At 52.5% G+C, this 69,738-nt stretch overlaps 2 protein-coding genes across 2 annotated transcripts; both read right to left on the reverse strand.

Annotated features, from left to right (window-relative positions):
- Nucleotides 1-4,065: 4,065 nt before the first annotated feature.
- Fbxl18 (F-box and leucine rich repeat protein 18) lies at nt 4,066-32,285 on the reverse strand. Its single transcript, XM_070033478.1, has 5 exons — nt 31,838-32,285; nt 24,637-24,852; nt 19,977-21,511; nt 14,816-15,034; nt 4,066-7,471 (listed from the first exon to the last, which is right to left on the reverse strand). The coding sequence occupies exons 1-5, from the start codon at nt 31,853-31,855 to the stop codon at nt 7,315-7,317; spliced, it is 2,145 nt and encodes a 714-aa protein (XP_069889579.1). The 5' UTR covers nt 31,856-32,285; the 3' UTR covers nt 4,066-7,314.
- Nucleotides 32,286-35,643: 3,358 nt separating this feature from the next.
- On the reverse strand, nt 35,644-39,136 carry Actb (actin beta). The gene is made up of 6 exons (XM_070033479.1): nt 39,047-39,136; nt 38,039-38,167; nt 37,684-37,923; nt 36,807-37,245; nt 36,530-36,711; nt 35,644-36,428 (listed from the first exon to the last, which is right to left on the reverse strand). Exons 2-6 carry the CDS (start codon nt 38,159-38,161, stop codon nt 36,285-36,287), a joined length of 1,128 nt encoding a protein of 375 aa, XP_069889580.1. The 5' UTR covers nt 38,162-38,167; nt 39,047-39,136; the 3' UTR covers nt 35,644-36,284.
- Between the last annotated feature and the right edge of the window lie 30,602 nt (nt 39,137-69,738).

A 69,738-nucleotide genomic window follows, 5' to 3' on the forward strand; every position in this document is an offset into this window, starting at 1 on the left:
TGGGGCTTGAACTCAGGGATTAGACATTGTCTCTGAGCTTTTGTGCTAAAGGCTGGGTGCTCTACCACTTAGTCTCCACTTCTGGCTTTTTGGTGATTAACTGGAAATAAGAATCTCATGGACTTTTCTGCCTAGGCTGGCTGTGAACCACAATACCCAGATTTCAGTCTCTTAAGTAGCTAGGATGACAGGCGGGAGCCACCAGGGTGGGCCTCCAGCCTCCCAGCAGCAGCTGCTTCCTGGGGCCAATGTGGGGGCACATGGCTTGGTGAAGCTGCTGTCCTCAGAGGTGACCGGACTCTGTTGCTTGGTCCTCCAGGACAGTGCTCACTTAACACCCCATCAGATTTCCATCCTGCAATCCAGGGAGCCCACATGTGGAAGGCGGCCTGGGAGAGCAGGGAGAGACACCGGCAGTGATTCTGGGGAATGCTTTCCTTGCAGCAAAATGAATCAGAATTTATGTAAGGTAACCCGGGCTACCTGCCTCCTTTAGAGGTGGTACTCTCAAGTGCAGTAAATTCCTGGGTAGCAGTGCAGAGTTCTATTGGGTACTTGTATAAAGTACTCTCAGGTACTAATGAGAATGCTGCAGAGTACTGTTGGGTACTTGTGTGAGGTACTGTTGGGCACTAGTCCAGTACAAGTGCAAAGTACTCCCAGGTACTTGGTACTGTTGGAGAGTACTCTCAGGTAACACTCTCACCTCAATCTTCTTGCCAGCCACTGGCATTTCTGATGTAAGAAGCAACTTGTCCAGCCCCATCTTTCAATTTGGCAGAAACATAGTCCAGCAGCTCCCACCCCATCCTTAGAAGGGTCAATCCTTACCTAAAATCCACGCTACTGTTGCTCTTTTTTTTCCCCAACTATACTAAATTCCCTTCATTGTTGAACTGTTTTGAACTAGTTTTGTAGGTTTTTTTTCCTTAATATTTGCTACCAAATATATCCTGTTAACAAGGAGTGGGAGCTGGGCACCGGTGACTCACACCTTTAATCCTAGCTACTCAGGAGGCTGAGATCTGAGGATCACAGTTCAAAGCTAACCCAAGCAGGAAAAGTCTGTGAGACTATTAGCTCCAATAAACCACCAGAAAACTGGAAGTGATGCTGTGGCTCAAGTGGTAGAGCACTCACCTTGAGCTGAAGAGCTCAGGGACAACACCCAGGTTCAGAATTCAAGCCCCACTACCAACAACAACAAAAAACACAAAAAACTCAGAAGAGTAGGAGGGAGTTCCTACACAATGTAGCAAATGAAGCTTCTTCAGAAGCTGCCCAGAGTGGCCTCCATCAACCGGGAGTGAGCAGTTGGCTTCCTAGGAGTTCAGGCCACATCCTGGTGGAATGCTATCCAGACACTGTGCCTGGCTGGCCCTGGCCCAGCCAGGCTGCCACCATGGAGCCTTCTCCATCCAAGTCTGTCATGGTGGAGTTGCCAACTCACTAAGCACCAGGCGCAGGGCTGGAAAACCGCCTACAAGTTAAAAGGGATTTCTTTCCAACAGACATTGCTCGGGTGGATTTGGTCCTTATCTTCCCTTTCCAGAATGAGTGCTGTTCATTTCACTTCTGAAAATTAACACACACAACCCTAAACCCAATAACAGAAAAACAGGTGGGGCTCTTCAGGATTGGCGGAAGGTTTTTCTGAGAGCTGAAGAGTAAGTAGCTGGTTGTCTGGGCAGTAGAGCAGGGACCCTTCTTCTAAAAGGATTTCACCTACAAGTATTTGGGGGTCAGGAGCAGAGCAAAGATGACTTCAATTAAAAAAACAAACAAGGGCTGGGAAGGTGGCTCAGTGGTAGAGCGCTTGCCTTGCATGCCTGAGGCCCTGGGTTCGATTCCTCAGCACCACATAAGCAAAAAGAAAAAAGCCAGAAGTGGTGTTGTGGCTCAAGTGGTAGAGCGCTAGCCTTGAGCTGAAGAGCTGAGGGACAGAGCCCAGGCCTAGAGTTCAGGCCCCACGACTGGACCCAAAAATAAAAAACAAACAAACAAACAAATCCCGGGCACCAGTGGCTAATGTCTGTAATCCTAGCTATTCAGGAGGCTGAGATCTGAGGATCCTGGTTCAAAGCCAGCCCGGGCAGGAAAGTCCGTGAGACTCTTTTATCTCCATTAAACTACTAGAAAACCGGAAGTGGCGCTGTGGCCTTGAGCTGAACAGCACAAGGACAGCGCCCAAGCCCAGAGTTCAAGCCCCACGACTGACCAAAAAATCAAAACAAAACAAACAAAAAAGAACAACAACAATAAGACATCTTCATGGAGCACAAAAGCCAGTGCTGATGGTTGGGGCATTTCAAAAGCCAATACAGCTGGGTGCTGGTGGCTCATGCCTGTAATTGTAGCTACTCAGGAGGCTGAGATTCTAAGAATCAGGGTTGAAACCAGCCCAGGCAGGACAGTCTGTGAGACCCTTATCGCCAATTAACCACAAAAAGCTAGAAGTGGAGCTGTGGCTCACATGGTAGAGTACTAGCCTTGAGCATAAAAGCTTAGGGACAGACAGTACCCAGGCCCTGAGTTCAAGCCCCAGGACCGACACACAACACATACAAAGATGGCTGCAGCATGCCTCACACTCATACAGTTTTGAAATGAGGCCTCAACACACCTCCTGGATGGTGGGCTGTCACTCCCTTGTCATGAATGTGGCAGACCCTGGGACTTGCCCTTCTTCTGGGTGACACGCAAGGCTACAGTGTGTCCTCTGGGCTTTCTTAGGATGCATGCTGCAAGGAAACATGAGCGCTGCATGGAAGAGTGATGTGGGGTGTTCCAGCCACATAGTCACAGTCGTAAATATCCACCACCAGGTGCATGAGTAAGGATGCTTCTAGAAGACTCCAGATTGTAACTGTCGGGTCACTGCCAGCTCGGGATCCAGAGCCAAGGCAAAGGCAGCCAGAGTATCATGGAATGCTGTCTTGCATTGTGACCTTGGGACATCTGGTCACAAAGCAGCACTGGGTGTATTTCATGGCTGTTTCTCCACCTGCCTTCTCTTCCCCATCCCTAAAGACAGTCAGTGGTGTGCCTCTGAAATAAGGACACATCATAACACAGGCATCCACCCAGTTACTCAACCAAAATGGTGAGGATGTAAAAATAGCCAAGCGCCAGTGGCTCACACCTGTAACCCTAGCTACTCAAGAGGCTGAAATTTGAGGAGTGTGGTTTTTGTTTGTTTTTGTCAGTCGTGGGGCCTGAACTCGGCCTGGGCGCTGTCCCTCAGCTCTTCAGCTCAAGGCTAGTGCTCTACCACTTGAGCCACAGCACCACTTCCAGCTTTTTCTGCTTATGTGATGCTGAGGAATTGAACCCAAGCAAGGCAAGCACTCTACCACTGAGCCCTTCCCAGCCCCAAGGATTGTGGTTTGAAGCCAGACCAGGCAGGAAAGTCCACAAGACTCTTTATCCATGTATCTATAACTAACCAGAAGTGGTGCTGTGGCTCAAGTAGTAGAGTGCTAGCCTTAGAGCAAAAATAGCTCAGGGATAGCACCCAGGCCAAGTTCAAATCCCAAGACCAGCACCACACACACACACACACACACACACACACACACACACACACACACACACACACACACACACACACACACACACACACACACACACACACACACACACACACACACACACACACACACACACACACACACACGGTAAAATATAGCTCCATGTGTTCAATGTAGGTGTGGCAGGGGCAGCTGGCTCAGCCCTATCTGCCTTCAGCCTGTGACCACACTGTCTCCAAGCCACATGGAGTGTTTGGGCAGTGCACAGCCAGCACCACAGGCCCAGCCTCCCCATGCCCTTACCTTCAGCCCGGCCTTGACACCCAGGCTCTTCCCACCCACCCACCTTGCCATAGCTCACTCAGCTGTCACTGATGTCCCCACTGCCGTGGGGGCATCTGGTCAGTCTGGATCTCAGGCCTCCATCCCCACATTTTGGGCCCTCAGCCCCCAAGCAAAGCACCTGCCACCCATCTTGGGCCCAGGGAGAGGACCCCAGGTGAAAGGTCATGGCAGGAAGGACCACTCAGCTGCCTGGCTTTCTAAATCACACCCACTTTATTTGACATTTCCCACATGCCACAAATATACATGAGAATACCCACCCAGGATGTAGCTGTCAGAGGACACCCAATTTGGGGATGAGGGGGGGTCACTGGGAGGGGACCACTGCCCACACGATCCCACAGCAGGGCAGGGACAGGGAGGCCAGGCCTCAAAAGGCAGGGGTGGTCAGTTAGCACCTGGTCACCAGATATGGCATCACCCCGGGGCCGGCTGGTCTAGGCAGAGTCATTGTGAGTCACAGTAAAGAGGCTAGAGAGGGATGCCATGGCTGGCTGCAGGCTGAGTGCCACTCACATATATATATAATGTGTGTGTGTGTGTGTGTGTGTGTATATATATATATATACACACACACACACACACACACACACACATACACACACATATATACATTCTCTCTCTCACACACACATACACACACACACACACACACACACACACACGTGCCACATACACACCTTGCTCCTCCAACCTATGGCCTTGAATGGACCTGACCAGGAATCTGACACTGTGATGTCAAGCGTCAGGCCACTCCTGTCAGCCACATGCCATTGGTGGGCTGGACCCACAGCTGCTCTTCATTCCTGTGGAAACTTGTCCGTTCATCACACCCACTAGATTCTAGAAGTTTCTATCGGAACCCTGCACCCCAGAGGCAGGTGAGAGCAGTGTAGAAGACCCCAGCATCATGGTCAGGGCCACTGAAGACACCGGCAGCTGTGGCTAAACCCCCCCCCACCCAGTGGGGCACAATCCTCATTAAACCTGGGCCTAGTATGGGCCCGTACCCCTGCAGGGACTCTGAGGACAGCTTATGAGCAGGGCAGAGCCTGTCCCCACTGCTGAAGGTGAGATGCACTCCTCATTCTGGACAACAAGGCTTCTCACCATGGAAATGAGGAACGGCACCCCATGGCAGGAGTGGGGCCTGAGGACCATGAATCCCTCATGGGGCAGGTCAGAAGCCCAGAGGTGGCCAGACCAGAGGGCGGGGTGGAGGCCCCAGGACTCCTCTCTACAAAGGAACACATTCCTGCCTCCCTAGTTTCTCACACACACACACACACATGACAGATGCAAACATGGGTACATGCATGTGTCCACACACCCAGGCACTGGTGTGTCTGTGCACACATACACATGTAGACACCGACATGGATGCCAACACACGCACTTGAACACATGCATGCACATGCAAATATAACCCATTCAGACAGGCACATGCATACACATGTACACATGTGCATGTATGCACACTGGTGCATGGGGCTCCATGCATGTGCACACGCTCAGATACACAGGCACAGGCATGTGACATGACTGGGCTTTCTGGGCAGGCAGCATATGGCTCGCCCTTTAACAGTCCAGTCCTGCCAACTGGGGACCATGAAGGTGGGTTCCTTTTCCAGCACAAAACGCAGCAGATTATAAATTGCAACTCACACCGGTGCCAAAATAGCACTTAGCGAAAATAAGCACGTTATTAACATCTGGTGCATCCCATATTGGGTGTGGAAGGAGCAGAAATTCTCACTCTAATTCCAAGGATGGTTGCAGGGAACACTCACATGCAAGATCTACTGGGGCGGGGGGGGGGGGTGCTGTTCCCTACGGAGGTGCACAGCCCCTTCCCGAGGAGGAAGTAATGGCTCAGGAGACCAGGCAGAGCCCAATGAAACAACAGATCCACCCTTTGGATAAACTTGAAAAGGAAAGAAGGGCAGAGGCCAGGGCTGCCAGGCAACCTTCCATCCATCTGCCTCCCTCCTGGGCTGCACCCCTGCCTCACCCAGCCACACCTTCACTTTGGGGACCAGTGATCTGAACTTATAGTCACCTCAGGGACCAGCTTAAAGCTATAAAAGAATGACCTTCCATTGCGATGGAGATATGGTGCACCATCTTCCAGCTGTGGGGAACCCTGGCCTGGCCCTCGGGATGCCTGTCTTGCAGCTGGCAATAGCAGGAAGAATGGGACAGGGCTGTGGCTCCCAAAGGCAGCGTGAGGGCCATAGAGGACCATGAGGTGAGGGCTCCAGATCTCCCTGGATGGTGGCAAAGGCCCTGGTGCTGGGGCAGCTGGGGGCATCCTGTGTCCCAGAAAAGTCATGACTCAGCAGGCAGAAAACCAGGGTAGAAGAGGGGGACCTTGTACTTGTGAGCCATCTGCACCCACGAGCAGAGCCTCAGAACAAAAGCCAATGGAGACAACACAGAAACACAGACGGAAGGGCAGGAGGGGCTGACCAGAAGTGCGTGGGGGATAGGGCAAGCAGGCCAAGGGTTGCACCCCTTTTGCTATGGCCCCTGAGGTACTGGCTGTGAGCGAGGCCCACTGCAATGACCCTGCCTCAACAGTGCACACTGCCCATGGGGGAGCCATTGCTAAGGGGACCAGAGTATAAGTCTGCATGGACTGGACCTGCCCACGGCCCCCTGGGAATTCCCTCGCTAAAGCCACCAGCTCCCAGCGGTGGTGCCTTGCCCCAGCCCCCTACTTCTGCTCTGGGGTTATTCTGACAAATGCTAATGTGCACACTTCCACAGCATCGTGGTGCTGGGACCCATTGGGGAGCTGAACCACCCCCCACCCCGGCCTACCCCTTCACTGCCATGTGTGACGCTCCCAGAGCCTTTGGTTAGGCCAGGAAAGGTGCCATCCAGCTATCCTTGTCCCAGGGAGCCATGGGCAAACAGCTGTTCTAGTCCCCAGTGGGGATGGGGGTAGAGTCACAGGCCTATAGCGAGGCACAAGGCAGAGATGGGACTGAGTTAAAATGAGTTTTGTTTTTGTTTTTTTTTTTGGTGTGTGTGTATGTGTGTGTGTAGCTGGGATGAAACTTAGGGCCTTGTGCCACTGGGCTGCAGACCCTCCCAGAAATGTGTCTTGATGGAAAAGCACACTCCAATCCAGAGCCACCGACTCATGGGGCTGACCCAGCTTCCCCACCCTCCCCCAACCCCGCTCCAGCAGGCCATGGTAACCCAGAGCCCCGTGGCAGGAGGCCATGGTCACTAGAGCTGAGGGACATGGAGGCTGCAAGGAGGGGACACACTGCCGTCCACCCCCCATCTGTCATCCCCCAGACTTCATGGGTGGGGGAGCACAAGAGGAAATGGGGTATCAGGCGGCCAGGGTGGGGTTGCAGGATGCCAGGAAGATGCTGTCCTCTGTGACATGTCCCCAGGGCCAATGCAGGGCGATGAGGAGGGCCTGTCACCACCACAGGTTTGGCGGCTCCTCAGCCACTCTGCTCTTGAACAAGGTGACCTCGTCCAGGTGCACCATGGGCACGTCGCGGATGACGTCGGCCAGGCCCTCGTGCAGCAGGGGGAAGATGACGACGTTCAACGCGGGCCTCTCAGCCTGGAAACTGAACCCGAGATGGAGAAGCCTGAGCAGGGCTGGCCACAGGAGGCATCAGGGAGCTGCTCATGCCTACCAGGCCTCACAAGCCCAGGGGTGTCTGTAGGAGTCACCCAGGCCCAGGGGCCATCCGGAGCTGCAGAGCCCTGCGTGTCACCCCCATCCCATATCTGCCACAGAGAAGCACCTAACAGTGGGTCTGTGCAGGAGCTATGGGCATGGCCCTGGGGTGGCCCAGAGCTCAGTGTCACAGGAACAGGATGTGACGCGGTGGCAGGAGACCCGGGGGCGGGGGGGGGGTGGGGAGGCGTGGCTAGATAGGGTCCTGCTGGCACAGGTGCCCTGACACCTGATGCTGGGCCCCATCCTGAGAAGCCAGGCCAGGCCAGGCCTCATGGTGAACAGATCCTCACCCTGACCAGCTTTGCTGGGGGGGAAGCTCCACAACCAATCACGCATGCTCAGACTCAGGGCCCCATGCAGGGGATGGAGACAAGAACCAAAATATCCCAGGAAGCCAGACACGGCTCTCTGAGATCTCAGGAGGCAGCAGCCCCTCCTCTGTGGTCCTGTCTAGATCACACAGGGGTGCCATGAGGAGCCTGACCCCCATCTTGACCCATGCAACCACCTGTACCCCTGCTCACCCTGGGTGAACTCAGCTGACAGTGTGGTGGGGAGAGGCAGTGGGCTGAGACCCGGCCATGTCTCCACTCACTGGCTTTGAGGGTGCAAGGCTATTAAACCTCAGAAGTTGCATAAAGCAGGGTCTCCAGAAGTCATCAGGAGATGACCAGGAGACCCCCCCAGGGTGTGGACATAGGGCTCTCTCCAGCCCAGCCATGAGCCTGGCAGGAAGTGCTAACAAGTAAGAGGTCCCAAGGAGGCCACAAAGGTCCCCTTGGGGGTCTCCATGCAGGGCAAGGTCTGAAACACAGGGGCAAAGCTGCCAGTAGGGGAAGAGCCAGGGTGGGGCCAGGTTCAAACTCATGGCTTGGTGGGTGGGCGAATGCAGAAGGCAGCCATGTATTAACTTGGTTTCCTAGGTCAGCCAGCAGTGGGACCTGCTGGGGTGGCCACTGCACAGAAGCAAGGTCAGGATGGGTGGAAAAACTTCTGCCTCATGAAACCATGCAGGCCTTATGGTTTTTTGCTCACTGAGGCATGTCCCCAAACACTACCATGGAGACCCAGTTTGGGCAAGGAAGGAGAGGTCCACGTAGGGGTAAGATGCAAAAGAAATCTGAGCCAAAGGGCTGGGAAGGTGGCTCAGTGGTAGAGCGCTTGCCTTGCATGCATGAGGCCCTGGGTTCGATTCCTCAGCACCACATAAGCAAAAAAAAAAAAAAAAAAAAGGATAACTAGAGCAGGGTTGGGACGGTGACTCAGTGGTAACGTGCTCACCTAGCATGCATGAAGCCCTGGGTTCAATTCCTCAGCACCATATACATAGAAAAAGCCAAAGTAGAGGCTGGGAAGGTGGCCCAGTGGTAGAGTGCTTGCCTTGCATGCATGAGGCCCTGGGTTCGATTCCTCAGCACCACATAAGCAAAAAGCCGGAAGTGGCACTGTGGCTCAAGTGGTAGAGTGCTAGCCTTGAGCTGAAGAGCTGAGGGACAGCGCCCAGGCCCAGAGTTCAGGCCCCACAACCGGACCCAAAAAAAAAAAAAGAAAAAGAAAAAGCCAAAGTGGCTCAAAGTAGTAGAGTGCTAGCCTTGAACAAAAGAAGTTCAGGAACAGTGACCAGGCCCTGAGTTCAAGCCCCAGGACTGGCAAAAAAAAAAAAAGAATAACCAGAGGGGCTGGGAAGGTGGCTCAGTGGTAGAGCGCTTGTTTTGCATGCATGAGGCCCTGGGTTCGATTCCTCAGCACCACATAAGCAAAAAGAAAAAGGCCAGAGGTGGCGCTGTGGCTCAAGTGGTAGAGTGCTAGCCTTGAGCTGAAGAGCTGAGGGACAGTGCTCAGGCCCAGAGTTCAGGCCCCACGACCGGACCCAAAAAAAAAATAAATAAAATAACCAGAGCAGCACTGGTCACAGTATCTCAAGCTATAATCCCAGCAACTTGATAGGCAAAGATCAGGGAATGGTGGTACAAGGTCAGCCAGGGCAAAAAGCTTAAGAGATTCCCCATCTTGACCAATGGATAGGTATCATGGATCAAGCCTATCATTCTAGCCAACAAAGGCTTCAAAGCTACGTGGAAAATTACCAATACAAAAAGGACTGGATGGGTGGTTCAAGTGATTAGCATCTGCCTAGCAAGCATGAGGCCATGAGCTCTGAGTTCAACCCCCAGTACTACTAAAAAGAAAAAGAAAAAAGAAACTGAAGAATAAAAGCAGAGAGAAAAAAGGGGTGCTGCTAAAGTAGTAGAATACCTGTCTGACAAGCATAAAGCTCTGAGTTCAAATCTCACTATTACAAGAAAAAAGAAACAAGAAGCCAGGTGTGGGAAGGGTCAAGTGTTTTTTTCAGGTGCCCCTTGAAAAAAACAGAATTTTTGCCAGTGACAGGCAGAGGGCCCTGGCCCTGCTGGCCGGGCACAGGGAACCGGCAGGACCACATGCCACCCAGTGAAGGACAGAAGGCCCCTGGTCAGGGACATCCTAAACTTAGCAGTTCTGTGTGCTTTTTTTTTTTGGGGGGGGGGGGGGGCGGGGGGAGTTATAGAGCTTGAACTCTGGTCCTGGACACTGTCCCTCAGTTCTTCAGTTCAAGGCAAGCGTAATTGGTGATAAGAGTCTCAGGAACTTTCCTGCCCCGGGCTGGCTTTGAACTGCAATCCTCAGATCTCATCCTCCTGAGTAGCTAGGATTACAGGTGTGAGCCACCAGAGCCTGGCTTCTGTGTGCTTTTGAGGCAGAAAAAGGGTGCAGGGAAGAAAGGCAGCAGGAAACAGGACAAGAAACTTAAAGCTGCTTTTCACACCCTCCTTGTGCAAGGTGGGTCTGGGGAGGTGCTGGCCACAGCTGGGCAGCTGAGGGCCATGGCGCCATCTGCTGGGACCCTACAGAACAGCAGCTGGCCCAGCTGGACTCCTGAGACCTGGGGAACCAGGGAGAAAAAGGAAGGCTTCTGCAGGCCCTGAGTCTGGGGCCTGGAGACCCCACACACCAAATTGCAGGGCCTGCACTTACTGCATTTGAGGCCAGCTCAGACTGGCCTCAAACTCATGATCCTTCTTACTCAGCCTCCCAAGTGCTGGGATCACAGGCCTGGCTCCTCTCCCTTCTGACATGAATCCTGTCTTTCCTGCTGACTCCTGGAGTTTCAACTTCTCACTTCTTGGAGCCTGTTTCCCCATCTGTGAGCTGGGGCTTTCCTGGAGTTTGGACAACATAGCCCCTGGCTTGAGGAACAGTGCCTGCTCACAGCACACCCCCTGGGCATTGTAGGAACACTGGCAGCTGGCTGGCACTGCCACCCCTCTTAACAAGCGTCCTGTGTTTCCAGATGCTGTGCTGTGGCAGAACAGAAAGAGAGCCCAGGAGGACTGCTCCCCTTTTGCCCAAGAGTCCACGTGGCCACGGCCAGCCTCAGGTCACTGAGCACCACTCCAGGACCACCATGGCACTTCAGTTGTCCCTGTGTCCAGAAGCCACTAAGCCCAGTGAACCTAGCACCACACAGGGCACAAAATGTACACAGACAGATACTGAGTGCCAGCCTCAGAAAAGCAAGGGTCTGAGAGGATGCAAAGATGCTGGGGCGTGCTGGCACAGGCAAGGCCCTGTGTTCAGTCCCAAAACTGGAAAAAAAAGTGCAAAGTACTTAACATTTGGTGGGAGGCGCCACACACCCCAGGGAAGGCCAGGAGCCGGGAGCTGCTGGCCACAGGAAGACCACGGGGCTTCCAGGAGAGGAACTCTCCACCAGGCCAGGGAGCGAGCAGGCCCAGGCAGCAGCACAGCAGACACCATTGTGTGAATGGACCAGAAACAGACAGCAAGGCCAGGGATGGTACCTAAGCCTGTCACTGTGCTGGGAGGATTCTGAGGATCAGAAGGAAGGCAGCCACCTGGACTGAACTTCTTGGTGATTGTTCTCTGCTTTGGAGAAGACAGCCAGAAGATTACAGAAGGGGAACAAAATCCAGCAACTTCCAAAACAGGTCCCCAAGGTGTGGGGCAAAGCAATCCCCCTTATAGGCTGGGTCTGATATTTTGTCACTGGCAGTACCGAGGACTAAACTCAAGGCCTTGAGGTTGCTAGGCAGCCGCACCGCCATTCCTTTCTACTTTAGGTATTTCTCAAGTAGGGTCTTGTGCTTTTGCCCTGTGCCAGACTCAGACTGTCATCCTTCTACTTATGCATCCTACGTACCTGGAATGACAAACATGAACCACCATGCCTGGTTTGTCTGTTGAGATTGGGGGGGGAGGGGGGGAGGAGAGGGAATCTATTTGCTTGGGATGGCCTAGAACTGAGATCCTCTGGATCTCCTCCTCCAGAGTAGCTGGGATTACAGGTGTGAGCCAACATACCCATCCAACTCCTGAAGGGAACCAACAAGTCTGGCCTAAAGTCCCATAGCAGCCATATCCACCAGGGAAGGGGCTGCACCAGGCTGCAGCCCCTTATGCTAGGTCTCTCCACAGTGTAGGGCCCCGGGCCTCTGCTCTCTGTACAATCACACACGGAGCAAGCAGAGGAGCTGGAGGGTACTAGAGGGAGCACTGCAGAGCTAGTGTTGTGTAGCCATGCGAATGCGGCACCTCAGCAAACGTCAGCTGCGTCTTCTATCACAAAGACACCCAGACACGGAGCAGCCAGGGGGCAGGCTGTGCCAGACCTTCCTCACCAGCCCCTAGGGCTGCTCCCACCCTAGAGCTGGACAAGTCAGTATCTGGAATGAAGGGAGGTCAGGGACACAGCAGTTCTGCTGTCCCTCATGGCCCCAGCAGATATAACACGACCCCCATCACTGGACACCAAACACTAAAAATGCCACAAGGAAGCCAGTCCAAACTGCCTGTAATCCTAGCTATGTGGAAGGCTGAGATCAAGAGGATCCAGGTTCAAAACCAGCATAGGCAATAATTCAGGAGATCCCATCTCAACAGAAAGGGCTCAGCATAGAGGTACACACTTACCATTCCAGCTATGGCCACAACTGTAAAATAGGAAGACCAAAGTTCAGACTTTCCCAAGCAAGAAGTGAGACTCCTATCTCAAAAATAATTAATCAGGCTGGGCACCAGTGGCTCACACCCGTAATCCTAGCTATTCAGGAGGCTGAGATCTGAGATCACAGCTCAATGCCAGCCTGGGCAGGAAAGTCTGTGAGACTCTTATCTCCAATAAACCACCAGAAAACCAGAAGTGGTGCTGTGGCTCAAGTGATAGGGCACTAGCCTTGAGCTGAAGAGCTGAGGGACAGCGCTCAGGCCAAGAGTTCAAGCTCCATGACGGACAAAAAATTAATTAAATAAATAATCAGGCCAGGGGGCTGGGAAGGTGGCTCAGTGGTAGAGCACTTGCCTTGCATGCCAGTGGCCCTGGGTTCGATTCCTCAGCACCACATAAGCAAAAAGAAAAAAGCCGGAAGTGGCACTGTGGCTCAAGTGGTAGAGCGCTAGCCTTGAGCTGAAGAGCTGAGGGACAGTGCTCAGGCCCAGAGTTCAGGCCCCATGACCGGACCCAAAAAAAAAAAAAAAAAAATCAGGCCAGGTGCCAGTGGCTCAAGCTTGTAATCCTAGCAACTCAATAGACTGAGATCTGAGGAACGCTGTTTGAAGCCAGCCTTAGCAGCAGTCTATCTTCAATTAAACTCCAAAAAGCCAGAAGTGGCATTGTGGACCAAGTGGTAGAACACTAGCCTTTAAGCAGAAAAGGTCAGGAACAGTGCCCAGACCCTGAATTCAAGCCCCAGGACAGGGGTGAGGGAGACCTTTAAACCCTACTTGAAAGCAAAAAACAAGGCTGGAGGCATGACTCAAGTGCTAGAGCATCAGCCAAACAAGATCAAGTGTGAGATCCTGAATTTAAATCCCAGTACTGTCAAAACCAAAAAACCTGATCAGCTGAGCAGTGCTAAAGAGCCAAAGTGAGCTGAGGAGGGCCATGGACTGGAGAAGGCTCAGGAGGGACATCCCCATAAGTGGCACAGGTCAGATCTAAATGCCATGCCAGGACAGAGAGATGTGACACTTGCAGGAAGCTGCAGGACCTAAGAGGGCTTAGTAGACTACATCACTGTGTTGTTTGGATCACCATATGAGGGGCAGACAAATTTTCCAGAATTACTTAAAAAGACAAAGTGGCTGGAGCCAGGCACCAGTGGCTCACGCCTGTAATCCTAGCTACTCAGGAGGCTGAGCTCTGAGGATTGCGGTTTAAAGCCAGCCTGGGGGCAGGAAAATCCATGAGACTCCTTATCTCCAATTAACCACCAGAAAACTGGAAGTGGCACTGTGGCTCAAAGTGGTAGAATGCTAGCCTTGAGCAAAAAAGCTCAGGGAGGGCTGGGAAGGTGGCTCAGTGGTAGAGCACTTGCCTTGCATGCTCAAGGTCCTGGGTTCGATTCCTCAGCACCACATAAGAAAAAAGCCGGAAGTGGTGCTGTGGCTCAAGTGGTAGAGCGCTAGCCTTGAGCTGAAGAGCTGAGGGACAGCGCGCCCAGGCCCAGAGTTCAGGCCCCACGACCGGACCCAAAAAAAAAAAAAAAAAAAAAAGCTCAGGGACAGTGTCCAGGTCCTGAGTTCAAGCCGCACACCAACCAAAAAAAAAAAAAAAGTTATTGGAGACTTCAGTGTAGGCAAATACTTAATTTTTGTACCTAATGGGGAAGTGCTTGAACCACTCTAAAGAAGAGATCATTGGGGACTGGGAATGTGGCTTAGTGGTAGAGTGCTGGCCTAGCATGCATGAAGCCCTAGGTTCGATTCCTTAATACCACATAAACAGAAAAAGCCAGAAGTGGTGCTGTGGTTCAAGTGATAGAGTGCTAGCCTTGAGCAAAGGAAGCTCAGAGACAGTGCATAAGCCCTGCGTTCAAGCCCCAGGACTGGCAAGAGAGAGAGAGAGATCATTGGGTGCTGGTGGCTCACACCTATAATTCTAGCTACTTAGGAGCCTGAGATTTGATGATCAAGTTTCAAGCTGGCCTGACCACGAAAGTCCATGAGACTCTCATATCCAATTAACCACCCAAAAGCCAGAAATGGAGCTGTGGCTCAAATGATAGAGCACCAGCCTTGAATGAAAAAGCTCAGGGACAGTGCCCAGGCCCTGAGTTCAAGCCCCAGTACTGGCACAAGAAGAGATCAGGGCTGCAGGCCCACTCCATCTGGGGACCATGGTGCTGTGTAAAGCACCCTGACCACTTGGAGGCCACCCAGGACTACTCACCTGCGGAGGAGAGACTGCTGCAGGCTCTTGCAGGTGGCCAGAGAGTCACCAGTGAACATGTGGCACACGACAACATGCAGGCAGCGGGCCATGAAGGCCAGCACAGCGTCGGGCTGCAGAGTGCCACTGCGGGACACGAGGCAGAGGCGCTGCAGGGAGGCGCAGTGGCTGAGTGCCTGGAAGAACTGGGCATTGGCACTCAAGTAGGGCTGCTCCAGCCTGTGGGAGAGAGGGCAGTGTGTAAGACCCAAGCTAGGCTCCTGCACCCCACCACGCTGCCACCAGGGAGGGCTTGTGGGGGAGGCCTCAGTGCCCTGAGTCTCCCATGGAAATCCTGACTTTGGGAGACCCAGGGGGCCCCCCCATGCAGTGAGCCAGCTGGAAGCCACAGGCTCAAGGCCACCAGCTCCAGGTATGCATACCAAAAATAAATTCTAAACTGAGTACCAGTGGCTCACACCTGTAATCCCAGCTACTCAGGAGGCTGAGATCTGAGAATCGCAGTTCAAAGCCAGCCCCAGAAGGAAAGTCTGAGGCTCTTATGTCCAATAAACTACTCAGAAAAAGCCTGAAGTAGAGCTGTGGCTCCAGTGGAATGGCACTAGCCTTGATCACAGAGAGGCTCAGGGTCAGCACCCCAGGCCCTGAGTTCAAGCCCCAGTATGAGCAAAAAAATAATTTTTTTTTTCAGTCGTGGGGTTTGAACTCTGGGCTTGGGCGTTGTCCCTGCACTCTTCAGCTCAATGCGAGCACTCTACCACTTGAGTTACAGCACCACTTCCAGTTTTCTAGTGGTTTACTGGAGATAAGAGTCTCACAGACTTTCTTGCCTGGGCTGGCTTTGACCCGTGATCCTCAGATCTCAGCCTTCTGAGTAACTAGGATTATAGGAGTGAGCCACTGGTGCCTGGCTTTAAATTTTTTTAAGTTCAGATGCCAGCGAGGACTGTGGCAGTGGGTTCTGAGGGACACCTAGAATGTGGTGGGCCATGGGGTCCTGGGGGATGAGCATCATAGAAGGAGTAAAGTGGGTTGGGTGGCTTGGAGCACACGGAGGCCAGCTGAGAGGCAGAAGGGAGGGGAGAGAGGCCAGCCAGTCCCCTAGTTCCATGCAAGCCCAGGCCCTGTGAGGCCACCCTCATCTGGAAACAGGGTCTCTGCAAATGTAATTGAGATAACTAGAGGTTAGCTCCATACCCAGTGGCTGGAAAGCCAGTGGCTCACGCCTGTAATCCTAGCTACTCAGGAGGCTGAGATCTGAGGATTGTGGTTCAAAGCCAACCTGAGCAGGAAAGTCTGTGAAAGTCTTATCTCCAATAAACTACCAGAAAACCAGAAGTGGTGCTGTGGCTCAAGAGGTAAAGTGCTTGCTGAAGAGCTCAGGGACAGTGCCCAGGCCCAAAGTTCAAGCCCCATGACTGACAGACAAAAAACAAAACAAACAAACAAAAAAAAAAAAACAGAAAAAGCCAGCTTGAACTGGGTGTTGGTGGCTCACACCTGTATTATCAGCTACTCAAGAAGCAGAGATCTGAAGGTCACAGTTTGAAGCCAGCCCAGACAGAAAAGTCCAAGCAACTATTTTTTCTCCTTGTGGGGGGGATGAGGGGGGTGTAGTGGGGCTTGAACTCTGCCTCTTCCATCTTGGACAGCAGGTGGCGCTGTAGGTCTGCGCCACCACCTAGGTCTCTCCAGGATGACAGGGCTATAAAAGCCAGGGCGGTGCCAGGGTGTGCACTCCGAAACCTGTTTTCAAAGAGACAGCGCCTTTCTTTCTTCCTCTTGCCACAGGCTCTGGGGGAGCCTTACCCTTGCTGGCCTTGCTCCTTCCATGTCAGTCTCTACCTTCCTGCCTGACTTTCCAACACTGCCCCTATGGAGTGACTTTGCAGCCCCTCCCTGTGCCTCCCCCCCCCCAGGTCCAGGGCACCAGTAAGTGTTCAGACCCCAGCAGGCCTTCAAAGTGCTCCCAGGGCCATGGCAAGCCCAGTTGCTCTGGCTCCCAGCTTCCACCCAGCGCAGTCTGGTTCCGAGGTGACGCGGCAGCACCCTCCCTGCCCCCACCACCAAGGCAGGGCTTAGGGCTTGGTCAGGCGTGGGAAAGCAGGCACCCTTCTCTGCCCGCCAGGTGTGCCCGAGCCCACAGCCGGTGAAGCCTGTCCTTGCGGCAGCTCCGAAGCTGGCAAACACTCGGGTCCAGGACAGCAAGGCCAACCACGGCAGTAGCCAGTGGGGCAGCCTGGGATATCATTCTGTGGCTGTGGGAGCCACTCTGTTCTGCACACCAGGCTCCAGGAGCTGTGGTGGGACTCAGGGGGCGCCCCCCCCACCATGCTGTTCCCTGGCCACAGGAGCCACATCCCAGAACCCCTGTCTCCCCAATCCATACCCAATGACTGTGAAACTAGGCACAGCTGCGCTGTGCTGCGCTGCCTAGCAGCAGCTGAACCTAATGCTGGACTTGCAGGGTGGGGACACAATGAACATAGCAACTTGCTGGGATCCCCACACAAGCCTGGCTTTTGCACCCTTGAAGAGCAGCTGGCAGCCCCTGGCCCATCCAGGGAGGGCCCACCTTCCAGTGCCCACTCCATCCCCAGTTCCTCATCACTCCAGTGTCAAAGCTGAGGCTCCTGTTGCTGTGCTCTTGGCAGTCCACAGCCACCTGCCACTGTGTAGCACAGGGGACTAGCATCCTGCGTGGGCTTGAGCTGGCGGGGCAGGGAAGTGGGCTGGCCACGTGGCATGCTCTGCCTTTTAGGGAGCTGGCTGCCGTACTTCCTATCTGCTGAGGATTTTGTTGTTTTGTTTTTCCAGTCCTAGGGCTTAAAATTCAGGGCCTGGGCACTGTCCCTGAGCTTCTTTTGTTCAAGGCTAGCCCTCTACCACTTGAGCCACAGCACCACTTCTGACTTTTTCTGTTTATGTGGTACTGAGAAATCAAACCCAGGGCTTCATACACCACTAAGCCACATTCCCAATCCATATCTGCTGTTTTGTTCTTTTTTTGTGGGGGTCGGTACTGGATCTCAGTACTTTCCCCCCCCCCCCTAAAGCCTAGCACTGTACCACTAGAGCCATAATTCTGTAACTCTATTTCTGGCTTTTCAGTGATTAGACCATAGTTCCATGCTAGGCTGGCTTTGGATTAGTATTATCAGAGCTCAGCCTCCTGAGGCCAGGACAATCAGGGCAGACACAAGAAGACAGGGGGGATACCAGACAGGAAGCAGGAAGTGGGCAGGATTTGGGAGAGGTGGCTGCAGGGATGGATGCAGGAGAGGAAGGGGGTCAGGAAGTGGTGCAGGGGCAAGGTACTGCACCCAGCTCTCACATTTCCTCTCCAGATGGAAGGGCAGCTGGAACTGGCAAGACTTGTAAGGTGGGGGGAGTGTGGACCCCACAGTCCAGATCACAAGCATCATGGGAGGCAGAGGACCTGGTGTGGATGCCACCCCTCCCCTGCATCCACTCAAGCCCAGGTCCAAGCTATGACCCAGGACAAGGGGCAGACAATTCCAACAACACCTAGGCTTCAAAGCCTGCAACTATTTGGACAGCTGGGCTCTGGCCCCGGGCTTCAAGCCCCAGTGCCAACAGGGACCCAGGCAGCCTCAGTGTGACCAGGTTCCAATGACAGGGCAGGGCACAGGCAGTTGTGGAAAGTTCTGGGTCAGGAGCAGGACAGGACGAACGAGCTTCTGCTCAGACCTGGCATACTTCCTGTCATACTGTGACAAAGGACATGCCTATGCCTTATGAGGCCTTGGGGCCTAGGGGAGGGCAGGACTTCAGTTCTGTTCCCAGCTTCCTGCCTTAGTGACGTGGGCTACAGAAGGCACCAACCTCCAGGGAGGGGATAGCCAGCTCAACACCTGGCCCCCAGCAAATGCTGTCTGTCGGTCCAGGGGAAAAAACAGCCAGGCTCTAAGTGCCTCTTAGCCTGGACTAACTGTGGCCCCGTGTTGCCTGACGGCCTGCTCCAGCAGTTGGGCCTCACAGAAGGAGACGGAGTTCCCAGGTTGGCCTTTCAGCACAGCCTGCACCTCCGCAAGCCAAGGTCCAGCACCACTAACCACATCACCTCTGTCTGTCCAGATTTTCTAATACATCTGAAGCTGGTGGATATTGGGGAAATACTGAAATACTGGAAAGGAAGCCTTTAACCCTGCAGCACAACATCCAGCAAGAGGCCCTCCCAACACTTGGGTCCAGGATCACCAGGAGCCCCAGGCCACAGCCTAGGAAGGAGGCCTTGGAGGCTCAAGCCTATACCTCTTGCTGCCCTACCCTAGGCCTCATTCCTGGGAGTCCACATTGGGCTTCTGAACTCATCTGTCTTCTCCTTTTTTGTTGTTGTTGTGCCATTCCTGGAGCTTGAACTCTGGCCCTGAACACTGTCTCTGAGCTCTTTTTGTTCAAGGCTGGAGCTCTGCCACTCCAGCCACAGCTCTATTTCTGGCTTTTTGCTGGTTAACTGAAGGTAAGAGTCTCACAGACTTTCCTGCTCAGGCTGGCTTTGAATTGCAATCCTCAGATCTCAGCCTGAGTAGCTAGGATTACAGGTATGAGCCACAAGCACCAACCCTGTCCTCCCCATCTTTTGATCCCTGTGGGACACTAGTACCCTCTCCACCCCTGGGTGAAGTAGTACTCAGCTTGTTACCACCTGCCTCTCCCACTTTGTCTCCCCATCGCTCTGGCCTCCTACAGAGTCCAGGCTGCTCAGAGCCAATTGGGTTTAGGTGATTTTTCAAACCATTAGGGCTCTGTGCATACTACAAATCATCCCCAACCTCAATCCCACAGCTCCCAGCTTACTGCAACACATCCTCTGAGAATCACCAAGTTAAGTCAAGGGCCCTGGGTTCAAATCCTGACCACCACTTTCTGGTTCTGGTGTCCAGGAACAGTGGCCTCCACTAGGCAGAATAGTTAAGAGTTACGGAATGGGAGAAGCCTTAGCAAAGCAGATCCCAGGAACTAGCAGATAACTGCAAGGACCTGAGCTCAGAGGTGCATGCTGTGCTCTGAGGCTGTGCCTACCTCTGAGGCCTGGAGGACAGGCTGAGGCAAGTCCTGGAGTGTCAGACACATCAGGTCTGCAGGCCAGCCCCAAGTTCCTCCTACCACCCTCCCGTAGGCCTCCAAAGGGCCTCACCTGAGGTCCTTCAGCTGCCTGCAGTGCGTCAGCATGCTAGAGAGGGCAGGCATGTAGACTACCTTTCCCATCATGCCCAGGTTGGCCAGTGAGAGAGACTGCAGCTGCTGGCACTGCAGGCCAATGTTTACCAGCCCCGAGCCTGTCAGGAGCCCCGGCAGCTGGGCCAGCGTCAGGTGCCGCAGGAAGGCCAGCTGGCCGATGGCAGCCACCTCAGAGTCCCCAACATTCTGCGCCCGGCTGCAGGGTGGAAGGGAGTTACGGATGGCGGGCTCGTTGCGTGGCATGGCCGAGGAGAAGTTGGAGCCAATGAGCTCCAGGTGTTCCAGAAAGTGCAGGCTCTTCAGCAGAGACCAGAACACAGAGGCCGGCTGGGGGCCCGCTGGGCCCAGGAAGGGGCCTGCAGAAGTCTGCACCCCGATGCGCACCTTCTTGCCAAAGCCCCGGGGTGCTGCATGCATTACGGGCTGGGCAGGTGGGCCTCGGGCTGAGTCAGCAATGGAGCAGACAGGCAGGGAGAGTGAGCGCAACTGGCCAAGGCGGGCCAGGAGCTGGCAGAGGTGCCTGCCCAGGCCATCGGAGCTGTGGTGGTGGGCAGCGGAGAGGTTGAGGTGCCGCAGATTGCAGCAGGAGGCCACCAGTGTCTCCAGAATGCTGCTGTCAATGTCATCCTCAGCCTTGCGGAGCAGGGAGTCTGGGGACAGGCAGTGGACGCAGCCACTGAGGTTGAGGCTGGCCAGGCTGCGCAGGTCCTTCCCACCATTGATGACACGCTGGATCAGGTGGCCACCAGACAGGGTGCAGCGGCTGAAGCTGAAGTAGAAGGGGTTGTTGAACTTCATATTTTGGAGGAGGGCTGAGCCATTCAGCCAGGACCGGGGCAGCTGCAGGGCATCCAGGGCCACGTTCCGGGCCATGGATTCCAGGAGGTTCTTGGTGGCCCCACTCTCAGCAAAGCTGCCTGGGACAGAGATGAGGAAGGCGTGCAGGTTTTCTGGTGTGCGGTCGCTGAGCACGGCCAGGTAGAGGCGCACCACCTCCTGGTTGATGTAGCCAGGAGCCAGGCGCGCGTAGAACACGCGCAGGTTCTGGTAGTGGGGCACATTGCTCTGGCCCACCATGAGCTGGCCTGAGAGCACAGCACCCTCACGTGTGCGGTCCAGGATCTCAAAGTAAAGCAGCAGCTTGTGCAGGCTGGGGCAACAGGGCACCACACCATAGGACGGTGTGAACAGCGTTTGTTTGAGCTCCCGCACGCGGCTCAGCGTGGCCCGGCACTCACTGCTCAGTTGGCTGGCGTCAAAGCCAGGGTTCACATCAATGGCCAGCGAGCGCAGGTGTTCCAGGGCTGACAGCACCTTGGAGAGGCGCAGGGACGTCAGGTGGCAGCCTGAGAGGTTCACCCTGACCAGGTTGCGGCACCGTGCCACATGCTCAATGGTGGAGCCAGACAGCCAGTAGCAGCCAGCCAAGTTCAGCTGCTGGATCTCCTGGCCAATCTCCTTCACCAGCTGCTTCACCTTGTCCTCGCTGGCCTGCGGGGCAGAGATGGGGCAGGAGAGGAAGAGAAGGAGTTGGAGCCACAGCAAGGGCCTCCATGCATGGATACCTCATGCTTTCAAGCAAGCCCAGGGCCCACAGGTGCTATGTGCGGCTGGGGGGGGCCCGGGGGGGACACGGGGGAGCTGCCTGCCCTCCCTTTCCCTCATCCTTGGGGATGGAAAGTGGTACAGCCACCATAGGAAGCAGTTTTCTAGCCATGTGTAGTGGTGCACACCTGTAATTCCAGCACTTGGGAGGCTGAAGCAGGAGTTTGAGGCCAGCCTAGGCTATGTGGTCGAGACTCCATTTCAAAAAAAGAAAAAGAAAAGAAAAATAAATACACAAATAAATAAAAAAACACTGCTGGGCACCATTGGCTCACGCCTATAATCTTAGATGCTCAGGAGGTTGAGATCTGAGGATCACGGTTCAAAGCCACCCTGGGCAGAATGTCCATGAGAGTCTTATCTCCAATTAACCACCAGAAAACTGGAAGTGGTACTGTGGCTCAAGTGGTAGAGCACTCCCCTTGAGCTGAAGAGCTCAGAGATGGTGTCCAGGCCCAAAATTAAAGGCCCATCACCAACATAAAAAAGAAAAGAAAAGAAGGGCTGCGAAGGTGGCTCAGTGGTAGAGCACTTGCCTTGCATGCATGAAGCCCTGGGTTCAATTCCTCAGCACCACATATGCAAAAAAAAAAAAAAAGCCAGAAGTGGCACTGTGGCTTAAGTGGTAGAGCGCTAGCCTTGAGCTGAAGAGCCCAGAGAGAGCACCCAGGCCCAGTGTTCAGGCCCCACAACCAACCAAAAAAAAAAAAAAAAAAAAAAGAAAAGAAAAGAAAGTGGGGTTGGAATATAGCTTAAAGGTAGAATACCTGCTTGGCATGCACAAGGCCGTTTTTTGTTTTTTGTGGGTTTTTTTTTGGGGGGGGGGTCCGGTCATGGGGCCTGAACTCTGGGCCTGGGCACTGTCCCTCAGCTCTTCAGCTCAAGGCTAGCACTTTACCACCTGAGCCACAGTGCCACTTCCGAATTTTTTTCTTTTTGCTTATGTGGTGCTGAGGAATTGAACCCAGGGCCTCAGGCATGCAAGGCAAGCACTCTACCACTGAGCCACCTTCCCAGCCCAAGGCCCTGAGTTTCTGACCCAGCAAAGAAACAAAGATAAAAACAAAACACTACAGAAAAACTGGGCACCAGTGGCTCACACCTGTAATCCTCACTACTCAGGAGGCTGATACCTAAAGATTGCAGTTCAAAGTCAGCCAGGACAGGAAAGTCCGTGAGACTCTTATCTCCAATAAAACTGCTCAAAAAAGCCAGAGTGGGCTAGGAAGGTGGCTCAGTGGTAGAGTGCTTGCCTGGCATGCATGAGGCCCTAGGTTCCATTCCTCAACACCACATAAACAGAAAAATCTGGAAGTGGTGCTATGGCTCAAGTGGTAGAGCACGCCCTTGAGCTGAAGAGCTGAGAGACAGCGCCCAGGCCCAGAGTTCAAGCCCCATGACCAACCAGAAAAAAGAAAAAAGAAAAAGCCAGAAGTGTCACTATGGCTCAAGTGGTAGAGTACTAGCTTTGAGCAAAAAGAGGCTCAGGGAATGCCACCCAGGCCCTGAGTTCAAGCCCCAGGATCAGCAAAAACAACAACCACATAGGAGGAAGCAAGGCAAAAGTCTCAGCTGCTGGCTGGGTGTCTGAAGCTCCTATATGTAATTCTAGCTACTCAGGAGGCTGAGATCAAGGTTCAAAGCCAGCCTGGAGCCTGGCGTGGTAGCTCACGCCTGTAATCCTAGCTACTCAGGAGGCTGAGATCTGAGGATCACAGTTCAAAGCCAGCCTGGGCAGAAAAGTCCATGAGACTCTTATCTCCAATAAACCACTCAAAAACCAGAAGTGGTGCTGTGGCTCAAGCAGTAGAGCGCTTGCCTTGAGCTGAAGAACTGAGGGATAGCGCCCAAGCCCAGAGTTCAAGCCCCATGACCGACAAAAAAAAAAGCCAGCCTGGGCAGGAAAGTGCATGAGACTCTTACCTCCAATTAACTACCAAAACTCTGGAAGTGGCGCTGTGGCTCAAGCGGTAGAGTGCTCACCTTGAGCTGAAGAGCACAGGGACAGCACCCAGGCCCGAGTTCAAGCCCCAGGACAGCCACCCAAAAAACAGTCCCAGCTACAGAAAAGTGGACCACCCCACAGAGCCTCCTCCAGCTACTCCCGGCGCATCTAGGCAGAGGCCTCTCTCACTCCAGAGCCACACAGCTCACTCAGCTGCAGCAACCCTCTACTTTTCTTTCATCTGAGTAAATACTCCTCAAAAGCCTGGCTGGGGCAGGGTGTGGTGGTGCACACCTGTCACCCCAGCTGATCAGGAGGCAGGGGTAGGAGGATCACAGTCTGTTACCACCTGAGCACAAATGTGAGACTACCTGAAAACTAAAAGCAAAAGGACTGGGGGCGTGGTTCAGGAGGTAAGCAAAGGCCCTGAATTCAATCCCCAGTACTAAAAAAACCAAAACAATCCTAGCTACTCAGGAGATGAGATCTAAGAATAGAGGTTCAAAGTCACTGGGCATAGGAAAGTCCATAAGACTCATCTCCAATTAACCACCAAAAGGCCAGAAACAAAATAATAAACAAAAACAAAAATAGAAATCCCTGGCTTGGACTGGCTTAGAGAAACCTACATCTAGCCACTTACAGGTAGACACTGCCGTCTACAGCACCACCCTGTGATAAACAGGCTGACTGAGCCTTGGTGCAGGCTCTTTAATGCCTGGATTCCATTGCTATCAAGGTCTCCTCTGGGACTGTGGGCCACAAGACAGCAGTACTCCTCCTAAGCACCTTGTGCATGGGCGCTGAGTGTGCCACTTCCTTTGCAGGGTCAAGCATCAGATTTAAATGCAGAACAACAGCAACCCTCACTCACTGCCATGTGTACTGCCACACAGGAGAGCCATGTCCACTGATGGGAAAGCCTAAGCCCCAGTGGCTCCCATCAGCCACGACTCCACTCCTGCCAGCCTCCCACTTTCCCTCCAGAGCCTCTTCCACAATTCTACAACCTCCTCCCCCAGGGACCAAGCACGTAGCTCCCAGCCCTCAGTGCCCCACAGCTCACCTGATAGTCCTTCTGCAGCAGCACAGTGTGGACCAGGCTCTTGTCCAGGCACAGCTCTGCGAGCTTGCGGCAGGTGGGCCGCACATTCAGCACCAGGTCTGTGCTGGGCACGTGGCTCAGGATGTGCAGGAGGATCTCATCAGAGAAGCCCAGCAGGTGAGCATCACCCACTACCTCAGCTGCCACGGGAGGCGTGGCGGCATCGTTGGCCATGTCCTGAGAATAAAGGGGACAGTCAAGTTTCCACCAGATCCCAAAGGGCAGCCGCCAGCCCAGCCTTGCCAGGCACAGAGATAAGCAAGACCTGACATTCTCCAAACTCCTTTTAGATTTACACACAACACAAAAAGACCAGGGCTGGGAAGTTGGCTTAGTGGTAGAGTGCTTGCTTCGCATGTATGAGGCCCTGGGTTCAATACCTCAGCACCACATAAGCAGAAAAAGCCGGAAGTGGTGCTGTGGCTCAAGTGGTAGAGTGCTAGCCTTGAACTGAAGAGCTGAGGGACAGCGCCCAGGCCCAGAGTTCAGGCCCCATGACCAACAACAACAAAAAAGACCAGAAACACAAGAGCTTTTCAAACTACTAGTGGCTTCCACAGTCAGCAACAAATGTGGGTTTTGTTTTTTTTGTTGGCCATGGGGCTTGAACTCTGGGCCTAAGAGCTGTCCCTGAGTTCTTCAGCTCAAGGAGAGCACTCTACCACTTGAGCCACAACGCCACTTCTGGTTTTCTGGTGGTTTACTGGAGATAAGAGTCTCATGAACATTTCTGCTCAGGCTGGCTTTGAACCATAATCTTTAGATCTCAGCCTCCTGAGTAGCTAGGATTACAGCTCTGAGCCACTAGCACCTGGCTGCATTTTCTTTTCTTTTCTTTTCTTTTTTTTTTTATGTCAGTGGGGCTTGAACTCTGGGCCTGGGCACTGTCCCTCAGCTCTTCAGCTCAAGGTGAGCACTCTACCACTTGAGCCACAGCACCACTTCCGGTTTTCTGAGTGGTTTATTGGAGATAAGAGTCTCATGGAGTTTCCTGGGAGTTTCCTGCCCAGGCTGGCTTTGAACTGTGATCCTCAGATCTCAGCCTCCTGAGTAGCTAAGATTACAGGTGTGAGCCACTGAAGCCCAGCTTAGTTTTCTTGTTTTTGATGTTTTGTTTTCTTTTGTTTTGCTAGTACTGGGGTTTGAACTTGCAGCCTCAAGCTCACTCAGGATGCTTATTCAGGCGGTCCTCCTACACTTGATACACACTTCCTGCCCGGCTTTCTGCAGGTTATTTTGGAGATGGGAATCTCAGAGTTTCCTGTCTAGGCTGGCTTGGAACCACAATCCTCATATCTCAGCATCCTGAGTAGCTACGATTACAGGCATGAGCCACCAACACCTGGGCTGCGTTTTGGGGGTTTTATGAGCCATGCTATGTAGCCCAGGCTGACCTGGACCTTCAGCTCTTCCTGCACTCACCTCCTGAGTACTGCGATTACAGACAGGTGCCACCACATCTGGCTACCCATAATCATTTCTACCACCTTTCCCAGGAACTGTGTCTCCAAGGCCCTCCTACACTCCATCCTGCCCCTTCTGCCTCTCTGCTTTCCATGTGTGTCTGTGCCAATGGAAGGCCTGAGTTTGGGAAAGGCCTGAGTTTGCTGCCGTGGCAACTGTGCTGCCTTGGAGAGAGCACAGGTCTGCACACCCCAGCGCACCAGAAGGCTTCCTGTCCCACCATGGTGCCCAGTTACCACAGCATGCCACAGCATCCAAGACATTTCATGCCTGCTTTTCTACTGTCAGAAACAGAAGGCACAATGTACACCAAAGAACACAGCCAGGTTGGAAAGACACTACCACAAAGGTCACTGGTGCTGGACACAGGTGGGATGTGGCTCAGCAGTACAGCATTTATGGGGCATTTGAAAGGAGGGGATTTGATCCCTGACTCTCCTCTCTCTCTCTCTCTCACACACACACACACACACACACATACACCACACACACACATACACCACACACACACACATACACCACACACACACACATACACCACACACACACACACACACCACACACACACACACACCACACACACACACCACACACACACACACACACACACACACACACACACACACACACACACACACACACACACACACACACACACGGCATCATATAACTTCCACAGGTCCAAGACCACAATGAAGCTTTCTTCTTTATCTTTTCTTTTTTTTTTTTTTTGGTCGGTCGTGGGGCTTGAACTCTGGGCCTGGGCGCTGTCCCTCAGCTCTTCAGCTCAAGGCAAGCGCTCTACCACTTGAGCTACAGCGCCACTTCCTCTTCTTTTTCTTAATGCCACCTAGAAATTACAAGGACTCAGAGAAAGTGCTCCAGTGCCAGGAACTGAGTCCAATTGATTTCACCCAGCCTCAGCACAGCCCCTGTCATCTCTCTCCCCACATCCCACATCCACGTCTGTGGGGTGTGGAGAAAGGAGACACTGCCCCCCCAGGCCTACTGCTGGAGGCCAGCTCCAACATGCAGGCTGGGAACTTGTGTCCATCCCTGGCTGCCTGCCCAGCCTGCAAGCCACCATACCTTGAACTCATCCTTCTGTGACAATGCCTATAAGTAAATGCACCTTGCTCCCTGGCCAAGTGGCAGGCTCTGGAGAGGCCATGAGCTAAGGATGTGTGCCTGGAGGGAATTCTTAACCCAGAGATTGCCTATCTCCATGCATATCAAAGCAAGTACTGGTTTCCATTTGTCTCCTAGGATGGTGGGGAAACTGAAGCAGTCCCCTTAAACCCTATGTAAGATGGCAGTCCAGAGAAGCAGTGTAACAGGCAGAGCTGACCCAACGTGTTCAGAACTTTCCTCGTGACAGGATGCCCAGCAACTATTTTCTGGAGTCTCTCAAAATTCCACTGTAGGGGTGAGGGGCAGCCCAGAACTGATTTTCATCTCCCCATAGAGCCACCCAGCTAGAACCAGACCATGGGAAAAGTGATTTCAGGAGTCAGTGATTTGCTAAAGTCTCTGTAATTTTGCTCTGTTTCCAAATAATGAAGAACTGAAAGCTTGGGGCCTGCAGGGAGGACTGCCTCTCCCAGATAGGACCCTCACCTGTTGACCACTCAGGCATCCAAAAAAAAAACAGGATATGCAAAAAAGCAGGTGCAATATCTAGGGTGTGCTTTGAATCATCTAAAAGATTAGATTATTTAAGAGATGAGGAGAGGGGGGACAAAAGAAATAAGACCACCAGGCACCAGGCACCAGCTATTCAGGAGGCTGAGATCTGAGGATCACAGTTCAAAGCCAGCCCAGGCAGGAAAATCCATGAGATTCTGCAGGGAGCCGGGGCGAACGCCATTACAAGGCGCCGCCCACTCCCTTGCAGCTTTGAGATCCATATTAGACAGTGCTTGGCGGGACGGTGGGTCCTGGGCTTTGCGCATGCGCGAGCCACGTAGAGTCCCCAGCCAATCCCGTGGCACCTGGTGACGGTGAAAGGCAGACGACCAATGATAGAACGACACGTGTCCCTATTCCCTATATAAGCGGCCATGTTTTGGGTGCACGCTCTCTCGTGCTCAAGCTCTCCTACAAGTAAGAAGGCTCTCCAATAAAGTGTGATCTGAGAAGACTCCTGGTGTGGTGGTCGTTCTTCCTCGCTGGTCGAGAAGGCGTTCGCCGCAAGATTCATCTCCAATTAACCACCAGAAAAATGTAAGTGGAGCTGTGGCTCAAAATGGTAGAGCACAGGCCTTGAGTAAAAACAGCTCAGGTACAGTGCCCAGGTCCTGAGTTCAAGCCCTGTGATTGACTAGGAGAAGGAAGAAGGAAAGAAGAAGAAGAAGGAGAAGGAGAAGGAGAAGAAAAGAAGAAGAGAAGGAGAAGAAGGAGAAGAAGAAGAAGGAGAAGAGGAGGAGGAGGAAGGAAGAAGAAGAGGAAGAGGAAGAAGAGAAAGAAGAAGAAGGAGGAGGAGGAGGAGGAGGAGGAGGAGGAGAAGGAGAAGGAGAAGGAGAAGGAGAAGAAGAAGAAGAAGAAGAAGAAGAAGAAGAAGAAGAAGAGGAGGAGGAGGAAGAGGAGGAGGAGGAGGAAGCAGCAACAGAGATCTGAGGATCATGGTTGAAAGCCAACCTCAGCAAGAAAGTCTGAGATTCTATCTCCAATAAATGACCAAAACAGCCAGAAGTGGAGCTTTGGTTCAAGTAGTAGAGTGCTAACCTTGAGCAAAAGCATATCATGGACACAGACCCTGACTTCAAGCCCAGGAAGAGGAATAAGAAAGAAAGAAGATCACTTGCAAACAACCACTGCATAGGCTATGGCTAAAGAGGAAAGATGCTCCCATGCAAGTATGTCATGTGTACATCTGCTGTAAACCCAGCAGTCAGGAGCCAAAGGCAAGAGATCACATATTTGAGGGCAGCCTGGGTTACATAGCAAGGCAATAATAATAATAACAGTAATAAATAATCATAGTAATAATAGGTATAGTGATTCATGTCTATAATACTACTCAGGAGGCTGAGATCTGGAGTATTGAGGTTCCAAGCCAGCCCAGGCAGAAAAGTCTACAAGACTCCATCCCCAATTAACCAGCATTCAGGCTGGGTGCTTGTGGCTCATGCCTATAATCTACTCAGAAAGCTGAGACCTAAGGATTGTGGTTCAAAACCAGCCATGTGGGAAAGTCCACGAGACTCTCATCTCCAATTAACCAGCAGAAAAATGGGAGTGGAGCTGTGGTTCATAGTGGTAGAATGCTAGCTAGCCTTGAGTGAAAGAGCTCAAGGACAGCATTCAAGCCCTTAGTTCAAGCCTCATGACCAAACACAAAAAAGATGGATTGAAAATGTGGCTCAAAGTGGTATAGCATCAGCCATGAATAACCAAGCCAAGCAAAGGTAAGGCCCTGAGTTCAAACTACAGCACTTTCAAACAACAAAAGGTTCCCCTAGGCTGGCACTAGTGGCTCATGCCTGTAATCCTAACTACTCAGGAGGCTGAGATCTGAGGATGGAGGTTCAAAGCCAGCCCAGGTAGGAAAAGTCCGTAAGACTCTTATCTCCAATTTACCACCTGAAAACTGAAAGTAGAGCTGTGGCTCAAGTGATATAGCGCTAGCCTTGAACTGAAGAGCTGAGGGACAGCGCCCAGGCCCAGAGTTCAAGCCCTACTACCAACCAAAACAAACAAAAAAAAAGGTTCCCCTACCATCTCTTCACAGATGTATGAGTTGCACATTATAAAATACATTCCTAGAGAGGCGTGAAGGGATGTGTCTTCTTCCACTCTGACTCTCTGACCTTTGCTTATCTGGGTGGCATTTTCTGAACTCCCAAAAAGCAGACTTTTTTACCTTCAAACTTTGTGCACACAGTGAGCCCGCCACTCAAGGGTTAGCACTGTTTCTAGGAACGTCAGCCCAAAAGCATCCTCCAAATAGACATGATGGTACACAACTGTAATCTCAGCTACTCAGTAAGCAGAGAGCAAGAGGATCCAGGCCAGCCTGGGGTAAAAAGTGACACACCACCCATCTCAACCAATTATTTGAGTGAGGTGGTAAGTGCTTGTCATTCCAGCTAAGAAGGAGGCATTAGATAGAAGGATCCTGGGGCTGGGAAGGTGGCTCAGTGGTAGAGTGCTTGCCTTACATGCATGAGGCCCTGGGTTCGATTCCTCAGCACCACAAAAGCAAAAAGAAAAAATCCAGAAGTGGCACTGTGGCTCAAGTGATAGAGCGCTACCCTTGAGCTGAAGAGCTGAGGGACAGCACCCAGGCCCAGAGTTCAGGCCCCACAACTGGACCAAAAAAAAAAAAAAAAAAGTAGATAGAAGGCTCTTAGTCCAAAGATGGATACCAGGTAAAAACATGAAACCCTATTTAAAAATAACTCAAGCAAAAAAAAAAAAAAAAAAAAAAAAGGCTGGGAAGTGTGGCTCAAGTGACAGAGTGCCAGCTGAGCAAGCAAGCCAATGAAGCACAAGGTCCTAGGTTCAAAACAAAAAAGAACTAAAGCAAGGCACAATAGCTTGTGCCTGTAGTTTCAGCTACTTAGGAGGCTGAGAAAGGATCATCTGAGCCAGTCTAGGTTTGACACTGGCCTGAGTAACATAGTGAGAAAAAATAGAGAGAGAGGTGGGGAGGGGGAGGGGGAAGGAAAGGAGAAGGAGGAGCAAGAAGGAAAGGGGAGAGAAGGGGTGGGAAATGAAAGGAGGGGAAGGCAGGGAAAGGGAAAAAAAAGAGCAGGGAGGGAAAGGGAGAGAAAAGAGGAGGGAGAGGAAGGGGAGAAGAGAAAGAGGGAGAGGAAGAGGGGCAGGGAAGTTACCAAGGATGCAAAAACAGCCTGATCATACCCACACATGCCTGCTTTTTCAAGGAAGTTCTCCATTAAGACCAAGTTACCAGAACCCAACCCTCACTCTGGTCATGAACACATACTAACTGGGATCTGCCAACACAGCAATGCTATGCCAGAGTTGGTAGAACTGGAGCTTTCTAGCCCTTCTATCCAGCATCTTCAGTGTGCACGTGGGCACACACCCCCTTCCCTGTCAATGAGAAAGCCCACGGGAGAGGGGGTGCTTCTAGACCAAATTCATTTAACATCAAAGAAGCCATCAGCACTTCCCACTCATTCCCCACGCATCCTGCCTCAAACGTTCTGAATAAAACACTTGAACTTCTCACTGCCTGAACCCAGGGAAGCCCCCGCCCATCTCAGCCCCAGCAGATGACAGATGTAAATCCAGAAACACGATGTCACTGGTCTGTACAGCGTTTGGAGCAGGAAATGCAGAGTAAGCCCTTAGTCCCCCTAGGAAAAGAAATGGTTTGCCCTCCTTTGCTCTCCCCCATGACAAGCAAGCGAAGGCTGGGCTCCAGCCGAGCCCAGAAACCTCCCAACAAGGAGGAACGGACGACGTATACCTGTGAGAATCAAGCCAAGACACCAGGGCCATGGGAAAATGGCCTGCAAACTCCGGAAGGGGTGGGGGGACAAGAAGAGAGCCACCCTGGCGACCGCGGCCAGCCTGTGCTTCGGAGGCCGGGCGAGGGGCAGGGCAGTCCAGGAGGCGCCCGGATCAAGGCCAGGGCCAAGAAGGAAGGAGGGGGCATCCGGATTGGAAGAACCGAGGCAGGCCCAGGTCGCCCAGGCAGGAGCGGAGAGGACAGGGGCGTTGTTCTTACCTCTTCGGGGCTGGCCATGTCGCGAACGGGCCGTGCTGCGGCCTCTGGAGCCGCAGCCCCAGGGCCTCTCGCCTGCCAGGTTAGGGATGCTCGAAGCCGGCGCGTCCGCCGCTCCACAGAGACCCCGGCAAGGGGCGGGTCTTCCCATCACTTCCGGCGCTCTCGTTACGTACTTCCGCTAATCCGCAGGAGAGAGCTATAGAACCGCCATGTTGGGAGTGGCACCGGCCCGGAAACTGCTAGGTAACGGAAGGAACTAGAAGCTCCCTAACTGTCCTGAACTACCCCTTCGAGCTCGTTCTCCAAGCCACACAAGGCCCTCCTGGTTTTGCATGACCCCTTCCAGCCATACCAGCCTTCTTACCGGTCCAGCACTCTCCCGCAACCAGCCGCTAGACCTTTGTATTTGACCTTCTCGCTGCGGAATTCACACATCACCTGTCTGTCAAAGTCACCTGTCCGTCAAAAAAACCTCCGTCACTGCGCACGCGCTAAGATCGCCTGGAAGCGGAGGCGGGGAATGCGGTCGGAGCACCAGTGTGTGCATGGATGCAAATAACAGGAAACCCCTTTTCTACAAGTGATATGCACTACGGGCTAGGAAAGTGGCTCAGTGGAAGAGTGCCTGCCTCGTATGCATGAGGGTTCGATTCCTCAGCACCACATACATAGAAAAAGCAGGAAGTAGTGTTGTGTGGCTCATGTGGTAGAGCACTAACCTGAGCTGAAGAGCTGAGAGACAGCTCCCAGGCCCAGAGTTCAGGCCCCACAACCGACAAAAAATAGAAAAAATTAAAACTACACATAAAAAGCCGGAAGTGGGGGGCTGGGAAGGTGGCCCAGTGGTAGAGTGCTTGCCTTGCATGCATGAGGCCCTGGGTTCGATTCCTCAGCACCACATAAGCAAAAAGCCGGAAGTGGCACTGTGGCTCAAGTGGTAGAGCGCTAGCCTTGAGCTGAAGAGCTGAGGGACAGCGCCCAGGCCCAGAGTTCAGGCCCCACAACCGGATCCAAAAAAAAAAAAAAAGCCGGAAGTGGTAAGAGCACTAACCTTGAGCACAAAGAGGCTCAGGGACAGACCCAACCCCTTCTTTTTTTTTTTTTTGTTTTTTGTCCGGTCGTGGGGCCTGAACTCTGGGCCTGGGCGCTGTCTCTCAGCTCTTCAGCTCAAAGCTAGCACTTGAGCCACAGAGCCACTTCTGGCTTTTTTTTTAAATCTTTTTATGTGGTGCTGAGGAATCGAACCCAGGGCCTCATGCATGCAAGGCAAGCGCTCTACCACTGAGCCACCTTCCCAGCCCAGCCCCCAACCCCTGAGTTCAAGCCCCAGGACCGACAGAATAAATTTAAAAAAGAAATAAGAGCCGGGCGCCGGTGGCTCACACCTATAATCCTAGCTACTCAAGAGGCTGAGATCTGAGGATCGCGGTTCAAAGCCAGCCCCTGGCAGGAAAGTCTGTGAGACTCTTATCTCCAATAAAACCACAGAAAACAGGAAGTGGCGCAGTGGCTCAAGCGGTAGAGCACTCGCCTTCAGCTGAAGAGCTGAGGGACAGAGTTCAAGCCCCACGACCGACAAAAAGAAAAAGAAAGAAGAACTAGTTGCCAGTGGCTCACATCTGTCATTTGAGTTACTCAGGAGGCTGAGATTTGAGGTTGCAGTTCAAAGCCAGCCTAGGCAGGGAAGTCTGGGAGAATATCTCCAGTTAACTGCCAAGAAGTCAGAAATGGAGCTGTGGCTCAAGTGGTATAACACTAACCTTAAGCAAAAAAACTAGTGTTGAGACCCTGAGTTCAAACAGAACAGTACCGGGGCAGGGAGTGTGCGGTAAGAACTAAGCCAGAATATGAGTATTGACTTCCAGGTAACTCAAAAGTATGCACAGGTTTGCTAGGCCTGCCCTAGTTTGTAACTCTTGTAGCTGGGGAAGCTAGATGTGTGAAACAAAGGGTGGGGGAGCTATACTCACTCCAAAGGCTTAGGAAAGATCCTTTCCTTGCTTCTCCCTAGTTTCCAGTGTTTACAGGCAATCCTGAGTCTTTGAGGTGCAGTCGCATCCCTCCAAGTTCTCCCTCAGCCTTCTCCTGGCCTTCTCCTCACTGAGTGTCTCTGTGTCTTGAACCCAGGACATGTACAAGGCCCTGGTTCAGTTTTCTATTCTCAGCAAAAACAAAGACAAAAAAAAAGAAAGAAAGAAAGAAAAGAGGGGCTAGGAAAGTTGCTCAGTGCCTAGGAAGCAAGAAACCTTATGTACCAGCCAAAAAAAGAAAAAAGGAAATACTTATTACAAGTAGATTAATGTTTGTAATCAGGGCTGGGAAGGTGGCTCAGTGGTAGACTGCTTGCCTTGCATGCATGAGGCCCTGGGTTCAAAAAGCCAGAGGTGGTGCTATGGCTCAAGTGGTAGAGCACTAGCCTTGAACTGAAGAGCTGAGGGACAGTGCCCAGGCGGAGTTCAGGTAGAGAGAGAGAGAGAGAGAGAGAGAGAGAGAGAGAGAGAGAGAGAGAGAGAGAACCTGGCCAGGCTTTGGAAGGCCAGCAGCGTTCTGGCCCCAGGCAGGAAGGTGGGGCTAAATGATTCCCAAGAGAAACTGGACTGGAACCTCTGGAGCCTCTCCTTACCAAGGGCCTATTTCTCAAACAGGGCTGAGGACTCTGGCAGGCAGCTTTCTGTGTCCCATTCCATCTTGAGGGTTGGGTTTTATCTCCTGGCCTCTGTCCCCAGACAATCCATGCCTCTGACACAAGCCACACTCCTGACAGACACATGCCATGCACACCCCCACATCACTCTGACCTGTGAGGTCAGCTCCAGTGTCCTTTGCTCAGGAAATGTCTGGGCCTTCTTCCTCTACCAGCAGTGGCTCCACCTCCCCCAACCAGCCCTGTCCTATGATCCTTCATTACCCTTTGTCCAAAAAAGGCAAAATCACAGCTTTTCCTTTAAAAAAAAAAAAAATCTGGATTTTTGAGCAGGGCGTGGTCATCCTAGCACAAGGGAGGCAGAGACAGAAAGATCTAAGGTCAACCTGGCCTGAAAACAAATCTGTATTGGTTTAAATTCCTACAATTTACAGATAACACCTGTTCCTGTGGCTTTGCTCCAGGATCTCCTTATTTGCCCATGTTCAACGTCTTGTCCTCTACCCTTCCAGCTCCATTTACTGAGTGCCTGCTGAGGGTAGGGGCACATGTGGGTGAGTGAATGGGTCCAGAGTGGGCAGATGGAAGGATGGATACTCAGGTGGCCAGGGACTCGTTTCCAATGACAACTCATTCAGGGCAGCCTCAAGACCAGCCCAGTTGACACTCCACTGTCCCATGAGAACTGTCTTGTTTCCGATACCTCTGGTAATCTTACAGCTTAGGGGAAGGGTCCATGGCTGCTGGCTAGCTTGTGCACACAGATGATCTGTCTGGATTTGCCAGGTGTCTGTCACATAAGGCCACCCACATAGGACCTGAGCCCTTCCCTCTGCTGGGAGCGGCCAAGCTGCTCAGAACACAGCCGATCCAAAACACCAGCAGCTAGCTGGTAGCCTGTATCCTTTCTCCTTTCCTTGTTAGAGGGCCAGGCTGGACACCAAAGGGAGTCACAAAGGCCTTGGTTTGCTCAGTTCTACCCACTCTACTTCTAAGAGGTTGTGTCACCTATTCACCTTACCACACTTCTCCCTGCCCGCCCCCCACGCCCAGCCAAGTCCCAAGGCCAGCTCCCCACCTGGGCTGCCATCATAAAAACCTCAGCTTCCCCTCCCCCAGCTTGCATCCCCACTCCCCTAGCCAAGCCACAAAACCACAGCTGTTTTCAAGATGTGCACTTTTATTGAACTGGTCTCAAGTCAGTGTACAGGGGAGTCCTGGCCACTTTCACACCTCAACCCACTCCCAGGGAGATTTGAAAAGCCTTCGTTCATACATCTCATGTTGAGGGGGGGGGACAAAAAGGGAGAGAAGGGTCACCATGGCTGACCATTCAAAAGAAAACAAAATAAAAAAAGTATTAAGGCGATTAAAAAAATGTCGCATTACACCATGTACACGAAAGCAATGTTGTCTCTCCCCTGAATGGACTGGGTGAGGGAGGGCTGATAGGCCACCCTCCTTCCCAGGAAGGAGGAGGCTGGGGTGGCTTTTGGGAGGGTGAGGGACTTCCTGTAACAATGCAATCTCACAATATTTGGAATGACTATTTAAAAAAAAAGACAATGTACAATCAAAGTCCTGGCCACATTGTAGAACTTTGGGGGTTGCTTGCTCCTGCTCCTGCTGCCACCTTCACCGTTCCAGTTTTTAAATCCTGAGTCAAAAGCGCCAAAAGAAACAAAATTTAAAAAAAAAAAAAGAAAAAAAAATGAAGCCATGCCAATCTCATCTCGTTTTCTGCGCAAAGTTAGGTAATTTTTTTGTCAAGAGAGGGTGTATCGCAGCTAGGTAACAGTCCGCCTAGAAGCACTTGCGGTGCACGATGGAGGGGCCGGACTCATCGTACTCCTGCTTGCTAATCCACATCTGCTGGAAGGTGGAAAGGGAGGCCAGGATGGAGCCACCGATCCACACAGAGTACTTGCGCTCAGGGGGAGCAATGATCTGCAGGGAGAAGGCAAAAAGGCAACAGTTATGAATATTGCTGACATGGTTGGGCCCATAGTAGGACCACCAGGTCCCAGATCAGGCTAGCCATCACCCACCTTGATCTTCATCGTGCTGGGTGCCAGGGCTGTGATCTCCTTCTGCATCCTGTCTGCAATGCCAGGGTACATGGTGGTGCCACCAGAGAGCACTGTGTTGGCATACAGGTCCTTGCGGATGTCCACATCACACTTCATGATAGAGTTGAAGGTAGTTTCATGGATGCCACAGGATTCCATCCCTGAGAGAGGAAAGAGGAGCCACACATTCAACCTTCAGAGTAGACCCAACTGGGTCAATGCTGGGTAAAGAACAAACTAGGCCAAGTGGACTTACCCAGGAAAGAGGGCTGGAAGAGCGCCTCAGGGCAACGGAAGCGCTCATTGCCAATGGTGATCACCTGCCCATCAGGCAGCTCATAGCTCTTCTCCAGGGAGGAGGATGAGGCAGCGGTGGCCATCTCCTGCTCGAAATCCAGGGCGACATAGCATAGCTTCTCCTTGATGTCACGCACGATTTCCCGCTCGGCTGTGGTGGTGAAGCTGTAGCCTCTCTCGGTCAGGATCTTCATGAGGTAGTCTGTCAGGTCCCGGCCAGCCAGGTCCAGACGCAGGATGGCGTGGGGGAGGGCATACCCCTCGTAGATGGGCACTGTGTGGGTGACCCCATCACCGGAGTCCATGACAATGCCAGTGGTTCGGCCAGAGGCATACAGGGACAGCACAGCCTGGATGGCCACATACATGGCTGGGGTGTTGAAAGTCTCGAACATGATCTGTAGGGATAAAGATGGCGCTTGTAATGCTCTGGAAGCCACTAGGGGTGGCCAGACGAGCTTGAAGACATGCAATGTGCAAAAAGGGGAAAAAAAAACCACAGCTAAGGAAGTGCTGGGGAGGCTCAGGATGGGGTTTCTATTCAGGCCTACTGTGCACCTACTGAATACACATTCCAAGGCCATCAGCCTTATTAGCTTTCTCACACGAGCCTGGTTAGTACCTATAGGACCCACAGGGTGAGCTTTTAAACACCTAATTGAAAAGGCAAACACGAGAGAAAAGAGCTCATCTGGAAAAAGCAAATAGAACCTGCAAAGTCCCAAAGGAGGCTCAGGGCAGAGAAGAAAAGTCCTATGGAGAACAGCAGAAGAGAGATCACATGAGAAAAGGGCGTGGCACAGACGAAGGTGAGCTCAAAGACAGCAGTGACTGACCTGAGTCATCTTTTCACGGTTAGCCTTGGGGTTCAGGGGGGCCTCGGTCAGCAACACGGGGTGCTCCTCGGGGGCGACACGCAGCTCGTTGTAGAAAGTGTGATGCCAGATCTTCTCCATGTCGTCCCAGTTGGTAACAATGCCGTGCTCGATGGGGTACTTCAGGGTCAGGATGCCTCTCTTGCTCTGGGCTTCATCACCCACGTAGGAGTCTTTCTGGCCCATGCCCACCATCACGCCCTGCGGAGTGGAGAGACGTCCTCCTCAGAACGGGCGGTGTCCCTGGGTGGAGACCCTTGTCCAAAAGCCCCAAAGCCCCCATCCCCAGAGGGTCCACCCGCAGAGAGCCACCTACCTGGTGCCTTGGGCGTCCCACGATGGAGGGGAAGACCGCGCGGGGGGCATCATCGCCCGCGAAACCGGCTTTGCACATGCCGGAGCCATTGTCGACAACGAGCGCAGCAATATCATCGTCCATGGTGAGCTGCGGGACAGAAAGGAGCGCGGTGACCGTGGGTCCCGGGCGCGGCCACCCCCGCCCTGCCCACTTCCGGTGCGCCGCGGCCTCAGACCGCCAGGGGGCGCCGGCGCGCGCCCGGCTCGGGGACAAAGGAAGCCGGGCCAGGCGCGTTATTACCATAAAAGGCAATCGCTAGTCGGAGGCGGTTCCGTGGCGCGCGGCAGGAAGCCAGGCCCCCGCCCCCTCCCCACCAGGCGCCGGCCCCGCCCCCGCTCCGTTCAAACACCGCCGGGTGAGCGGGCGGGCGCGCGCAGCGGCCACACCCAGCAGCAGTGAGCACGCGCAGGCGCCTAAGCGCCGCGGGCACCCCACCCCTTCCGGACGCCGGCCCCGCCCTCACCCCAACCCTGGGACGTAGTCGCCTAGGGTCTCAACGCACGCGCACTAGCGCCGCGGACTGTACCGCGCAAGCGCAGTGGCGTCCCTGCCCCCACCCGGCCCGACGGGCCTCGCCGCGCCCGCAGCCAATTCGGACAAAGACCCGAGAGGCGATCGGGCACTTCTCTACAACTCCCAACCACCAGCGCTGGACATCCCCGGGAGGGGGAGAGCATGCAGAGCCACCTGCATACCGAGCGACGCTCCAAATGCAAAAACACCGTGTTTCTAAGTATTCACTCCGCGGCCCATCTAGACAAGACACCCTCCCACCCCGACCCCAGCTCCACACCGGGACCCGAGCCTACCCCGGGCGTCCACGCCAGAGCTTGACCCCGGGCGTCCACACCGGGGCCAGAGCCGGTCCCCGGGGTCCGCTCCGCAGCTCGCCCCCCCTCCCCTTGCGCCCCACGGCGCTGGGCACTCACGGTGGGCCGCCGCCCTTCGGGCCGGGTCGGGCCTTACCTAGGTGTCGGTGCGGACGGGCGACGGAGTGAAGAGTCTGCGCTCGCGGCTGGACGCGGTCTGGACAGTGGCAGCGCCTCGCGCCGCCGGGTTTTATAGCGCGACGCCGCGGCCGCTCGAGCCATAAAAGGCAACTTTCGGAACGGCGCGCGCTGATTGGCCGCGCGCCGCTCACTCACCGGCCTCGCCGCACAGTGCAGCATTTTTTTACCCCCTCTTCCCCTCCTTTTGCAAAAAAAAAAAAAAAGCGAAAACGAGATTGAGGAAGAGGAGGAAGAAGAGTTTGGGCCACCCTGGGGTGCTGGCCCCCATGGGCCCCAGGCTGTGCGCATGGACCCTGCCCTGCCGCCCTGTGCCCCCCCCCCGCGCCTGGCACCATCAGGCTGGGACCTGGCCTGCTCATCTGGTGCCCCCCACCCATCACGGGCCCCTCGGGGTGTCGGTGTCGCACGATCGCGGTGTGCAGTCAGGTGGGCGAGGGTCAGCATGGATGCTGGATTGATCTGAGTTCTTGATTAAGGTGCATGTGAGTCCTGAGTGGTCAAGGCATCGTCGTCCCCCCCCCCCCACACCTTGGCCAACTGTGGCTTAGCCCCGGCAGGGGGGGGAGGGCGGGGGTCCTCGTTGCTGGGGCCCATGTGGCCAAGTGTGAGATCTGGGGTGAAGCATCTACTCAGACCTGGAGGAGTGGGTAGGGTGTGGTTGGTGGAACCAGAGGGCTTTGGTTAGGATGATTAGGATCAGTTATCACAATAACTTTGGACAAGTAATCTGGGGGACAGGGCAGGCTCCAGGTGTGGAGGCGCTTAGAAGTACCCTGAAAAGTCCCCAGTCCACCCTTGCCCTAAAGGCCCAGGAAAAGACATTGCTCTAGCAAGAAAACTTAGGGAACTAGGGACTGCTGCCTGGTCACACCCAGCCAAGGCCAGGCCTGGGCCGTTAGCTGGTGGCCTTGGCAGCTGCCAGCCTCTGCTGGGCTGGGACTGGCTGAGCACAGCTCTGGGCCTGAGCCCACCACCATCCACAGTCTCTGTCATGGAGCAGCACAGCTGAGCTCCTCCCAGGCCATCTGGAGGTGTGAGACTCTTCCGAGGACAATGTATTAGGAGCAGAGTTGGGGGGCAGGGAATCACTAAACCACCCAGAGAAGACCCTCTCTGTGACATCCATTTTGGGGTGTGTGTGTGTGTGTGTGTGTGTGTGTGTGTGTGTGTGTGTGTGTGTGTGTGTGTGTGTGTGTGTGTGTGTGTGTGTGTGTGTTTGCCTGTCATGGGGCCTGAACTCTGGGCCTGAGCTCTGTCCCTCAGCTCTTCCTCAAGGCTAGCACTCTACCACTCGAGCCAGAGTGACACTTCAGTTTTTTCTACTTATGTGGTGCTAAGGAATCGAACCCAGGGCTTCATGCATGCAAGGCAAGCACTCTACCACTGAGCCTCCTTCCCAGCCCCTTGACATCCATTTTGTTTGCTGAGCAAGCATCAAACAAAACTCAGAGGGGCTAGGAATGTTTTGTGCCGGAAGTTGGGGGCCTGGCAAGGGAAGCAGAACCCACAGTTTGCAACAAGGGGCCAAGGGACACCAGAGAGACAGCAGAGATGACAAGAAGCAAGGATCTTGCCTGCAGAAAAATGGCAAAGGAAGGGTGCTCCAGGTGAGCCCAGGGCCTGCTCAGGGCTTAGCCACAGGCAGGTGCTCCAAGGAGCTTGTTCATTCAGACCAGCAAGGGGCCAGTCCATATATGGACTCAGAACAGTGGCCAGGAAAGAGGCTGGACCAGGGCTGGTGTCAGGCACTTTGAACAATGCAGAGGCCACAGCTGAGTGGGAAGTGACACCCCTCCCCCCCCCACACACACACCCCTAGAACACAGTGGAGGCCTTGGTGCCTAGTTCCCACAGAGCTGGAGAAATTTGACAAAGCTCCCCCAGTCACCACCCTGGGCCCGGGCAAACTTTCCCAGCCAGTTTACTCCCTGCCTCCGGGGGACGGGACTGCCCTGGCCCTGGCCTTGTATCTCTCTCTTTTTGGGCGTCTTGCCAACTGCCAATTGTAGGACCTGTCAGTCCTGCAATTCACTACTGAGGTGAAGGTGCCCCCCCTCCCGCCTACAACCTGTTGATGAGGGCTGCTTGTGACTGTTCACCAGCTCCTCCCCACTCCATGGTGGGGTGTCTGGGGGGATTATGTTGCCCACCAGGGTTGTAGAATGGAGTAGGAAGCTTCAGGCAGTTTACATGGGAATTGTAACAGACTTGATCTCCAACCTGGACCTGTGCTTCGGCTTTTCTTCTCAATCAAAGGCAAGCTGAGGAGCAGGAGCTCCAACCCCACCCGGCCTATGGTTAAGACAATTCTGACCAGGCCTACTGGTTTATGACTTCCTCATTTGCAATAGCTGTTGGCTGGTGCTCTCCAGTGCATCCTCCAAGGCCCATTTCAGAAAGTCCACATGGGGAGCCATTTAGCATTTGCAACATAAAATATGTGTTCTTTCACACTTCAGAGAGCAAAGCACATTCTTTTTTTTTGGGGGGGTGCGCATGCGCATCTACTGGGGCTTGAACTCAGGCCTGGTTGCTGTCCCTTAGCTTTTTCACTTCAGGCTGGTACTACAAGGCTTGAGCCACACCTCCTCTTATGGCTTTTTAGTGGCGATAAGAGTCTCTCATGGACTTTGCTGCCATTTGAAACAGCAAACCTCAGATCTCAGACTCCTGAGTGGCTGGGTAAAGTTCTTTGAGCGTCTCCATACCACGTTACCCACATCACACACACACACACCCCAACTCCTCCCTAGTCTCAGCTCTGTTAGATAAATGACTCACTCCCTTGGGGGTCCTCAGTCTGCAGGAAAGACCCCAAAGCAAAAGGCAGATTGGAGGATGGAGGGTGGGGGATGCTGAGCCTGGAGTTGAATAGAGAAGCCAAAGAGAGAAAGCAGGGGGCTGATGGGATTGGGGGGGGGGTAGACAAGGAAAAGAGGAAGTGGAGGAAGGGGGAGGAGAGGGAGAGGAAGTGAACTGGCTCTTCCTCACTAGGGAACTTTGCCCTTGCAAGGAGTTTTCACAGTTGTGGCTGGGGCAGGAACAGGGTCCAGCCGGGCTTAGCCAATGAGAGGCTGCCAGCCCCTGCACTTTCTTTTCTCCCCACCGCCTCCCCAGTCTTGCTCCAGCTGTTCCTGCCCCCCCCCCACAGGACCTCAGGGCAAGGGAACATTAACTGTGTACACTCTGCTCCCTTGGCTCACACCGGGCTACCTTGCCTGGGGCATCAGTGGAGGGGAGGTGGGGCCTAAGCTCTTTTTTTTTTTTTTAAGGAGAAAGAAACTGCAGTGAAGACTTGAGTTCATCCCCTCTTCCCCAGGTTTCTTGTATACAGCTGGTAGTCTATGAGGAGGCTCACAAAATAAATAAGGGAGGGCCTAGAACATTTCATATACCAACACACACACACCCTTTATTTATTTATTTTTTTAACATGTGAGGAAACGTGTGATGGGGCTCATTAAAAAAAAAAAAAATCCCAGAGCTTGAAGTCCAGTGGAAAGGACTCTACACTGAGTGCTACCCTCTCTGGGGCAGAAGCCTGGCCTAGGCCTGGCATAGGAGGGGGGTGGGGAGGTGGCCCTCCCTGGTAAAGTGACTTCTGGAATGTCCCCAGGGATTTGGTCCAAGAGCTGCTTCAAAGTAAGAATTCCTGGCCCCACCTCACTCCTTACCAGAAAGAATGGCCCCTCAGGACCTGGGTCACACATCACATAATGATGTATGGTGTGGGGTTTTGAGCTGATCTTAAATTCCTCTCTGAGCTTTGGACCTGGGGGATACAGAGGTGGGAGCTGAGCATGGAGTTCCTCCAATCTCCTGCCCAGTTATTCATCCTTAGGGTAGTTTCAGGCTGCCCCTTCTCAAGACCCCTGAGGTGACAAGTAACACAGCTAGAATCATCCAGCTTAGAGCTGGGGGCATACACAACTGCTAAACCGGAAAGGCCTTTCCTTCAAAGTAGTTCCTGGATCATGCAATACCTGCATGCATCCAACAGGCCAGTAGCAACTAGCCAGGCATGCTTTCTTCAGTTTTCCAGGAACTGTTTCAAGCAATGGGAATAAAACAAGGACAATCCATGAGATCAACCTCAAATGATACAAGAGAACTAACTTGCTAGTGCCAGAAGGGAAAGCAATTTTTTTTCTTAAAAAAGGACTTTGGGGGCTGGGAAGATGGCTCAGTAGTACAGTGCTTGCCTTGCATGCCTGAGGCCCTGGGTTCGATTCCTCAGCACCACATAAGCAAAAAGAGAAAAGCCGGAAGTGGCGTTGTAGCTCAAGTGGTAGAGCACTAGCCTTGAGCTGAAGAGCTAAGGGACAGCGCCCAGGCCCAGAGTTCAGGCCCCACGACCAGACCACCCCCTCCCCCCAAAAAAGGACTTTGATGTTTCCATATTGAGATTGAACTCAGGCCCATGAGCTTGCTGGGTAGTTTCTATACTGCTTGGGTTATGCTCCCAGCCCTTTATTTGCTTGTTTTTCTGCTGTATTGGTGCTTGAACTCAGGGCTTTGCACTCACCCAAGGCTAGTACTCTACTACTTGAACCACAGCTTCAAGTTTTAATGGCTAATCGCAGATAAGAGGACTTCACAGACTGGGTTGGCTTTGAATTGTTATCCTCAGTTCTCAACAGCCTCAGTAGCTAGGATTTCAGTCATGAGCCACCAGTCTCTAGCTTTTATTTATTTATTTATTTATTTTTGTCAGTCATGGGTCTTGAACTCCGGGCCTGGGCACTGTCTCTCAGCTCTTCAGCTCAAGGATAGCACTCTACCACTTGAGCCACAGTACCACTTATGGTTTTCTGGTGGTTAATTGGAGATAAGAGTCTCACAGACTTTCTTGCTCGGGCTGGCTTTGAACCGCGATCCTCAGATCTCAGCCTTCTGAGTAGCTAGGATTACAGATGTGAGCCACTGGCGCCTAGCTTGGCTTTTATTTTATTTGTTTGTTTGTTTATTGTCAGTCAGGGGGCTTGAATTTGGGTCTGGACGCTGTCCCCTCGTTTTTCAGCTCAAGGCGAGCGCTCTACCACTTGAGCCACAGTGCCACTTCCAGTTTTCTAGTAGTTTATTAGGCTGGCTTTGAACAGTGATCCTCATAGCTCAGCCTCCTGAGTAGCTAGGATTACAAGCATGAGCCACCAGTGCTTCCTTCACTTTTATTTTTGAGACAGGTCTTACCATATAGCCCAGGATAATCTTAAATGGAAATCTTCCTGCCTTAATCTCCTGAGTACAAGGAATCAGAATGTAGGTGGGGGGGGGGAGGGCACTACTATGACTTCTTTTTGTCGGTACAGGGATTTGAACTCAGGGCCTTGGGCTTGTTAAGCTGGCACTCTACCACTCAAACCATTTTGCCAGTCTCTGAAAGAAGTTCTTTTGAGAAAGTAATCAACTATCAGGGACTTGAGTCTCGAGCTGGTCCAGCATCCAGACCTAATCACTGGCCTAGAGCTTACAGGTGGCTGCTGAAGCTTGTTCCTACCTGGGCCTCCTGTCCTTGGCAAAGGAGAATCCCTACTCCATCGGCATGGGGCCCTTCTGATATTTCTTGGGAACAGTTTTTTATAAATCCTTAAAAACTCCCCTCGATCTTGGTCCCCTGGGGCATTAAGAGAAACGGGGACTTCCCAGACTGACTTATTTCAGTACATTATTCAGAAACACAAAATAAGCTGGCCTGGGCTTTCCCTGAGCCCATACCACAGGCTAATGTGCTCTACCACTTGAGGCACAGTTCCACTTCCAGCTTTTAATTGGAGATAAGGGTCTCTTGGACTTGTCTGTCCCAGTTGGCCTCTAACCATGATCCTCAGATCTCAGCCTCCTGAGTATTACAGGATTACAATGTAAGCCACCAGCACCCAGCAACCCTAGAGGCCCCCAAAGCAGCAGGCTTCTACCAAGTTGATCAAGCAGGGGTAGTGGAGAAGCAATAGGTTTACATTTAGACCAAATTAGGGGAACATAGTCACCCACTGCATCCCAGGCTGTGGTTTGAGAGCCCCTAGCACCTAGGTGAACAGCCAGCTGGGGTCAGGGAGGTGGCATCTGAAGACTGGGTTGTGTGGTCAGTTTGTGCGCTTCCTGACACCTTTGTGATTTCCCTCAGGACTCAGAAATGTCCTCTGGGAAAACCAGGCTCCAGTGGCTTACAAATCCTAGCTACAGGCTGGGAAGGTGGCTCAGTGGTGAGCACTTGCCTTGCATGCATGAGGCCCTGGGTTTGATACCTCTGCACCACATAAGCAGAAAAAAAAAAAGCCGGAAGTGGCGCTGTGGCTTACATGGTAGAATGCTAGCCTTAAGCTGAAGAACTGAGGGACAGCGCCCAGGCCCAGAGTTCAGACCCCACAACTAACAAATCCTAGCTACTTAGGAGGCTGAGATCAGAGGACCACAGTTTGTGGCTAGCATAGACAAGAATGTCTGTGGGACTCTTATCTCTAATTAGCCAGCAAAAAGACAGAAGTTCAGGTCTGGCTTAATTGGTATAACACTAGCTAGCCTTGAGCAGAAAGAGCTAAGAAAGTGCACAGGCCCTGAGTTCAAGCCCCAGTACTGGCACAAAATGAAAGAAAGAGAAGGAGGGATGGAGAGAGAAAGAAAATTAAGTTCTGCTGCATGCTGGAGGCTTACTTCTATAATCCTAGCTATTAAGGAGGTAGAGATCTGAGGATCACAGATCAAAGCCAGCTGGGGCAAAAAAGTCCATGAGACTCTTAACTCTAATTAATCACCAGAGAACCAGAAGTGGTGTTATAGCTCAAAGTGGTAGAGTGCTAGCCTTGAACAAAAGAGCTCAGGGATAGAGCCCAGGTCCCATGTTCAAGCCCCAGGACCAGCAAAAAAGTCCCTGAGATGAAGTACAGGTATAGAAGGGTGGGAAGGAAGGAGTTTGAGGCCCTGGTCCTGGGTGGGGCTGGGTAGACAAGGGTATTTTAGGGCCTGGTAGGTGGGCACCAGCTGACTCACCAGCAGCTTGCCGGACTGACTTCCCAGCACAGCTTCCCATCCAGTGGAGAGCCCTCAGGGCCTACTACCCTGTAATTGGGAATCTCCCCGTTTCTCAGATGAGCAAATGAGGGCAAGTGAGGTTGAGCCTGAGCTCTGAAATTATATAACACAGCCACCGGCCATTGCAAGAAGGGACCAGACCCCTGCCATCCAGGACTGGCACTCAGCCCACATCCATGTGAAACTCAAGGTTCCCAATCTGAGTCCTGGGGCCTCCTTGGGCCCTGTCTTCCCAGGAGACAACCAAGGCTCAGCCAGTGCTGGCTCCTCCAGCCTTGGGCCTGGAGCCAGCTCACGTGGAAACCTGACCCGACATGGGCACCGTGCTACGTGAACCAGGCCCAGAAATCTCAGCTCACTGGGAAGCTGAGCCAGCTGCTGTGAGGAGGGGGGGGGTTAACTGGCCCAACTCTTGGGGTTTCCTGATGTCCCCACCTTACCTGGCCCCATGCCAGCTGCTGGGGACTCAAGCAATGAGACTTCCCACACTCTAGTGCACTGACCCCTGGGACCCAAGGCCATTATGTCCTCACACTCTGAGATAGGGCCTGCACTCTTTCAGATAAGACCTCACAGGAGATTGAGGTCAGGAAAGCTGCCCACAGGCCTCCCTCTCCCCCTTGCCTGCTGCCCACCTGGGCTTCATATAAAAGCAACTTTCCTGGCACATTGGCTTTTATTGGGGGCCATAGGCAATGGTCTGGGGCCCCCATAAAGACTCCATTCAGAGATATGAGGGTGTCATGGGCACTGGTGGATCACACCTGTGATCCTAGTTCCTCAGGAGGCTGAGATCCAAAGGATGACAGTTTGAGGCCAGCCTGAACAGACTCTCTCTCTCCAAAATAATGAAAATAAATCAGGGTAAAAGTGTGGCTTGAGCAAAACAGCCTGGGGACAGCACTAGACCCTGAGTTCAACCCCCCCCCCCCAGTACTAGTAAAAATGCAAAATGAAATAAACCTAAGCTGGGTGCCAGTAGCTCATACCTGTAATCCTAGCTACTCAGGAAGCTGAGATCTTAGGATCCTAGTTCAAAGCCAGCCCAGGCAGGAAAGTTCATGAGATTCTTTTTTTCTCTTTTTCTTTTATTTTTGTCAGTCATAGGGCCTGAACTCTGGGCGTGGGCTCTGTCCCTCAGCTATTCAACTGTAGACTAGCACTCTACCACTTGACCCTCAGCCCCACTTCCGGCTTTTTCTGTTATGTGGTGCTGAGGAATCGAACTGAGGGCTTCATGCATGCAAGGCAAGCACTCTACCACTGAGCCACCTTCCCAGCCCCAGTTCATGAGATTGTTTTTTTTTTTTGTTTGTTTGTTTTTGGGTCTTGTCGTGGGGCCTGAACTCTGGGCCTGGGCACTGTCCCTCAGCTCTTCAGCTCAAGGCTAGCACTCTACCACTTGAGCCACAGCACCACTTCCGGCTTTTTTTCTTTTTGTTTATGTGGTGCTGAGGAATCAAACCCAGGGCCTCATGCATGCAAGGCAAGCGCTCTACCACTGAGCCACCTTCCCAGCCCTGTTTTTTTTTTATTTGGACAGTTGTGGGGCCTGAACTCTGGGTGCTGTCCCTCAGCTCTTCAGCTCAAGGCTAGCACTCACCACTTGAGCCACAGCTCCACTTCTGGCTTTTTCTGCTTATGTGGTGCTGAGAAATCGAACCCAGGGCCTCATGCATGCAAGGCAAGCACTCTACCACTGAGCCAACTTCCCAGCCCCGTTCATGAGATTCTTATCTCCAATTAACCACCAGAAAACTGGAAGTAGTGCAGTGGCTTAAAGTGGTAGAGCACTAACATTGATCTGAAGAGATTAGGGTCAGCACCCAGGCCCAGAGTTCAAGCCCCGCGATCAACAACAACACAAAAAGAAAGAAAGAAAGAAAGAAAGAAAGAAAGAAAGAAAGAAAGAAAGAAAGAAAGAAAGACAAACCAACCTAGACTTTTGGGAGCCTCCTTCCCCCGATTTTCCTTCTGTGAACCAGTTCCAGGCTCTGTCACTTATTTACTGGACATCCTTGGAAAGTAACTCAATGTCTCTGAGCACATAGAGACCCTGTGGGAATGGCATAGAGAGATGGGGCCTGCCACAAGACAACCTAGACACCCCACAATCCCCACTGATCTACCACAGGCCCTGAGATGGGCAGAGGCTGGCCAGTACCAGGGTTGTTGGGGACCAGGGGGAGGGGAAGAGACTCTGTGTTTGGGGGGAATACAAGAAGAGACAAGACCTTGCTCACAAGCTCTGATAGCTGGTTCTCTTCACCCTGAGCTAACAGGAAAAGGAAGAGAGAAATGTTGGGGAGCAAGGTCTTCCTGCCTGCCTGATTTCTCTCCAAATAGAGATGGGCCTCCCCAATTTGGTGTCCTGGTCTTGAATGTGGTGTACAGGCTGGGTGCCGATGGCTCATGCCTGCAATCCTAGCTACTCAGGAGGCTGAGATCTGAGGATCACAGTTCAAAGCCAGCCCAGACAGGAAAGTCCATGAGACTCTTATCTCTAATTAACCACCAGAAAACTGGAACTGGTGCTGTGGCTCAAGTGGTAGAGCACTAGCTTTGGGCTGAAGAGCTCAGGGATAGTGCTCAGGCCCAGGCCCAGAGTTCAAGCCCCATGACTGACCAAAAAAAAAAAAAAAAAATGTGGTATAGAGGGTGGCTGGCCTGGAGTTCCACTGGCACCCGCCCACCCACTGGTTGCTTGTTCTCATTGGCCCACTTGCTTGTCACACATGGAACAGGGAAGAGAGTGGTTGTCATGTTGAAGTTCCCCAAAGCTTCCTTCAGCCTTCTAGAATTTTCCACAAAGGAATACTGTTACCATTGGGCAGGAAGTAAAGGGGGAAATGAGGGTGGCAGGATTGAATTAAAGATGGGCAGATGGGCTGGGAAGTTGGCTCAGTGGTAGAGCGCTTGCCTTGCATGCCTGAGGCCCTGGGTTCGATTCCTCAGCACCACATAAGCAAAAAAAAAAAAAAAAGCCGGAAGTGGCGCTGTGGCTCAAGTGGTAGAGCGCTAGCCTTGAACTGAAGAACTGAGGGACAGTGCCCAGGCCCAGAGTTCAGGCCCCACGACCGGACCCCCAAAAAAACAAAAAAAAAAAACAAAAAAAAAAAAACAAAAATAAAGATGGGCAGACACTTGTTTTTATGGACTTTTCTTGTATATATGTGAGTGTGTACTGGTCCTGCATCTTGAACTCCCTGAGCTGCTTTTGTTCAAGGCTAGTGCTCTACCACTTGAACCACAGCTCCACTTCCAGCTTTTGTGTGTGTGTGTGTGTACTTAATTGAGAATGAGAGTCTCACAGACTTTCTTGCCTGGGCTGGCTTTAATCCATGATCCTCAGATCTCAGCCTCTTGAGTAGCTAGACTTACAGGCATGAGCCACTAGCATTAGTGTTAGGAAAATGGAGGAGAAAAGAAAGAAACAGTCCAGACTCAAATCTCAACAGGCTAAGACTATTTATTGCCAGCAAGGGACCCAGCCTTCCCTCCTATATGGAGGTTGGAGATGGGGCAGGGGTGGGAGGGGGAGGGAGGGAGGAAGGCAGGCAGGCAGGGTTGGAGTCAAGGTTTTTATAGGGTCTGAGCAAGGAGACATGAGTTTAGTATAGGGGGTGACTGCAGGTGTGGGCAGAGAATAGGGGAAGTATTCCCTTATCCAAGGTCTCAAGCTTTTTTAATGTTCAAACAGCTCTACATCTGTCATGCCTAGACAGTTTGACCTTCACATGATACAGTTTTTAGTCTTCCAGCCTCTTAACTCTTTCCTGGCCTCACAGCTTGGCCTCAGAGCCTTACAGACTAGGCCCCCCATGGAATGTTTACAGCCACACTCAAGTCTGATTGCCCTGCCTGTGTCAGGCAGTCTGCGCATGTCTTTGGTGATTTGCCTGGTACCTGTATGTACCTGGGAAAGTAGGGTGGGGGTCACTCCTTAATATTCCAACTTTGGATACATAGAAAGAATGGGCAGAGAGGGGAGCAACAGGGAGGTATGAGAACAAAGAAGATTCCCATCAACCACCTTAGGGTTTTTTTTGTTTTGTTTTGTTTTTGTTTTTTTATTCACCTTAGTTTTTTGTTTTTCTTTTCCTTCCTTCCTTTCTTTCTCTTTCTTTTTTTTTTTTAAAGAGGAAGAGTTTCACTATGTAGGCTGGTCTCCAACTCATGATACTCCTGCTTCAGCCTCCCAAAAGCTGGGATTACAGGCATGTGCCACTGTATTTACCAAATATATACTTCAGACAAAAGGATATCCACATTGTTATTACACATAAAAAATATGTGCAAGGTTCTGAATAATTTGGGAGCTGCAAACTTAAACCACACTGAAATAGTGTGTTGCACCCACCAGAATGGGTAAAATGTAAAAGATGGACAATAAGTGGTGGTGTGGATTACAGCAACTGGAACTTTTTTTTTTGGCTGGTTTTGGGGCTTGAACTCAGAGCCTGGGCGCTGTTCCTCAGCTCTTCAGCTCAAGGTAGTGCTCTACCACTTGAGCCACAGCACCACTTCCAGCTTTTTTCTGCTTATGTGGTGCTGAGGAATCAAACCCAGGGCCTCATGCATGCAAGGCTAGCACTCTACCACTGAGCCACCTTCCCAGCCCACCTGGAATTTTTTATACCCAGCTAGCCAGTGTTGGTGGAAAACTAACTTGGAGAACTCTGTATGGTATTCTTAAAATGTAGTTGAGCACTGGTGGCTCATGCCTGTACTTCTAGCTATTAAGAGGGCTGAGATCTGAGGATCTCAGTTGAAAGCCAGCCAACGCAGGAAAGTCCATGAGACTCTTATCTCCAGTTAACCACCAGAAAACCAGAAGGGGAACCATGGCTCAAAATGGTACAGTGCTAGCCTTAAGTGAAAAAGCATACGGACAGTGTCTAGGCCTTGAGTTCAAGCCCTGTGTTCGCCAAAAAGAAAGGAGCCAGGTGACTGTGGCTCACACCTGTAATCCTACTTACTCAGGAGGCTGAGATCTGAGAATCCTGGTTCAAAGCCAGCCCAGGTAGGACAGGCTGCAAAACTTAACTTCAATAAACCACCACAAAACTGGAAGTGGCGCTGTGGTTCAAGTGGTAGAGCGCTAGCCTTGAGCTGAAGAGTTGAGGGATAGAGCCCAGGCCCAGAGTTCAGGCCCCACGACTGACAGAACAGAAAAAGAAAAAAGGAAGGAAGAAGGGAAGGAAGGAAGGAAGGAAGAAGGGAAGGAAGACATATTCCTAGTAGTTCCTAGCTCAGAACAGGCCAGTGCAGTAGAACAGAAAGAGGCAGCGAAAGGACAGACTTGGATCTGAATCACAAGGATCAGAGTCCAGGACTGTCTGTGTTGTCTCTCAGGGAGCCAGTATCCAGTCCTGTCCAAGACAGTATCCTAGGTGTGGGCCTGACCTGGCACAGATCACATCCTAGGGCTGACTTGGTGACAGGATGCTGAGCTTGAGGCAGGGCAGGGCTAGGCCGCTTCAGGCCTCACACCCAGCCAGGATGTTGGCTAAGGGACCTGGGGGTGTGTCACAGGAAGTTCTCTGGTCTATGAGCCAGGGCTGACTCAGTCTCTGGTAATACTCATAGGTCAGACTCCAACCTGTACTCCAGAGGCCCTGAGGGGAAACAACCAGATTTGATATCCTGAATGTGTGAGAAGCTGACCTGAGGGGAGGGGCTCCTCAGCCTGGGGGTGCTAGCAAGGGCTCTCTAGAGGAAGGGATGTTTTTGAGCTGGGTTTTGAAGTTTGAATAGGAGTCTCCCAAGGAAACAAGGGGCCAAGGTTCACTTGGCTGCCATGAACTTGGGCTCTGGAACCAGTAGGGTCAAGGGACAAGCCTTCCTGAGGCTGAGCACTGGCAGACACAACTGTATTGAGCCCATGCCAGAGATTCAGTTCTAGGGTTACCAGGAAAAAATGTGGCAGAGCCAGGTGCTGATGGCTCACACCTGTAATCCTAGCTACTCAGGAGGCTGAGATCTGAGGATTGCGGTTAACAGCCAGCCCAGGCAGAAAAGTCTGTGAGACACTTATGTCTAATAAACCACCAGAAAACTGGAAGTGGCGCTGTGGCTCAAGGGGTAGAGGGCTTGCTTTGAGCTGAAGAGCTGAGGGACAGCGCCCAGGTCCAGAGTTCAAGCCCCACAGCTGACTTAAAAAAAAAAAAAAAGAATTTGGCAGAAACTGGAAACCAGATTAAATACTGAATGCTGGGGTACTTCAGTGATTCCATAGCCCAGACCTGGACAACTGTTTCTTATCAGCCCCAGCCCAGGCTCAGAGAAGAAAGTGAGCCATGGCGTCCCACAGAGAGAATCTGGGGCCAAGCCAGGGCAGTGTGGAGACTGGAGATGCCACTGAGTACCCAGGAACAAGGGTGTTTGTTCTGCTAGGGACTTTGGCTCTGGGACTTTGCTCTGGGCAGCCCCAGAACGAGGGCGTGTGAGCAGGAAAGGGGCAGGGCTGATATTTCAGGAGATGGCTCTGAAATTATGAAACACCCCAAAAGAGCAAGAAACAAAGTCCATACCTCAGACTTCAGAGTTCTCTTGGTCTGCAGCCAAGTTCCAGTTTATTTGTGTTCTTGGCACTAGGGTTACAGAAATACAACCATAAGCACCTGCGTTGTGCCTCTAATGAGCTTTGACTTTGGAGAGGCTGTATACATTGATCTGGTTTCCATGACAACCCAGAGGCAGCGTGGGGTAGGAAGGGGACAGGTCTCCTGTAGTTTCGGCCTATGATACGTAGGCCTGGGGTGTGAAGCAGAATTATTTTCTGTGTGTATGTGTGTGTGTGCGCGTGCGTGCGCGTGCGCGCGCGCGCGCGCGCGCGCGGCGCACACATGCATATGCATGTGCTCCAGACCTGGGGCTTGAACTCAGACCCAGGTGCTGTCCTTCGGCTTTTTTGCTCAAAGCTAGTCCTCTACCACTTGAGCCACTTCCTGGCTTTGTGGTGGTTTACTGGAGCGGAGTCTCATGGACTTTCCTGCCTGGGCTGGCTTTGAACCACGATTCTTAGATCCCAGCCTGAATAGCTGGGACGACAGGAGTGAGCACCCTCACTCTGCCTGCAGGACTGTTATCACTTGGAAGGGGCAGGATGCTACTTCCTAACTGAGTTTCTTCTCCCTCCCCTTGGGCATCCCAGGAGGCACAGGCCCTGGCAGTGATTCTCAGGTCACACTGGCCAGAAGAAGGAGACTAAGATGGGCCTTGTCTCCTGCCTACGTGGCTCCGAGCCAGGCATGTGACCCAGAGCAGGTCTTGGTCTCCCTGGATCTGTGGGATGGAGGTGTCCAGTGCTCAGAGGGGCATCCATGTTAGACCATTCCAGCTCTTCATTTCTGCCTTACTCCCAGGGAGGAGCACAGGCCACACATAGCCTCCAGGGCTGAGCAGAGAGGAAGAATCTGGACCAGTTGATTTCTGGGAGCTGAGCTTCCTGTCCAGTTCCAAGCCCATGAGGCCTCTGAAGCCTAGGGGAAAGGACACAGGGCAGAGGGTGGAGACAGGAGTGTCATCTCCCAAGCATTATCTAGACTTACTCATATGGTTACCCAGTGGCGCCAGCCTGGGGCTCAGCCCTCCGCAGGCTGGCCTCCCTCACCTGCCCCCACTCCCCATCACATGGCCCAGGGGCAGGAAGCAGGTATCTGCCAGCCTCTGAAAAAGAGGCTCCGGGTTCCAGCTCAAACTCAGGTGTAGCAACAAAGGAGCCAGGACTTGGCTACACCCCTCCCTCTAGTCACATTTCCCAGTGTCCAGAGCCCCTATGCCACAGCCCCTGAAACTTAGGAATTTCTAGAGAAATTGCAGGGTAGAGAGCAAGCCTAGAATGTGCTTGACTTTGGGTGTTTAAAAAAAAAAAAAAGCTGGGTTGGGCACTGGTGGCTCATGCCTGTAATCCTAGCTACCCAGGAGGCTGAGATCTGAGGATCACAGTTCAAAATCAGCCCTAGCAGGAAAGATTGTGAGACTCTTATCTCCAATAAACCACTCAGAAAACAGGTAGGGGCACTATGGCTCAAGTGGTAGAATGCTAGCCTTGAGCTGAAGAGCGCAAGGACAGTGCCCAGGCCCAGAGTTCAAGCCCCATGGACCAGCAAAAAAAAAAAAAAAAAAGCTGGGTGCTAGTGGGACTGGCACAAACATTCACTCTCCCCACCCCCCACAAAGTCAGCCTGTCACAACTCATAGTGTTAGCAAATGAGCTCCCTTCCCATAGCTTAGTCCACTCCTTCTCTTCTCCACAGCTTAGCATGCTCCCCTCCTAGGCAGCACTAGGCCCCTGTAGTAAAGGCAGTAAATAATCAACTTCCAACCCCCTTTACCTTGGGATGGCTCTTCTCTGGGGCAGCTACCACCATATAAAGCAACAAGAGCCCCTTAGATTGACCTTCAGGTCTGGGCAGCTGCAGGATCCTTATCTACTGTTTGGACAGCAGCCATAAATCCTAGTCTGCTGTGATGAAGCCCCTGGCCTATACCAGGGTCTCCGCCTCCAGCTCCTTCTAACCCCTCCTAAACCTCCTAGGTTATATCGGTCACCTCAGACAACAGCTGGTGCTGCTTCTCATTTCTCCCTTGTGAGAAGGAGTCTTGCCCGTCCCCTTTCTTGGCAATAAACCTTTGTTATTTTATTTTATTTATTTATTTATTTTTTGCTGGTCGTGGGGCCTGAACTCTGGGCCCAGGCGCTGTCCCTCAGCTCTTCAGCTCAAGGCTAGTGCTCTACCACTGGAGCCACAGCGCCACTTCTGGCATTTTCTGCTTATGTGGTGCTGGGGAATCGAACCCAGGGCCTCATGCATGCGAGGCAATTACTCTACCACTGAACCACCTTTCCAGCCCAATAAACCTTTCTTTGTTCTCTTTACCTAGAGGTCCACATGGTTCTCTGGCAAAATCTAATAATCTTTCATTTAATCTTTCCATGGGAACTTTGAGATACTCCAATAGCTGGATAAGAAGGACTTAAATTTTTTTTTTTGTATTGGGATTTGAACCCAGGGTCTTAAAGGTGCTCAGCTTGTTTTTTCAGCTGGCACTCTGCCACTTAAACCACACCTCTAGCTTAGCTTTTTGCTGGTTATTTGGCGATGAGAGTCTCAGGTAGCTAGGATTCCAGACTTGTACCACCAATATCCAGCAGGACTGCTTTTTATTTCTGCTTGGCAGTACTGGAGTTTGAACTCGGCCTTGGAATTGGTAGGGAAGTGATGTGTGTGTGTGTGTGTGTGCGCACCAGTCCCACTAACACCCAGGATTTTTTGTTTTTATTTGCCAGTCATGGACCTGAACTCTGGGCCTGGGCGCTGTCCATCAGCTCTTCAGCTCAAGGTGAGCACTCTACCGCTTGAGCCACATCGACACTTCCGGTTTTATCTGTTTATGTGGTGCTGAGGAATCGAACCCAGGGCCTCATGCATGCAAGGCAAGCACTCTACCACTGAGCCACCTTCCCAGCCCCACCCTTTTTTTTTTAACACACACACACACACACACACACACCCCAGTACGGGAGCTTAAACTCAGGGTGCTGCCCTTAACTTTTTCACTCACATCTGGTGCTCTACCACTTGAACCATAGCTCCACTTCTGGCTTTTTGGTGGTTAACTGGAGATAAGAATCTCATGAACTTTCCTCCTGATCTCAGCCTCTTGAGTAACTAGGATTACAAGCATGAGCCACTAACACTAGGCCATCTTTTTTTTTTTTTCAGTTCTGAGCTTTGAACTCAGGGCTTGGGCCTGTCCTTAAGCCTCTCTGTGCTCAAGGCTAGCATCTAGAGCTTGAGCCACACTGCCACTTCCGTCTTTTTCTGAGTAGTTTATAGGAGATAAGAGTCTCTTGGACTTTCCTACTCCAGCTGGCCTCAAACCACAAACCTCAGATCTCAGCCAGGATGACAGGTGTGAGCCCCTGCGCTTGCCTTGTTTCGTTTCTTGAGGCAGGGTCTCACCCTATATTTCCTGCTAGCCTGGAATTCTCTTTGTAACCAAGAATGGACTCAAATTCCTGCTTCCTCTCCCCAGTGCTGGGATTACAAGCAGTCACCACCTAGCTAGACTGAAAGAGGACCCCCCCTCCCCAAATATAAAATCCTTGCAGGTGGGTCCTGAGGCTGGGTACTCTGGGAGATCGGAGACCCTAGAGGGTCATCCTGTTCCCCACTCCCACCCCCAACCCCGGGGCGAGGCGGGCAGACCCCTGCCCGCTTCCCTCCCCTCTCCCCGGGCCTGCGGGTGGATGGGACTGGAACGCAGGGCTAGGCCAAGGCTGAGGTTAGGCAGCTGAGCTGCGGAGAGCGAGCCGGCTCTTATCAGGGCTCCGGGCCCCGCGGGCTCCCGTGGCTCCCGCGTCTCCTAGCCTCCGCCGTGGCCGGGCGATAAGCCGGGAGGCTGGGGGCGAGTCCCGCGCGCGGCCCGGCCCTCCCCGCGCCGGCCCGGCCCACTTGGCCCTAGTTCCTCTCCTTAAAAGGCCAGGTTTGGGGACGCCGGGGAGGGGGGCGCTCGGACCGGAGCTGCGCCCCGCCCCCAGCGCTCCGGGGCCCGGCCTGGGGGGCTGTGATTGAGGGGGGGGGACAAGGGACTTAGCGCAGCACCCTGATTCTGGGAAATCACTAGCCAGCGGGTGTGGGGGGGCAGCTGCCCCGCTCCCCACCTGCTGCGCTCGGTCCCCATCACTGCGCGCTTGGGGACATTGAGGCCCCTGCGCTGAGGCGCAGGGGTGCCCAGCACAGGACTGGGGGGGCATACAGGAGAGCCGATTGCACCCGGGTCTTGGAGGACGGTCCCCGGGAATACTCCCTTTGGATGGCGGTGCGGCGATCACCTCTTGAGACCCGGCCCCGAGCAGGCGTGCTGAGCTCGCACGTGATTTTGGCAGTAGCAACTTTTGCTCAGAGCCTCAGTTTCCCCATCTGATAACGGGAGGGGGGGGAAATGGTCAGGGGCAGGGCCTGGACACCCCAAGCCGGGCCTGGTACTGGGGAGCCGGAGGGGCGCGGTGCTTCCTGTCCGCCTTGCCCATCCCCCCCCAGGAGCGGGCCCCGCCAAGACTTGGGGGGGGGCTGCAAACCCTGGGTGCTCAAAAAATGCGTCCCTGCCCTGGGGAGCCCGAGTCACCGAGGTTAGGGGCAGAATGGGCAGCGGGGATTGGCCTCACGCGCCCGGCGCGCACCTCCACAGATCTCTGCCTCCAGGGCCTCAGTTTCCCTTTTTGTATTTCTGGGTAGGCTTGGGCCTGGCGCGCCAGGTAGCCGGGATGGGAGGAGCTGGAGGGTGGGGTGAGGGTGGTGCTACCCCCGTGGAGGTCTCCTCTTCCTCCCCCACCCCCCCACGGCCCCTTCACCAGCCCGGGCCCCCGTTACCCTCCAGGCCGCCTTAAAAGGCAAACTGAGCCCGTCGCGGCCAAACTTAGTCATGGGGCTGCGGGCCGGGCCGTGCGCCCCGGGCGCTCGGGCTTCCTCCGCCACTTCCCGCTTAGCCGGCGGCGCCCCTGGGCCGTCCCGAGGTGTGGCCGGGGACTTTCGAAACGCCCCGAGCTTCTCCGAAGGAGCGCTTGGGGACCCGGAACCCCAAGCTGGGGTGGGGGGCGGCCACCCGGAAATACCAGGAAGAAACCTGGGGGAGGATCTGTTAGCGAGAAGAGCTCCCTTCCATAGCTTAGCACACTCCTTCCCCTCTCCACAGCTTAGCATGCTCCCTGCCTCGGCTACCCTGGGCCCTGTTTATTAAAGGCAGTAAATAATCAGCCTCCAAGCCCCTTTACCTTGGGATGGCTCGTCTCTGGGGCAGCTACCACCATATAAGGCCCTAAGCCCCTTAGACTGACTTTCAGGTCTGGGCAGCTGCAGACCCCTTATCTACTATGGGACAGCAGCCATAAATCCTAGTCTGCCATGATGAAGCCCCTGGCCCACATGTCTACACCATGGTCTCTGCCTCCTAGCCCCTCCTAAACCTCCTAGGTTATATAGATCACCTCAGACTATAGCCTGTGCTGCTTCTCATTTCTCCCTTGTGAGAAGGGGTCTTCCCAGCCCCCTTTCCCAGCAATAAACCTTTCTTTGTTCTCTGTGCCTGGATGTCTGCGTGGTTCTCTGGCAAAGTCCAAATAATCTAACAGGATCCATCCTGGGTCATGGTCAGAAACCCGGGTGCCCACCCAAGGGACTGCAGGAACAATCTGTGGGTCCCTCAGGCAGAGGTTTACAAACGCAAGGAATGCATGGCAGAGGATGGTTCCCGTCCGAGGGAAGAAGAGGCCCAGGCAACAGGAAAAGAGGCCAGAGATTCTGATCATCTCTTTTTCCTGAAGAAAACAGTTATGTCGAATGTGAAAAGAGGCAGGTGCCAGTGGCTCATGCCAGTAATCCTAGCTCCTCTAGAGGCTGAGATATGAGGCTTCTGGATGAAAGCCAGCCTGCCAGAAAAATCTGTGAGATTCTCATCTCCAATGAACCAGGAAAATGCTGTAAGTAGAGCTGTGGTTTGGGTGGTAAAGTGCTATCCTTGAGCAAACAACAACAACAACTCAAAGAGTGCCCAGGCTGAGTTTGAGCGCCAGTCCAACATGTGCACACACATACCCCACAAAAACAAGGAAAATAAAATAATTGCTCAGCCAGGTGCTGGTGGCTCATGCCTGTAATCCTACCTACTCAGGAGGCTGAGATCTGAGGCTCATGATTCAAAGCCAGCCTGGGAAGGAAAATCTGTAAGTCTCTTAGCTCCAGTTAACTACCACAAAACCGGAAGTGGCCCCAACAAAACCGGAAGTGGCCCCAAGTAGTAGAGTACTACCCTTTAGTGAATGAGCTCATGACAGCACCCTGAGTTCAAGCCCCACAACCAAAAAAAAAAAAAAAAAAAAGCTCAATCTGTACACCTTAGCTATAATCCTGTTTTGTTTTGTTTTGTTTGCCAGTCCTGAGGCTTGAACTCAGGGCCTGGGTACTGTCTGAGCTGCTTTTGCTCAAGGCTAGTACGCTATCACTTGAGCCATAGTGCCACTTACAGCTTTTTCTGAGGAATCGAATCCAGGGCTTCATGCGTGCTAGGCAAGCACTCTACCACTAAGCCACATTCCCAGCCTCTCCTGGGAATTTTTTTTGTGTATATCAAGCTGGCTGCCAGTGACTCACGCCTGCCTGTAATTCCAGCTATTCAGGAGGCTGAGATCTGAGAATTGTGGTTTGAAGCCAGCCTGGACAGGAAAGTCTGTGAGATTTTTTTTTTTTTTTTTTTTTTTTTGCTGGTTGTGAGGCCTAAACTCTGGGCCTGGGCACTGTCCCTCAGTTCTTCAACTCAAGGCCAGCACTCTACCACTTGAGCCAAGCACCACTTCTGGTTTTCTGGTGGTTTATTGGAGGTAAGAGTCTCAAGGACTTTCACCTGGGCTGGCTTTGAACCTGGTAGATCACATTTTTAATAAAGGAAGGGGAGAGATAGTAGGATTGAAGGCTGGGATAAAGGCAGTCAACCTCTTTGATCCTTAGTCTTTTGTAGACTATGGAGAAGTGGCTTCTCTAAGGCTGGTTTATTATATAAATTATATGAGATGATATGAGAAAAGATGGAAACTGAGTCTCAGGTACACTGGTAGTGATTCATCAAAGGTTTGTGGAGGAGCTCCCTTTGCCTTACCCCCTGTGGGAAAAGGGGGGCATATTGAAGTGAGGGGCCGGAGAGGGAGGTGTTTTTCTTTTTCTTTTTCTTTTTCTTTTTTTTTTTTTTTAAGCCAGACAGCTTCTTGTGGCTTGACTTGGCCTAACTGGGCTGGGAAGGCTTGTGTTTCTGACAAATGGGGCCAGCCAACCTCAGGCCTGTCCTGTCCTGTCCTAGGGCTGGGGTCACTTTGGGTGAGGCCAGCAAACTCAGTAGGACACAGATGAGTAGGTCACTTGGCCTTCAGTTCCAGGCAGCCGGATCCTCAGCAGTCTGTCTGGGCAGTGAGGACATGCAGGGTTGGGGTGACAGGTGCAAAAGAGCCCAGTGCTCCCCAGAAGGCTCCAGGCAGCTAGAGGTGTGAGAGAGGAAGGGAGGAGGGCACATATAGGGTGGGAAAGGTGCCAGGAAGAGAGAAAAATGGTCTGTGTTCTGCCCTGTTACTTGAGCCAGCACATGGGCTGAGTACAGTCCCACGAACCTGATGGGAATTATGACCCTCAAACACACCACTGTCAAGAATCTTGACTACGGGGACCTAGTTGGGGAGGTTAGGGAGCTATGAACCTGAGGTAGAAAGAGAGAGAGAGAGCACACATTGGGAACAGACTGAGCCCCGGTAAGATCCCTTGTGTAGGACAGGCTGTAGTGGGAAGGAGAGAAAGGATGGGGCCCCAAGAAGGGTCAGGCGTGCAGAAGCTAAAGGGCCTGGAGGACAGGGCCCGCTTGAGAACCGCCTCTCGAGTGCCCTCTAGTGGACACCTCAGCCACTATGCCCAGCAAGGTGGACCTGTGATTCCCCAAAACCTTGTGTCACAGACTGTTGGGAGTTGGGGGTTGGAGACTCACGCCTGTAATTCTAGCTACTCAGAGGCTGAGATCTGAGGATTGCTGTCGGAAGGCAGCAGAAGCAGTCCATGAGACTCTGTCTCCAAGCACCGGACACTCGGAAGTGGCGCTGTGGCTCCAAGTGGTGGAGCGCTCGCCTCGGAGCCCAGGCCCTGAGTTCAAGCCCCACGACCCACAAACCCACAACAACAACAAAAGCATAGTAAACATTAGAAGGTTAGTTGACCGGAGTGCACAGGTATGGAGGTGGCACAGTAAAACCCTTCTTTATATGTAATGCTGATAAGGTGGTAGAGGAAGTGGCCTGTGGCTCCAAGTGGTAGAGCGCTAGACTTGAGCAAAAAGAGCTCAGAAACAGCGCCCAGGGCCCGAATTCAAGCCCCACGACCGACAAAAAGAAAAAAAAAAGGTGACAGATATCATATTGTGTCTTTTACTTTTTTTCTTTCTTTTTTTTTCGATTCTGACAAAGGAACCCCGCTGAACTAACCATTCCCAGTGGAGCTGGGCGGGGAAGGGGGTGCGGGGTGGGGAGGGAGGGGAAGTACTGGGGGTGGGGGTGGGGAAACAGCTCCTCCCTGGGGCCTCCTATTAGTCGACGCTACCAGGAAGCTGATCGCGGGGAACTCTGGGAAATGTAGTTTTCAGTCGGCCAGCCGGAGCCGGCTGGCGGGAAGAGACCAGTGAGCCTGGATCTGGAGAACCAGGGCTTGGGGACCGCCCTGGGTGGAGTCAACAGGGGAATGCGGGGATGTCCGTGTTCCTACGCTGCCCGGCCAGCGCCGCACACGGTCACTCGGGTCATGTCTGTCCACTAGCATCGTGCCACACGTAGGCGTTCAGAGCTTGCACGTGAACGTCCTCGCCAAGTCTTTATGCCTATCCGAGCTGCCTGCCCTGGGGATGCATCAGGTTCGCAGATGTCCCCTGGCTGGAGCAGAGACATTGGCAGTGGCTACTGGGCGTTTAGAAGTGACCCGGGTCTCCCAGATGAGCCCTGACCTGGCAGCAGCCTAGGAATAGAGTGACTTAGTGATCTCGTGGTGGCCAGGGGCGTGACGCCGCTGAATTCCTAAGGGGGGGGAGGAATGCCGGGGCCGAGCGGAGCGGGGCGTGTCTGCAAGGATCCCGCCCACCACCGGGCCACACCCACCTCGAGGTCTCAGCTCCTCCCCCTGCCCCAGCTTTGCTGGCTCCGGCGGTGGGGGAGGGGATGCAGCCTTTGAACCCCGAGTGGGGTGTCTTCCTCAGCTTGGCCTTGGGGTCCCTTGGAATCTGGCTCTGATTTCAATCCCAGAGCTCGCCTGGGCGCGAGAACAACTGGATTGACTCTCCCTCTGTTCGATAACCTCCTTTCCTCTAAATAAAAACAATCATGGCAAGTCTAGCGCCGGCGGCTCACACCCCCTAATCCTAACTATGCTGGAGGCTGAAATCTGAGGATCACGGTTCGAAGCCAGCCCGGGGCAGGAAATTTCAGATTAACTACCAGAAAGGCTCTACCAGTGGTAGAGGCCAGGCAGAGCCTAGCTCCAACGTGCCCTCAGGAAGTGCAACAGTGCAACAGGACTAAAGCTACGCACCAGGCAGACACTCTGGGCCTGTTCCTTCCTAGAAGTGGGAGAAGAGCCTTACTCTCCCCTCTCCCTCCCCCCCCCCAACCGTAGGCCCTCAATTTCCATATACTCGGTTGGGCTGTAGAGTACCCAATTGCCGCCAGGTGGCGCTGGAGACTCGCCCTGGCGATAGGTCCCTTTGGGGCCCCATTTAGAAACCCTTTTGGGGGCGACTATTGGTTCAAGAATGCAAGAGGGGTCTGGGAAGGTGGCTCCGTGGTAGAGTGCTTGCCTTGCATGCATTAGGCCCTGGGTTTGATTCCTCAGCAACACATAAGCAGAAAAAGCCAGAAGTGGTGCTGTGGCTCAAGTGGTAGAGTACTAGCCTTGAGCTGAAGAGCTGAGGGACAGCACCCAGGCCCAGAGTTCAAGCCCCACCACGGGCCAAAAATTTAAAAAAAAAAAAAAAGAGTGAACTATTACATTAGTGGCTATCAAATATTATTATTATTACTTTTTTTGTGTGTGTGGGGGTTCTGGTCGTGGGGCCTGAACTCTGGGCCTGGGTGCTGTCCCTCAGCTCTTCAGCTCAAGGCTAGTGCTCTACCACTTGAGCCACAGCACCACTTCCGGCTTTTTTCTTTTTGCTTATATGGTGCTGAGGAATTGAACCCAGGGCCTCAGGCATGCAAGGCAAATGTTCTACCACTGAGCCACCTTCCCAGCCCCTATCAAGTATTATATATTGCATATTTACCTTCACAAATGGAACTTCTCTTTTAGGCTGAGGTATGCAGAGTACGAATGTCCTTCCAGGTGTGTCCCTTCTGGGTACAGGAAACAGACTAGCAAATAGAATAGATGGAGGGTCCCCAGCAGGGGGTGGGTGGCAGGTGTCTGAGCAGGGCCTTAGGGAGTTCTGTTACTTTGGCTGGTGTGCTTCCTTCATTGCCCTTGCACCTGGCACTGAGACCCACTGGAGTCCACTGTGGCTGAGCTTGCCTTCTCTCAACCTATCAGCATCCATAGCTCCCTAGGGCCTGTGGAACAAAATTCCTTGTGATCCTGTGTGCTGAGGGCAGGAACAGTCAGTCTTTACCTGGCAAGGACAGACTCACCACTAAGTGGTCAGGGAGTGGCATGGGTAAGCACTGGGCCCTAAGTGACCTCAAGTATGGTGGTTCCAGTGGCCTGTGGTCTGTGCCCACACATGCTGGGGAAGGCTGAGCAGGAATTATCTTCAAGGAACCCGGGGGCCTTAGCCCTGACTTGATTGTGTGTGTATACACTAGTACTAGGGGCTTGAACTTCAGGGCCTGGGTACTGTCTCTGAGCTATCCAGAACCCAGGCCCAGAGTTCAAGCCCTATGATTGACATAAATAAATAAATAAATAAAAGAACTACTATGCAGAAGGCTGAGGTCTAAAGATCAAGACTCAAAGTTGGCCTGGGCAGAAAAATCCATCATACACTGGGAATGTGGCTTAGTAGTGGTAGAGTGCTTCCCTAGCATGCATGAAGCCTTGGGTTCGACTCTTCAGTTCCACATAAACAGAAAAAACAGAAATGGCGCTGTGGCTCAAGTGGTAGAGTGCTAGCCTTAAGCAAAAGCAGCTCAGGGACAGTGCGCAGGACCTGAGTTCAAGTTCCAAGATCAGAAAAGAAAGAAAGAAAGAAAGAAAGAAAGAAAGAAAGAAAGAAAGAAAGAAAGAAAGAAAGTAAAGTAAAACAACCCATAATACTCTTATTTTCAATTACCCAGCAAAAAGCCAGAAGTGGAGGTATGGCTCAAGTGGTAGAAAGTCAGCTTTGATCAGAAAAAGCCAAGCAAGAGTCTGAAGGTCTGAGTTCTAGTCCCAGAATCAGCAGAACAAAACAACAAAAACAAAAACAAAGGGGCTGGGAAGGTGGCTTAGTGGTAGAGTGCTTGCCTAGAGTGTATGAAGCCCTGGGTTCTATTTCTCAGTACCACATAAACAGAAAAAGCCAGAAGTTGTGCTGTGGCTCAAGTGGTAGAGTGTTAGCCTTGAACAAAAGATGCTCAGGGACAGTGCCTAGGCCCTAAGTTCAAGCTCCAGGACTGGCAAAAACAAAACAAAACAAAAAACACAAAGAAACAAAAGCAGCCATGAGCCATGGTTCATGATGGAGTTTAGGGAGTTTTTCTACTAAAGCTGGCTTTGAACCATGATCCTCTATATCTGAGCCTCCAAATAGCTAGGATTACAGGTGTGAGACATCAGCTCTGGCTGCTTATTGACTTTTAATTAAGGTCTCTCTGTGAGAAGTTACGAGTTAACTCTCAGTTCCCAAAGAATGGTAATGCCAAAGGTCATTCTAGATGGCTAGAAAGGACACTGCACAGATTGTATCTTGTATAGTATAGATTAGTGTGGAAGGGGAAGTTCATGTGACATTTCCATTCACATGTACAAGATACTTCTTCAACTATGCCCCTTCTATCAGTCTCTATTAGTCCAATAGCCTCCTAACCTTTTTTTTTTGTCAGTCCTAGAGCTTGAATCTGGACCTAGACACTGTCCCTGAGCTTCTTTTGCTCAAGGCTAACACTCTACCACTTGAATGTGACTTCTGGCTTTTTCTGTGTATGTGGTACTGAGGAATCAAACCCAGAGCTTCATGCATGCTAGGCAAGCACTCTACCACTAAGCCACATTCCCAGCCCCCCCTTTTTTATGCTAGTTCTAGACTTGAACTCAGGGCCTGGGCTTTGTCTCTGAGCCTCTCTGTGCTCAAAGATAGCACTCTACCACCTGAGACACAGCACTACTTCTGGGAGATAAGAGTCTCATGGACTTTTTGCCCAAGCTGGCTTTGAACCTCGATCCTCAGATCTGAACCTCCCGAGTAGCTAAGATTATAGGTGTGAGCCACTAGCACCAGGTTTGTTTAAAGAAGGTGAGGAGGCTAACCCTGAGCCGGTGCCTCACGTCTGTAATCCTAGCTACTAAGGAGTCTGAGATCTGAGGATCAAGGTTTGAAGCCAGTCTGGGCAGGAAAGCCTTTTTTATCTCCAATTAAGATAAAAAATCAGGAATTAGAACTGTGGCTCAAGTGGTAGAATACTAGCTTTTAGTAAAAAAAAAAGCTTTGGGGGGAGGGGGGGCTGTGAAGGTGGCTCAGTGGTAGAGCGCTTGCCTTGCATGCATGAGGCCCTGGGTTCGATTCCTCAGCACCACATAAGCAAAAAGAAAAAAAAGCTGGAAGTGGCGCTGTGGCTCAAGTAGTAGAGCACTAACCTTGAGCTGAAGAGCTGAGGGACAGCACCCAGGCCCAGAGTTCAGGCCCCACGACTGGACCAAAAACAAAAACAAACAAACAAACAAAAAAGCAATTAAGCAATTTCAGCAGTCTCATTGTTTTATATTCATACATGCATACAAAGTACTTTGAGCACATCCACCCTCAACCCTTATTTACCCTCTGCATTCTTCCCACCCCCTCCAGTGGTGCCTGCTCTCCAACAAAACCTGTTTTATTTTTTGTCAGTCCTGGAGTTTGAACTCAGGGCCTGGGTGCTATCCCTGGGCGTTTTTTCCTCAAGACTAGTGCTCTACCATTTTGAGCCACAGCGCCACTTCTAGCTACTGGTGCCCAGCCAGATCCATGTTTTCTTTTTTTTTTTTTTTTTTTTTAAATTTTATTTGTGAACATACTGTACAGAGGAGTTACAATTACACGGGCAGGATAATGCATACATTTCTTACCAAGCATTGCAGCCTCCTCCTTTGTTTACCCTTCACATCCCTTCCCAACCTCCCCCCTCCCCCCCAATCCCAATCCTTCTCCTTCCCCCCCTTTCCTCCTCCCCAGATCCATGATTTCTTAACCTAACACAGGGTGATCAGTGGATCCTTAAACTGTCACATGCTAAGTTATGCCAAGGAAACTCTTCCTCTTTTCTTGCTGAAGGGCTCAGATCTGATCTTCTATGGAGTCAAGTTCCTCTTCTGCCAGCCTTCAAGATTTTATTTTTTATTTTTTTGCCAGTCATGCGGCCTGAACTCTGGGCCTGGGCGCTGTTCCTCAGCTCTTCAGCTAAAGGCTAGCGCTCTACCAGTTGAGCCACTGCCACTTCTGTTTTGTTCTGCTTTTGTGGTGCTGAGGAATCGAACCCAGGGCCTCATGCATGCAAGGCGAGCACTCTACCACTGAGCCACCTTCCCAGCCTCAAGATTGCTTTTTACCTCCAAATAATCTGAAGACACTCACACCATTTCATCCCCACCCCTGCTGTTACCTCACATTGGTTTACTGGACTCCTAGAGGTTTGGAGCATCCCAGCCCTGACTGCTTGGTCCTTCCTGGGCTTCCCTGTCTCCAGCTGGACCCAGGTGGTGTGGCTGAAGATGGGACTGGGTCTGCCCCTGCTTGCCTGCACCTGGTTTGAATTGGAGAATCCTGTTTTCCCTGCATTGCACTGGATTCTGCAAACCACAAAGCACAGAGACCATCAGCATCAGGACCAGAAAATTCCACTGGACTGACCCTGGCCCCACACCCCGTACATCCCGCTGAGCTCCCCACTTCTGTCAGCAGAAAACAAAGGTGGGGGGGTGCAGCTGTGACCCAGATCTGCTGACAGAAGGGGGAACTAATGGAGAAAGGACTTGGGGGACATAGTCTGCTGGAATCACTCTTCCAGAGCAGCCCCGCTCACTCAGGTCTCTCCACTACCCCACCCCCACCCCAAGCCCTGCTTCTCCCTGAGGTTTCCAAGGAAACCAACATCCACAGATGCACCCAAGTTGGGGCCCGCCCCATCCCGGAACTCGGCTCTGCTCCCCCCCTTCCCACAGATCAACCATTGACTTTACAGAAGGTCCTCTCGTGATTGGCCCATATCTGAGAGGCCACGCCCCAAGCAGACACAAAGAGAATGGTCAGCTTCCCTCAGCCTCCTCTGCGAGCTCCGCCCCCAGGAACCTGAGGGCGTGGTCTAGGACGTGAGCCCCGCCCTCGGAACGCAGTTCAAGACCCTGACAGTTACTAGGATTCAATGGGATTCTGCCTAGGGCCTGAAAGTGGGGTGCAGCGTTCCCAGTAGGGTTCCACAAGCAGTTTTTGCATCAGGTTTAAAGTTTATTCTGGGAGCTGATGAGCCTGGAAGCTTGAGTTATGAGATGGCCTCAGTCAGGAAAGGGTCTCTGCTGCCCAGGCTGGGGGCAGGAGTGTGGCATCCAGGGTTTTCCAGAAGGAGGTGAGGGCAGGAGGGGGCAGAGCCTGCCAGTCCCCAGCAAGCACCTGGGGATGGGTGGCAAGTGTGAGAACCCTAGATTTCCAGAAGCATATAAACTTTTTTTTTTTTTTCATCGGTCGTGGGGCCTGAACTCTGGGCCTGGGCACTGTCCCTCAGCTCTTCAGCTCAAGGCTAGTGCTCTACCACTTGAGACACAGCAGCGCCACTTCTGGTTTTCTGGTGCTTAATTGGAGATAGGAGTCTCACAGCCTGCCAGGGCTGGCTTTGAACTGTGATTCTCAGATCTCAGCCTCCTGAGTATAGTATAGTATACTAATAGGTGTGAGCCACCAGTACCTGGTTGCAAACTCTTTCAAAGTGCTCTAATTGGGCTGGGAAGGTGGCTCAGTGGTAGAGTGCTTGCCTTGCATGCATGAGGCCCTGGGTTTGATTCCCCAGCACCACGTAAGCAGAAAAAAGCTGTAAGTGGCACTGTGGCTCAAGTGGTAGATCGCTAGCCTTGAGCTGAAGAGCTGAGGGACAGCGCACAGGCACAGAGTTCAAGCCCCATGACTGACAAAAAATAAATAAATAAAAATGCTCTAATCTCCAGCAGGGGCTGGGAGAGACTAAGTACTCTGACAGAGAAACCCTGGATTTCCCAGCCAAGCAGGGTGGGTGTGATTATGTGTGTGTGCATGTGTCTGTGTCTGTGTAAACAGTACTGGGACTTGAACTCAGGGCTTAGGTGCTGTCCCTTGGCTTTTTCACTCAAGGCTGGTGCTCTACCACTTCAGCTACAGTTCCACTTCTGGCTTCTTGGTAGTTAATTGGAGACAAGAGTCCCACAGACTTTTCTTACCATGCTAGCTTTTTCTTTTTTTCCCCCCCGGTCATGGGGCCTGAACTCTGGGTCTGGGCGCTGTCCCTCAGCTCTTCAACTCAAAGCCAGCACTCTACCACTTGAGCCACAGCGCCACTTCCAGCTTTTTTTTCTGCTTATGTGGTGCTGAGGAATCAAACCCAGGGCCTCATGCTTGCAAGGCAAGCACTCACCACTGAGCCACCTTACCAGACTTAGCTTTTCTTTTTCTTGTTATGTCCATTGTGGGACTTGAACTCAGGGCTTGAGCCTGTTTATGCTTAAGGCTAATGTTCTATTATTTGAGCCACAGCACCACTTCTTGTTTTTGAGTGGTTAATTGGAGATAAGAGTCACAGAGGGCTTGGAAGGTGGCTCAGTGGTAGAGCACTTGTCTTGCATTCATGAGGCCCTGGGTTTGATTCCTCAGCACCACATAAGCAGGGGAAAAAAAGCCGAAAGTGGCGCTGTGGCTCAAGTGGTAGAGCGCTAGCCTTGAGCTGAAGAGCTGAGGGACAGTGTCCAGGCCAAGAGTTCAGGCCCCATGATCGGATCCCTCCCCCCCCCCAAAAAAAAAAGAGTCTCAGAGACTTTTGTGCCCTACCTGGCTTTGAACTGTGATCCTCAGATCTTAGCCTCCTGAGTAGCTAGGATTGCATGTATCAGCTAACAATGCCTGACTTCATTGTAATTTTTATTAACAGTTTATGGATGAGTAATGATATGATATTGAACATAAATTCATACTTTTTTGGTCATCTTCTAGGTACTGTTTCTCTTTATGTTCAGGCCACCCTGGATGGACTGTGATCTTCCTATTTGTACTTCCCCATATAGCTGGGGATGACAGGTACATGCCCCTATCCACTGCTTAAGATGAAGTTTCCTGAACTTTCCTGCTCAGGCTGCTATCAAACTGTAATCCTCATACCTCAGCTTCTTGAGTAGCTAGGACTCTAAGCATGAGCCATCAGCAGCTGGCTCTAGGAAAGTTTATTAGAAAAGAAATATGGAGGTGGGGGGGAGGCTGGGAATGTGGGTTAGTGGTAGAAGCCCTGAGTTTGATTCCTCAGTACCACATAAACAGAAAAAGCCAGAAGGGGTGCTGTGGGTCAAGTGGTAGAGTGTCCAAGCCCTGAGTTCAAGCCCCAGGACTGGCAAAAAAGAAGGAGGAGGAGGAAGAGAAGGAGAAGGAAGAGGAACAGGAGGGGGGGAGCCGGGTACTGATAGCTCATGTCTGTAATTCTAGCTACTCAGGAGGCTGAGATCTGAGGATCACAGTTCAAAGCCAGCCCGGGCAGGAAAGGCCATGAGATTCTTTTTGTTGTTGTTGTTGGTCGTGGGTCTGAACTCTGGGCCTGGGTGCAGTCCCTCAGCTCTTCAGCTCAAGTCTAGTGCTCTACCACTTGAGCCACAGCGCCACTTCTGGCTTTTTCTGTGTATGTGGTGCTGAGGAATTGAACCCAGGGCC

Source organism: Dipodomys merriami, unplaced genomic scaffold, assembly GCF_024711535.1.
Source record: "Dipodomys merriami isolate MVZ:Mamm:240054 unplaced genomic scaffold, mDipMer1.0.p SCAF_22, whole genome shotgun sequence".
Classification (NCBI taxonomy): Eukaryota; Metazoa; Chordata; class Mammalia; order Rodentia; family Heteromyidae; genus Dipodomys; species Dipodomys merriami.

Coding starts and splice junctions, on each gene's coding strand:
- Fbxl18 (XM_070033478.1), bottom strand. Junction 21,512..24,636: donor TGCTGCAGAAGGACTATCAG/GTGAGCTGTGGG, acceptor TCTGCCCCGCAG/GCCAGCGAGGACAAGGTGAA. Junction 7,472..14,815: donor CAGCAGTCTCTCCTCCGCAG/GTGAGTAGTCCT, acceptor TCTCGGGTTCAG/TTTCCAGGCTGAGAGGCCCG.
- Actb (XM_070033479.1), bottom strand. CDS start 38,161: ATGGACGATGATATTGCTGCGCTCGTTGTCGACAATGGCTCCGGCATG. Junction 37,924..38,038: donor TGGGACGCCCAAGGCACCAG/GTAGGTGGCTCT, acceptor TCCACTCCGCAG/GGCGTGATGGTGGGCATGGG. Junction 36,712..36,806: donor CTTCCAGCCCTCTTTCCTGG/GTAAGTCCACTT, acceptor TTCCTCTCTCAG/GGATGGAATCCTGTGGCATC.